This window comes from Carya illinoinensis, chromosome 16 (assembly GCF_018687715.1).
Source record: "Carya illinoinensis cultivar Pawnee chromosome 16, C.illinoinensisPawnee_v1, whole genome shotgun sequence".
Lineage (NCBI taxonomy): Eukaryota > Viridiplantae > Streptophyta > Magnoliopsida > Fagales > Juglandaceae > Carya > Carya illinoinensis.
Window position 1 is genome coordinate 25,649,151 of NC_056767.1, and position 72,089 is coordinate 25,721,239.

Consider the following 72,089-nt stretch of genomic DNA (forward strand, 5'->3'; position numbering starts at 1 on the left):
GAAATTACACACTTATTTGCAAGGATTTAATTTTTCATTTGGAAAACTTGTTACTTCGTGGAAATAAAAAGTAACTGCAAATACTCATTATCTGCAAAAATAGAAAAACTTGTTATTTGCAAGGAAAATGAAAAAACCGTTGCAATACTCATTATTTGCAATGACACTTTCATTGCAATTATACACTTATTTGCAAGTATTTATTTTTTTGTTGGGAAAACTTGCTATTTGCAAGAAAATAAAAAAAAAAAAAAAAAAAAAAAAAAAAACCATTTCAAATACTCCTTATTTGCAAAAATGTGAAAATTTGTTACTTGCAAGAAAATAAAAAAAACCGTTGCAAATTATTAATTATTTGCAACGTTCGACAACTTCGTTACAGTTACACTCTTGTTTGCACGGATTTAACATTTCATTGAAAACTTGTTATTTGCCTAGTACTATTATTTGCAACAACCCTTATTTCATTGCAATTAAGTAATAGTAATGAATTTTCATTCGTTGTGAATAAGAATATACACGTATTACCATTTGCAACGAATTTTATTCATTGGAAATGCGTGTTTTTATTTGAAAAGGCCATTTTCATTGTAAAAGATCATATTGTTGGCAATAATATTCTGTCAACTGTAATCATTGCAAATGAAAAATACCAATAAGAATAACAATGAAAAAAAGTTTCATTGTAAATGCAACTATTTACAACCAAATATTTTAAATCATTAATGCAAATGATGCATTATTAGCAATAAAAAAAAATATAGGTCGCAAAAAGTCATTTATGTTGTAGATGTGCATGCATGCATCAACTTGAAATAATCTTTAAAAAATCACTGTGTTACAAGAGTACCATATATGCATTCATAGGTGAAAATTCAATGGTCCACTCAAATATGTTTTGGTAAACATTTCATGTATGAACGTATTGTTTTAAACTGTTATATATAGAAGCGGTTTTGGTGTTTTTTTTTTTCCCCATGGAAATGGAAGCGAATAATTATAATAATCAGATACACTCCCTATATATATGAGAATCTTCTTAGGTATTATCTCATTACCCAAACATAGGTAAGGTTGTTTGCCAGGCAAGTGATCATCATTTACTCTCAATCATAGAAAAGGCCAAGAAATGTTTAAGAGCCATCTACGTGGATAAATTGTCTTCGCAATATATGGGCGTGGTCGACATATATATAATATACGTTATTGTCGATCTTAAGTTGATCTTTAGCAAGTCAACGAGTGATTGACGTAAAAATCACTAAACTATTGGCTTGTTCAGTTTATTAATTGATCATGATGTAATTTTCTCAAAGTCAAATTCAAATGATCAGTTTATTTTCTTAATGGTCGGTCACTGCACATATATTAACTTCTAACGGAAAAGATCCAGGCGCATCGGGTGGCTGTCATATTCGTACCTCCTGCGTGCATGCATGCATTCTTCTTTGTCTCAAAACCGGGATCAAGTCTTTTGTTTTTTACCTGTCTCTCTGTCGTTGTCGCACTAAACCTTCTTTCCTGGCAGTTTCTTCGTCTGTTAAGATTTGGTCGTCGAAATCGTGTCAAGTCCCTTAATTTTTAGTCGTCTCAATCGCTATAGTACTGGAACTTGAATGTAAAGTGTCAAGTACTTTTGTTCAAAATTTGTGCAATTTTAGTAATTTTGAGTGCAAACTGTAAAACTTGTAATAATTAGAAATTCCTCCAAAAATAAATAAATAAAGGGTCACGGTTGCGACTAATTTAAAAAAATAAAGACCAAGTGAATTGTCATTTAAGATTAACGCAAGTTCATAGAAGACGTTCGTTCGACGTTCATACCTCCTGCATGCATGTATGCATTCTTCTTAATTTGTCTCAAATCCGGGACCAAGTCTTCTTCTTCTTTTTTTTTAACAAGTTTCTCGGATCTATCGACATTGTCTCACTAAACCTTCTTTCCTGGGAGTTTCTTCTCCTGTTAAGATTTGATCGCAAAATCTCGTGTCAAGTCACTTAATTTTTAGTCATCTCAATCGCTATAAATTACACTCGAACTTAAATTTAAAGTGTCAAGTACTTCTGCGGAAAAATTGTGAAATTTTAATAATTTGGAGTGCAAAGTGTAAAACTTGTAATAGTTCAAGAGTGCAAAGCACTATTTTCTAACATTAATATAACTACAACAGAAACTGCTTCTTACGTGTAAATATTAATTTGAATATGATAGCCAACATGCATACATATGACATATGACATCTGTGGCCAGCATACTACATATGACATCATTATTTGCAAAAATGGGAAAACTTATTATTTGAAAGGGAATGAAAAGCTATTGCAAATACACATTATTTGCAATGACACATTCATTACAATTACACGCTTATTTGCAATGATTTAATTTTTTTATTAGGAAAACTTGTTATTTGCGAGGAAATGTAAAACTGTTGCAAATACTCATTATTTGCAACGACACTTTTGTTGAAATTACACAATTATTTGAATTTTGCAAGGAGTTAATTTTTCGTTGGGAAAGCTTGTTATTTACAAGGAAATAAAAACGAGGAAAACAGCTTGTTATTTGAGAGGAAATGAAGAACCGTTGCAAATATTCATTATTTGCAATGACACATTCGTTATAATTACACATTAATTTGCAAGGATTTAATTTTTTAGAAGAAAAACTTGTTATTTGCAAGGAAATGAAAAACCGTTGCAAGTACTTATTATTATTTGCAAAATGGGAAAACTTATTGTTTGTGAGGAAATGAAAAGCCGTTGCAAGTACTCATTATTTTGCAACGACATTGTCGTTGCAATTATACACTTATTTGCAAGGAATTAGTTTTTCATTGGGAAAATTTGGTATTTGTGAGAAAATCAAAAAACGGTTGCAAATATCTCATTATTTGCAAAAATGGAAAAACTACTTGTTATTTGCAAGAAAATGAAAAACCGTTGCAAATATTCAATTATTTGCATTGACACTGTCATTGCAATTACACTCTTGCTTGCAAAGATTTAACTTTTCGTTAAAAACTTGTTATTATTTGCCTAGTGCTATTATTTGCAACAACACTTATTTTGTTGCAATTAAGTAATACTAATGAATTTTGTTTACTAGCAAATAAGAATATACATTAATTTCCATGTGCAACGAATTTTATTTCTTGGAAAGGTGTGTTTTTATTTGTAAATGCCATTTTCATTGTAAAAAATATCGTTGGCAATAACAACGGGAATGGTAATGATTAGGTAATAACTAAGTAATGATTAAGTAAAAAAGTTGAAGATCAATTAAAATTATAAAGTATTTGTATTTGAATTACATTTAAGAAGAAAATAAAATGAGACGAAACCATCCCATCTTCCAAACAACCCTGGCCTTATCCTACTTCTGAAAACTATAAATAAGCCATATGCCCTTGTATAAAGTTCACAAGTAACATTTCTCTTGATCTTGATCAGTACTAAACCAAAGAATTTCCAACTATTCGTGCTGTGTACGTAGTAGACTATACTATGGCTGCAAATCATGAGGTGAGATAGCTGCATGCAAATTTGAAACCATAGACATGAACCTGACGAGCAACTGATGATCTCTCCTTCGATCTCACCCTATTTCGTTTCTCAAACCTCATCATGAGTTCTTCCCCAAAAGCTCTCGCGCTTAATTTGTAGTTGCCATGCAATCATTAATTGATACGTATTAATGTTTTTTCCTCAATTTCTTTTTTTCCAATGTTCATTTCATGTTATCATTTATCTTGTGTCATGAGCTTGTGGTGCTGTTTTCAGCTTATATATGTTAGTATTTAGGCCATCACATGCAGGCACTAGGAAATTCGATTTCACACTAGCTAATTCAAATGCATGATGTGCGTATGTAAATTATTAATTATCAAGAAAATGATTTAGCCTTTTGGGTGCCAATTGTACACACCTCAACAACAGTATATGTTCATGCGTGCAATCTCCGGTACTTATATATCCTAAAAAAGCTAAAACATTTCATTGTTCTTACCACTCCACCTCATGTGTGGTTTAGGTTTCCCTTTAATAAAGAGCTAGTCCATATATGCACACACCATGGAGAATGTTTAATTAAATGAGTACAAGAAAAACGTGTTTTTGTGACTATTATTTTGCAACCAAAATGACTATTTCCGCTCGTTTTCGTAGGAAATAGTCATTTTGGTTATAAAATAATGATCACAAAAACCAGTTCTCTTGTAGTTAATGGAGTGAAGGATAAAGTTTTTAATACCATGTGAAATCACCACTTGTACCTTCTAAAAGTATAAGCTAATGCAAATAGATAGATTCAATTATTTATATTATATTTTTTACAACCCCATTATAAACAGGCAAGACTAGGACATTTGCTCTCATACCATATTGTAAAATTATTTTTCCTTAAAATTGAAGTGTTTGCAAGAGAAGTTTTTACCAAAGTTTATGATCTGCATTAAAAAAAATGGAGGATTGATATTATATCTTCTTCAATCAAATCAGAATTGCATTTTGTTCTACGGAGGCTCCAACGTCGACTGGGTGAGCAGATTTACTGCGACAGCAAATAGGGTGGCTCAACATCGGGTCCTTCAACAACATGCGCTCAACATTTCCGTAACTGTTCTTGCGGTTGGACCAGACAACATAGGAGTGGTTCGACAGCAATTACCGACAAGGTACGCAGATGGGAGGCTAGTAGATGCTAACGACATATGCCAAAGTTTGTTAAATAATCAGAGCGGATCATGGGTTGTGCTGAGACAGGGAAATGTCATATTGCTCTCTGATGATGGGGGAATAATGCTGCAAGTCATGGAGAATTTTGATCAGCAGGAGCGCTGGATGCGTGACCTACGACGGCAAGGCGGCTTCGGAGGTAGTTTCATGAATTTCCATCGACGCCTTAATTAGTTACTTTCGTTGACGGGTGCTACATATGAATGGACTGCATGCAGCACTTACGTACCAAATAAAGATGGAAAGATGTAGTCGTATCTAAGTTTAATTATGTGTATCTTGTCTGCATGCCACTGGCAAGTACGTACGTATGATATATGCAATAAATCTGTGATGTCGTTCGCGTTGGGATCAATTTCTTTATAATTTAGTTTGTCTGGAGTCATGTATTAATAATTTGTACTGTTATCTTATATAATAATAATCTAGTCTATGAGTTTTAATTTATCCTGAGATTCTATATATACGGAAGCTGATCAAATAAATCATCACTCCTGATCATATATATATATATATATATATAAGAAATTAAGCATTTTACGCAGTTTGACATTAATTTTTCATGAGAGAGCCCCCGCTGGCTTTCGAAAACTCTAGATCAATTTCTTTGAAACACGCCCAACTCATTTTCTTGGCTTGGAGTATATATATATATATATATATATATTGATCAATTGGATCATGATGGTCTATTATTCTGAATTAAATAAACATTATTTAATCAATATAGACTAGAAATAGGACGAGATATATATAATAATACAACTATTTAATTATATAAAGTCATATGTATAATAGAAATGGGATTATTTAAGTTTTAGTATGAAGGGGTCAAAATTAAAGAATTGTGAGACACTACAAAAAAAAAAAAAGGAGTAGATTAGGCTATTTTTATTTCTGGCGACACTAAAATCGCCGGAAATAGTCACGAGGCTGATACTGATGCCATTCTGTTCCTCTGCGTGGATGATATAATTGTGACTGGTACTCATCTATCCTTTACCTTACTTGATCAACTCCTTGAAGACCAATTTGGCCATCAAAGACGTGGGCATGCTCGGGCATACTCCATTACTTCCTGGGTATTCAAGTTGATCAAACTTCCACTGGATTACTTCTCTCTCAGACCGAAAACATCATTGACCTCCTACATAGGCCCAAAATGGTTGGTGGAAGGCCTAGTTCCACTCCATTGGCATCCATTGTCACACTCACTCAAGGCCCATGGGGATCCTCTTGAAGATGAAATATAGTGGGCGCTTTGCAGTAGCGCACACTCTCTTGGCCAGAGAGAGCTTTCGCTCTCAACTCCCTATGCTAGTTCTGCATCAACCTCTCTCAACCCATTAAGTAGTAGCTAAACATGTTCTACACTATCTCAAGGGCTCCCTACATCGTGGTCTATTCTTTGGAAAAGAAACATTGCAGCTGAATGGTTTTTGTGACTCTAACTGGGATGGCAATGACACGACGTCTACCTGCAATGATTATGCAGTTTTTCTGGGTCCATATTTGGTGTCTTGAAATGCCAAAAAGCAATAAGCAGTGTTGCGGTCAAGTACTGGGTCCATATAAAATTACTCTATTTTTCTAAATTTGTTCAAGAATGGCAAGAGTTGGTGGTGATATTAAACTACAACTCACATTACAGAGGCTTTTAACCAAATGTTTATCGGTGATGATATTACCTAGCTAAGTCTTTTTGTGCCGGGAAAAAAAATAAAAAATTTCAATGCAAATCCAAATTTGAAAGTAAAATGCACATTACCGAGGCTTTAATTAAACCAAATGTTAAATTCCAGATCCATGTAGCGTGACCATGTCATATGGATCGAGTAAACTAGAGAGACTTTTTACAAATGGTATGTGACCGCAAAAATTATTTGAGCCTACGGATCCGAATCTTAAACCTTGGAGAGCATGTTCCTAAGACTACAGTCTAACACAGAGCCCATCCTTGGGGATTTTAACCAAATGATTTTAGATATTAGTTCAGATATAAATAATAATATTATTATTAGCACCATTAACAATAACAAAGAGAGAATAGAAAAAATAAATTATAAATATCCAATAAATAAAAATAAAATGATCATGTAGAACTACTTAGAAGTTCTATCTGCCTACTTGGCTATGCCTTTTTTTTTTCCCTTATGAATACCTATTTTAAAAAAATAAATCTAGGAAGTGAGAATGAGCAATATCCCAGACCTCCAAAATGAGTTATACTGCCAAAAAAAAAAAAAAAAAATAGAAATCATTTACTACAGATAATCAGCTCTGAAGAACAAGTATATGGCACCCATTCATGCAATTCAAGACCTAAAAAGGAAAAGTACATAGAAATATCACACAAAATACTACAACTAAGTGCATATTTGGGATTGCGGTAGGAAATATAGCTTATAACTTTAGGACTTAAACCTTCTAATTTAAATAATAAGTTTTACTATTAAAAAGTTATTTACTGTTTGGTAACCATATATTTAAAATACTTTTAAACATGTTACGTTTGTTTGAAAATAAATTAAAAAAGTACTTTATAAGGTAGAAATGACGATTATTTAAATTTTTAAAGATTATGATTGTATTCTTAAAAGTTTAAAAGTTGTAATTATTTTAAAGTTGTATAGATATTTTCGTCCATTGATAGTTTGTTTAAAATTTAAATTACATTTCGCATTATCCAAAAAAATACATTTACTTTTTAACTTATTTGAGATTAAAAATATTTTAATACGTAACGCCCAAACAAATTAATTTTTTCATTAAAAAACTTTTAAAAATATTTAAACAATTTTTAAAACTCTCACCACAATCCCAAACAAGCCCTACCAGTCATTCAAGCAAATTCTAGACTAATAAAAAAGGGAACAAAACCAAACCCCTAATAAGCAAGTCAAAAGCCTTGAGAGGGAAAAAAAAAAAAAAAAAAAACCTCACGTCTAGCTGTGAAGTTACCAGAGTTCCAGGAGGAATTTTTGTGGAAGCATTAAATAACCATTGCCGCCTAAATATACCAAAGTGATGGCACCCTCATCCTTCAATAGAAGCATGATGAAATATGCGCTCAAGGTCGAACAGCTAGAAAATAACCAAGAAACAAAAACCCCAATTGAGTAAAAATTAGAAAAACCAAAACTTGATAAGAGGAAGAATCGATGTGGTGTTGGGGATTACATAAAAAAAGAAGAATAGGGGAACTTACAGTGCAGGATCTCAAAGGAGCAGAGAAAGATGGTAAAAAGAAGAACTCTTTGATTAAACACCAAAAATTTGCTCGCACAAGATAAGTGGGCGGAATTTTGGGTGAAAGTTGAGCTCTCTGTCCAAGCATCTCTTTGATTAGAGCTCATGATCAACCATGCCCTGTGTCTCGTGACTCTCGTTCCTCCCTCCTCCCTCCCTCTCTCTCTCTCTCTCTCTCTCTCTCACAAAAGCAAATTGGGAAAGTAGATTTCCGGGCAACACTAGTGGACCGTGGTCTTCTTTCTGATTTGAAAATAAAAAATAAAAAATGAAAACTCCCAGGAAGCTGCTCGACTACCGAGGAAACCACCGAGAATTTATACTACAGTCGTAAATGTTTTTCTTTTTCTTTTTTCTTTTTCGAAAGTATTTTTTGATGTATTTAAAAAAGTAAAAATAAATAATAATAATAATAATAATAATAATAATAATAATAATAATAAAAAATAAACAAATACAAATCTTAAAAAGAAAAACCAAAAAAGCACGATTGGTATTATATTTTTTCAGATTTTCCGAACATAATAGAATTGTTGGATTAAAAAATGAGATAAGATGATTTTATATGAAAGTTAAAATTTGAAAAAATTAAATTAATATTTAAAAAAGTTAAATTATTTATTATATTTTATGTAAAAATTTTAAAAAATTATAATAATGATATAAAAGATAAAATATTTTTCAAATCTATACGAGCCTTAATCCATTAGAAATAGTAACTACTAATCAATATGGAAAAGTATAATTGCAAGCATAATTGTGCACTAATCTGTATATCAATATGATGTTATTGGTTAAAAAATAGATTTTATTGAAAACAGTTTTAATTTAAATTTTAAGTATGAATAAATCAGTATTGGTACACAGATTAGTACGCTATTGTGCTTGTATGTAGCAAAACTCAATCAATATTCAGTTACGTGACATATTTTAAATAATTTTTAAATTCTTTAATTTACCTACGTTAGTTTAAATATGTATAATATGAGAAGTTTGATTGAAAAAGAAGAAGAAGAAATTAATACGAATAGCAGCACTACTCAAACAAAAGAAGCATTGCAAGAGCACTTACAAAGAACATGAATTCCTCGATCCCCAATCTAAATTTTCCAGAAAGGTTTTTATTATTGTTGTGTACATTAATGATCATCTTTTGGTGGAAGACGAGGCAATGCAATCAGTAAATGAACATTAAAACAAAAGGGGAAAAACAAAGCAACATTGCAAAGTAGAGTTGCACACTGGCTTCTAGATATTATGGAAATGCTCTGAAAGGATGTCCTTCTCCTGATCAAAGAGTAATATCTCAACAGGGCAACCTCCAGTATCAGAAAATGGGTATAAATGCATAAAGATAAGCTACTTTCCGGCAAAGAAACGAGTATCAATTTTGAAGTCGAAAAAGGTTATGATTACTTCAGGTAAAGACTCTGTACTTCCACGCACATTTTTCACATAGCGATTGCATCTGTGTTCTGAAACATCTGCCAGCATCAAACAGGGAACAAATTAGTATTCATTAGACAGGTATCTATGGGGAAAGACATCCAAGTAGAAACAAATTAGTAATCACAGAAATCTGAAGTAATCACAAAAATATTGTTTTTTTTTTTTTAAATTCATTACGCTTTTATCAACCCTTTCTTGGGGACTCCATTCAATCTCCCAGTCTTCCCTTCGTTTGCTGTGGATCTCTAGGTTGATACAATACATGCACTTCATTTTTTTTTTTTTTTTTTTTTCAGTTCATTCCCAAGAAAACTGTTTAAGTTTGTTGTCATAATCCCTTCCCTTCTCTGTATTTACCAGTTAATCATAGGAGTAAAATTCATTGCGCCTTTTTTGAAAAGAAATAAACCTGAAAAAAGTGCAAAATGTTACCATCAGTATGCTGTTGAGGAGGAATATCTTCATCCGACCAGACTACATTATATGCTCCCAAGCTTGTGCAAAACTAACCAGACATGAAGCAATAAATAGCATCAATCGGATCTCTTCAATATCCACCTCATAATTCAAAGGTTATCAGAACACTCAAAGATTTGTATGAAATTTAACGCAAGGGACGTGGGATATCTTCCGCCTTTCTTGTCCTCCATCTTTCTTACAGCGTTCTTCCAATATAGGACAATTAAAGATAAAAAGTTGCAACAGTGAGCGAGGCAGGCCATTGTTTGGAAAGGACTTGAGCTTTTCGCACTTGTTGATATGAAGTTTCACGAGCTTTTTTAAAGGTAGGCCTCCCTTTGGAAAGGAGGTGAACTTTCCACAATTAGAGATAAACAGTTCTTCAAGAGACTCCAACTTTCTGAAGCCCAAGGAAGACAGGTGTTGTAGCTCCGGGAATTCTGAGATGCTGAGACTTATTAGAGAGGAAGGTAGCCTCATCTCTGGAAAGGACTGATGCTGACATCCTCCGATTTCAAGTTTAATAAGAGAGGTAAGGTTCTCCAATCCCCATTTGAGTATGTCATGAGTGAACTGGATTTGAGACATCTCAAGTGATGTTAGGCTAGTGAGAACATTGTTTTCCGGAAAGCATACAACAACTTGACAATTTTCTATTGTCAATTGTTGAAGCGAGGCGAGGTTGTGTACGCCATCAGGTAGGGCCAGCATTTTCTCACATTCCAATATCTGAAGCACTCTCAGGTTGGCAGGGATCAAGGATTCTTGGTACCAGGGGAACTCAAAACACTGACACCTTCCAATATAAATTTGAGCTAGACTGCTGAGAGAGTGTATACCTTGTGGTAAGGATTTAAGCTTTTCACAAAATGAGACGTCAATGCGTTCAAGAAATGAGTTTTGCTGTAAGCTCGTTGCTATTGACTCCAGCTTTGGACAACTTCCGATATAGAGGCTTTTAAGTGTTGCAGGTAATTCTCCACTTGATGTCAAAAGTTCCAAGGATGGACAGTCGTAAATTTCCAAGTACTCAAGAAGAGATGCGGCGTTGGCATCATCATCCTCCAGAAAAATCTTCATATTCTTGCATTTACTTACCATTATCCGCTCTAGAGTTGGAGGTAGCTGGCCTCTTGCAATATGCTCTAGCGAATCACAGTTTACAATTCGAATCAACTTAAGACAAGTGTTGTTGTACATCATTGCCTTTGGTAAGCATTCCAGGGCTATGCAGTTCTTGATCTCGATTTGTGTGAGCATGAGTGGCCCACCCTGTTGGAGTCGTTCTTCTACTTCCTCTGACACCAAAGAAACTAGTTTGGGACATCTATCAATGCGCAGATGACGAAGAAATGGAAAATGTGACAGTGATCTCATATCAGTTGACCACAAATATGTCCACTCCTCACACATAAAAATAGTTAGATCTTCGACCTTTTTCAGCCCAGCTTGCATGTCAAACCCTTCTGTTTGAGATTTGAATCTTGAGTTTTCAGAAAGAGACCTGATTTCTAATGAATTGAATTCAACCATACTTCCGCCCACCACTCCTTTTGATCCCTCAATTTCCACTTCACACAGATCTGGAAAGTTTGAAAGTGAGATGAGTAATTCCTCACAACCATATATCTGAACTTTGGTTAGTAAAGGGAGGTGGTTTGGTACATTTCCCTCTAGCTTGGGACAACTTCTAAGGGAAAGCTCACGTAATTTTGGAAATTCTAATTCAGAGGAATTCCATTTCTTCCACCTTGTCATATGTTCGAAACTCAAAATCTCTAAGGATCTAAAAGTTTTTGAGACATCATGATCCCCACAAAAGTCAAGATCACCAACATCCTTCACATTGTTCATGCCTCCAATGGAAAGCATCTTGAGCGATGGTAGTTGCCCAACTGGCGGCAATGATGTGCACATTTCACAATTTTCAATTGTCAAGAACACCAAATAAGGAAATGATGGACAACTTAACCAAGTCGGAAATTTTGCACCACCATAGTACCTAATAGTGAGTTCTTTCAAACTCTCATGCGGCTTTAGCTTCTCAAGTACCTCTAACTCACTTGCTCTGTCTTCTGACTCATCAATATCTTCACTCCACTCCAACGACAAACTTGTGATTTGGGGATTACTGTTTAAATTAGCATGCTCTGCCTCCTTGGATTTAGTCACGTTCTCCAATCTTGAAATGCACAGTGTCCCTCGAAGATGTCGCAAAGACCCTAGCTCTTTTATCCCAGAGCAACTATCTTTTCCAACAACCATATTAGATAGTGTTCGGAGACCCGTTAATTTACCTATTTGCATATGCATTCCTTCCAAATGAATTGCTCCTTGAATATTGAGGTGGCGAAGGTTGACCAAGTTCCCGAACGTTGAAGGTAGATTCTTTAAGTGAAAACATTTCTCTAACAACAAGGTTTGTAGGTTGTAGAGAGTTGTTATTGATTCAGGCATGCTTCTGATCAATGTTTCAGAAAGGTCAAGGTATCGAAGATGCTTCAAATTTCTGATTGAATGTGGTAACTCGGTTATGCAGTACGCCCTAAAAGAGAGAGCCCTTAGGTTTCGTAATTTTTGAAGTAATTGAAAAGGAACATCACGAGACATATAACAATTTCCTGAAGATGGCAACATAAGATGCAAGAAGGTACGTAGATGTCTGAGGTTAGAAACAAACTCAAACTTTTCAATTCCATCATATTTGCCAGCCAACCAAGACGAATGGCGGGCCCTTTTCGCAAGACTCCCTTTATCTCTATGATCTTCAACTATGTCTTCCATTCTAAAGCATGTATCTCCTGCTACCGATTTAGCCAGATCATTGATAAGCTCATGCATTTGTAACCTTGATTTATCATTGTGTGACCGCTGAAAAAGTGACCTTGACAACAGATCACAAACATACTCCATTCCCAAATCTTCCATTTCAACTGTATTTGGTCGTGGTTGAATCAAACCTTCTGCCATCCATAATAAAATCAGCTGCGTGTCCTCCAATTCATAATTCTTTGGAAATATTGAACAATACGCAAAGCACCTCTTTAAATATATGGGGAGATGGTGGTAGCTCAACATAAGAGCTGGAACAAGCATACTTTTCTCCTTGTCTCGATCTATATCCCATATCTCACTTTTCAAAACTTTTTTCCACTCATTGGGGTATTGTTTAATGCGTAAGAGGCTTCCGACTGCTTTTACAGCTAGAGGCAAGCCTTTACACTTTCGTACAAAATCCTCACTAATATCTTTAAGCTCGGAATGGGCACTAAAGTCAGTTGCATCCAATGCAACTTGGGCAAATATAGACAAACAAGCCTCTTTTGACAATAATTCCAGCCTGTAAGGTGTGACTGTAACGGCTCCCACAAGTAATGAGACGTTCTCATTTCGAGTTGTGATAATAATGCTACTTCCCGGAGCACCTGCTTTAAACGGAGCACATAGGAGAGTCCACTTATCGTAGTCCTCATCCCAAACATTATCCAGAACGATTATAAACTTCTTCTCATGTAGTCTCTCCTTTAGTTTGCCTTGCAACCAATTTAGATCCTTGTCTTTACTTTTTTCAGAGGCCACAGAGTCTAATATTCTTTTTGTAATCGTCTCAACATCATAATGTTGAGAAACATAAACCCATACTTTTAGATCAAAAAAGTTTTGCACTTTTTCATCGTTGTACACAATCTGGGCAAGTGTTGTCTTTCCTATACCCCCCATACCAAGTATAGGAATGACATTGACTTTAGTTAAATTAGCATCGTCTCTATGTTTTTGGCTGAACAACAATTGAAGTACGGCCTTTGCATCCTTCTCCCTACCAAAGACGGGATCTTTGAACAAAAAAGTAGTTGGCAACTGATCCTCCCTTCCTATGTTTGACACACCACCAACATTTTCATTCAACTCTAGTTTATCTTTTTGTTTCATGAGTTCATTAAATCGAGGAGTGATTTTCATTCTCTTTGCTCTCATGATCATACGCTTGAAGTCAACAACACTTTGAGGCAAATTACTAGTAAAACAAGCAGGGACGGGATTTCGTACCGTACTAGTGCTGGCCCGTCTTCCTCCACCAATCAAATTGCGCTGTAAATTAGCTTCTGTGGCGAGCTCATCCAAAATATCCTCCACGTCGTATGCCAAGTCTTCTACATCCTCAAGCCATTTTTTCACTTCTCTATTAGTGTATTGCTTGTCATGCGCATCTCCAAGCACCTTTTGAATTTCTAATAGTTTTTTCTTCCACTTGTCCAACCGTTTTCGAAGTCCCCCTCGGCATGCAGCAAAGTCCAGGAATTCGCGAGACGCCAACCGTTCGAATAGTACCGAAAGCGATGCAGCAAGAAAGACCTCTGTCAGTACCATTTTTCCCTTCGGAAAAAGGATTGAAACAAGAAAATGAGCAGAGATTACTTGGCTATGACAAGAATCCCCGAGTAGTTTAGAGCAACGAGCTGAGTTACTTCCTACCACTTGCTGGCTTATGTACCTGTGCATCTGCTGCTTTTTTCATTTTCTTTCTTTTTTTTGTCCTTTGTCATGATTACTCTTTCTTATCCTTTTGCGTCTTTTCTGATTATCATTTTCAATCACATTGAGTGGAATCCAACACAGTTTTTCTTTAAGCCATCTCGTCCACTTTTATTATTTGTTAAATAAAAAAAGGAAAACTGAAATGCATGTACGAGCTGAGTTACTTCCTAGCACTTGCTGGCTGCTGTCCCTGTGCATCTGCTGCTTTTGTCATTTTCTTTCGTTTTTTTTGTCCTTTGTCATGATTACTCTTTCTTTCTTCTGCTTCTTATCTGGTTATCATTTTCAATCACATTGAGTGGAATCCTATACAGTTTTTGTTAAGAAAAATAATATTTATAATTATAATTGTGTAAATATTATATAATTTTTTTAAAAAAATAAATTAATAAAAAATTTATATAAAAAAAATTAATATTTTAATCATAAATCTTACTCTTCTTTAAAATAATTAAACGATATTTATATATTCTATAACTATACATATATAAGATTACTCTTTTGTTAAAATTATCTCGTCTCTATCACTTTTATTATTTGTTAAATAAAAAAAATGAAAAATGAAATACATGTACATAACAAAAGTTTATGACAAAAATAAATAAATTTATCAGGGTGCCATGTAAATTTTTTCATTATTTTGCCTTATTTAGTTGGGCAATCCAAATAAAATAAAATCTTTTTTTAAAAATTAAATAAAATATTATTATAATATTATTTTTTAAAATTAATTTTATTTTTAAAATTGTAAAAATTTAATTATTTATTATATTTTATATAAAATTTAAAAAATATTGTAATGATTCTATGAAATGAGATAAGATGAAATAATTTAATTTTATATAACTAAATTAGTTCTTAATCAAATTTTTTACATATCTTTTATAAAAGAATAAGACTCACTAAATATATATATATATATATTTTTTTTATGTGTGATCTATTTTTTTTATAAAGAGATATACCATATTTGCTTATTTAAGATTTGTAAAAATTATTTTCGATTAAAATATACTTATTTGGACAGGACTAAAATTTATAAATTTCCTGTTTTTTTTTTTTTTAAAAAACTACTAACAGTAGTTACCGGCGATCGGAGTACTTCAACGGCTGGATTTCATAGATTTGCCACCAGATCATAGTAACCTGTTGACGGACTTCAGCGACCTATCGAGGTGGCAGCCACCCCAAGTGACAGCCGGAATAGTTACTATAAAAGCTTTTAAAACAATTAGCATTAAATTTAAGGGTTTAGGGCGCGTATTTTAAGTTTTAGAATTTTCTTTTTAGAAAAGTCTAATTAGGTGTAGTTTAGTTTATGATAGAAATGATAGAATTATGATGTGGTGTAGTGTGATTAGAAGGTGTAAAAGCCACTTTTATACCAAAGATGCAAAAATAAAAAATAAAAAATGTAACACCTCAAAATGCAAATAAAACAAGGAATAATAAACAAATATCATTGCAGGAACAATCAATTTTAGCAATCTACAAATTACTAAATTTAAGTAATTAAAATTAAAATGTTTAATTCTTTAGTAGAAATGAATAGGATAAAATGGACTACAAAGCATTAGTGATATAAGCTATGGATGAAAACCAGTAGTTTTGTATAAAAATACTCTTATAAAAAAATAATCTCACAACCTGACGTATTTTGATGTATTATGTCAAATTATAAAATTATTTTTTTATAAAATAAATTAAATAAAATTATATTAATTTATAAAATTATATTTACATAATTTATTTATAGATGTAATACTCCTCTCTTTGTATAGATCGGGGTGGCTGAATTATCCACAAGTTATTTCACTCAACGAAGAGTAAGGTCGAATAGTTGACCCAAACAAGAGAAAAGTGTTGGGCCTTGCTCCATTATTTTATTTTTTTCAATTTCCCATCTACGATTTATTCTTCTGGGCCTGTCTTCCATTCGTTCAGCCTTGAATTCGGCCGAATCCTTTGCGCACTAAGGACAAGTTTTGCTTTCCATCGGTCTGAGGCTCACCGCATCAATAAAGAATTTCCTTTTCATAGGCTGTTTCGCTCGTAAATTCATCTTTGCTGTGTTTTATTGAGTAATAATATATACAATTTTAAGGTATTTAAATTTTGTATATTTTTTATAAAAAAATAGATTCTATTATTTAAAAATTATCTTTTTATGTGAATTTAAAATTTATTTTTTTTAAAAAAAAAAGAGTGAGCGAGATTTACATAGTTATATATATTAAAATTATAATTATTATTTCTCTTTATTTTTACGGTACTTATATCTCTTTTTTCCGCTGGTTGAAATTCAAATTAAACCCTTATTATTATTTTTTTAAGATACAATTTATTAGTAGATAAATCTTTTGATTTCTAACCACTACGAGCGCCTTGATGATCTTCCGGTATTTGGAAAAAAAAAAAAAAATGACTATTTTACTAGAACTTAAATTGCCGAGGAAGCAGCTCATGGAAGAGTGCAAGTTTGCGGAGGCCCTTGCACTCAAGAGGACATGACGTCTTCATGTATGTAGAGCTGCATGCAGTTGGCCTGCACATTCTCAATTGATTCGTGGTTTCACATGGCTATGCACGTAAGGCAGCTCTAGGCATATTGGTCTTGGTTTTATTCTTCTTAAACAAGAGTAGATTATTCTATTCATTTTTTGAACTATATGCTAAAGTACTAATCGACAAGGTATGTATCGATCATGTGCTACTAATTAATGGCTAACTTTTTAATGTCAAGCAGGTCAACGAATCCTAGAAACCACAAGTTTTTTTAATATTTTAATGTTTCCTCAAAGACCCTTTAATCAATATTCATTGTATAATTATCGTGGAAAATTGTTGTACGTAGCTTCAAACGATTCGTCGTACGCACGCATGATCTCCAAATATATATAGGCAAACAATCAAATCTAGACGATAATCTGATCACAAGTAATCATGAACGTACATTATGATCTTTTTAAGATTAGGATAGAACAAACATTCACTATATAATAAAGATGATCTACATCTCAAGATAAAATTATTTTAAAAGGCAAAAAAATTAATAATGAAGGAAACGAATCTACTCCGGCGTGCTAGATGATCAGTACCAGGGCCAGTGAAATCCATTCCCCCAGCAGACATTGCAACCAGGTGGATATTCGACATAAACCCCATGACAAAATCCCATCGGTGGTTGGTAACAATAAGGTGGTACTTTGCACACACAAGCTGGAGGTGGATCTTTTTTCTTCTCGGGCACTTTCTCCACTATTTTTTCCACGGTTACTAAGCTAGCTTGGCCAACCTTCTTTCTCAAATATTCTATCAAGCAAGCTGCATCAACATCATCTCCGACCACCACCAGTTGATATGGGTTTTGCCCATCTAATGACACTGACGAAACCCCTACATATGTATATAAATATTATATAGAGCAAGATTAAATCAGAGGTTGAAGAGCCAGAAGTAATTGAGCAATTGGCAGTTTTCAGAGGCCTGCAATTGTGTTCCACTATGGGTATTTCGCATATAGAAATAGAAAGTAATTGCTTGCTATTAGTTTAATCTTTACAGCAAAATAATATGATGGATTCAATACGTGGCAACCTGTTTACTGGAGTGCAGAGATTCATGTGTAGTTGTTTTGGTTACTGTTCTTTTACTCGTGTATAGAGTGGGTAATAGGGCAACACATCAGCTTGCTAGTAATGTTTAGAGAGTTGAAAATATTGAGATGTGGTGAGATTGTATTATAGTCTTTCTTTCTCAAATCATAAGATTTGACAAATGTCTGTAATTTTTTATCCCGAATGGATATTTTTGTTTCTATTAAATAAATAAATAAATAATTTGTAACCAAGACAAAAAGAATCAGAATACTATGCAATTTGAAGATCAACTTTATTTAACCAACAATATTCGAGTATATACGAGGCATACCATGTTTTGTAGCAGCCAGGGCCATGGCTTTGGAACGGCGTTTCTTACATATTACCTCAATGACGATCTTTTGCTGCACATGATTTGAGCATAGAACACGTATATATAGTCATGCATGTTGGCATAGCATACATACAAGAACTGACCAACAGATCAAGATGGCTTACCTTCATGATACTCGGAAATGTTTGACGACAATATAAGCTGGGTTTTCAGGAGTTGGTGACCTGGGGATACAATTGTTTTAGCTTTACAAGAAGCGGACGATCGAAGAATATAAGAACCTCGATCGAGCTAGCACTTCCTTTTGTATTCATGATGAGCAGTTCTTAGTTCTTACCCACTGGCCTCCCACATGCATGCAGCATGCTACCAAACCAGCGTTGGTTTGACAATTAGGCTGGAGATCCACTTTTTACGGGTTCAAATTAGACTGCCTACAAGAATTAGTATCCACGAAGTCTTTTGCGATATCAGTATCGTATCGCATGTTTGGAATAATATGTAATTAATTAGTACTGGCTGAAATAACTGATGATCATGAGCTGATCTCAACGAGTAAACATCTTGTTTTGCTATATATATATATGCAGTCTCCATATCTCCAAACATTTTCTTTCACGGTCCATTGTTGTTTGTCGATGTAAAATAAATTAACTTTTTGCCAAATGTTTTTCAATAAATTATTTTACAAGAAAACAAATGGTTTTTTTTTTTTTTTTTTTTCCCTCGTGTTTGGCTATATATCATTGAAAAATATTTTCTTGAAAATACTTGTTGGTATTTGGAGTGTATAATCTTTTAGGTAAATATTATAAGTTTATATATATACTAGGTGGGAGTAACGTGCAAAGCACGTTTGTCTAATTTTATGAAATGATTATTTGTAAAAAATAATATATATTTTATAAAAATTATTGATGTCACTTAATAATTTAAGACATATTGGAGAAAATAAAAAAAATTAGTTCAAAATATCATATAATCTAATACATGTTTATAACATCTATAATTTTAGCAAAGATGTATGCGAAAAATTTAATAAAAGTCTAACACAAACGGTAGTTCAAAATATGTGTCGTTTGATGTTTATATTATAATTCATCAATTTATGTCATCCTGTAGACAATCAATAGAGACAACATTGAAATTCTTATTCTGTTGTTGGTTGAGTCGATCAGGGACAACACAAAGTTAAAACATAATCTTTTTATAAAATTTGTGGTATAATATTTTCTATATATAGCATATATATAAATCATAAAATATATTTTGAAATTGTTGGCCGAATTTACTCTTTCTTAATTAGCTCAAGAATCACGGCCTTTGTCACGTGCCTATCATAGCAAGCCTACGTATGGAATATGACTTAGCGGAAGCTACGTCCTACTACCATGGGAAAAAAAACACTTGATTAAACACACTTGTATTATATATTATATGAGATTTTTAAATTTGGAATACTTAATAATCTGAATTAATGAAACGTATAATATATGTATATTATACTTAGGGATTCACGTCTTATGCACCTAATACACGTGTATATGTTAAGGAGAAAGAGAAAAATATAATAACTAATCTTTAATTACTTATTATTATATAAACTATTAAGTATTATAATTATTGAGATTAATAAATCATATAACAACATTGAATGTTATCTCTCTCAATATTTATGTCTTCATTTTATGTGTCAAACCGTTAAAACAAACGGTGTTAACTTTAATGGAAAAACAAGAAAAACCGTTAAAACAAGATTTTCCGTTTCATACACACTTTTTATATATAGAAGATATATGATAGAAGTGGTATTAAAGCATACTTAAATTATACTTTCGTAAAAATAAACGTCTTATCTATAAATAGAATCAATTAATATTTAAAAATTTTGATTCTATTTAATATTCAAATAGTTAATATGTTTCAAAATTAGTATTCAAATACTACATTATAATATATATGTATATATATAGTAGGTATATAATTAATAATATATATGCTGTCTTATGACTTTACGTCCAAATCTATACAAACTTGCAAACATAATTTTCAAGACTTCGAGTCTTATTTAATAATAGAAATGTTTCAACAACCAAATATTCGAAGATCTACTTATTGACTTTCAAAAGTCATGTTTAAGAATAGATATGTTTGCTACGTACCGTTTTTGTTGACTTTCAAGTCTGTTTCTTCTTGCTAAAAATAAACATGTTTCTACTGTTTTTGTTTATATTAAATTACTCCTAGAGAAACGGTGACGCTTTGTATAATTGGAAGAATGATGACCATATATCCTTGCTAGAACAAACTAATAAAATAAAAATATTCTAAATTGCTTTCTTTGTAATTTCCTTGACTTTCAAGTGTGTAATGTAATGATTAATTTATTTAAAGTCAATAGAAACTTTGAAAAATCAATGGAGATTTGTATGTTTTTAATCAAAGATATATGTATTAAACTTAGACTAATTAATCGTTTTTCCCAAAAGATGTATTAAATATTTGCCACGTGTTAGTTTTCAGATCTCTAATGATCATAGTTTTAAGTGGTGATGCAAATTAATATCAAATCCGGACGTACTCGTACTGAAGGAGTTTAAGATGTTAAAAAAAAAGCAGTATGATAGGTCGAAGGTACAAAAGAGTGTTCTCCATTTCTTGATGAAAAGGCATAAAATTTCAGTTGGTATAAATAATTAATATCTTTATCCCCTCCAACACGTCAGCTTTTTATTGGAGTTTATATTAAGTCTACGCGGCCTCCCCCATATTAAAAATATTAAAATTTAGAGGAAAAAGTATAGAACAGTGGCCAGCCACCTCCGGCGCTGGATATATGCATCGAAACTGCCAAATTCCGCTCTTTAGCAGTGGTGTCGTGTTATGCCTGAATCATGCATATTCTAGATTTGTACGGAATCGATCGACACCGCTAGACCGGACTAAATCTCTTTAAATCAATGTATATAAGTCTTCTTTGGATATGAAGTCTTCTTTGGATATATATATATATATATATATATATATATATATATATGTGTGTGTGTGTGAGAACTTCTTGAGATTTATGTAATATTGAGAGATTCTAGCTTGTCTTTTTTCTTTGTTTGATGTATGCAATAAAAGTAGTGAAACCCAGAAAATAATTTTTTTGGGGGACATGAAAATTAAGATTGCGGAATCCTATAGTGAAGTGTAACGTTTAAGGCAAGTTATATTATAGTATGGACAGAGTTTCTTCCAAACGCGGTTTGAGGAAGTTTCCTACAGCTAGGCTATCATTAAATTTGTCATGTTTTTTAAACATACGAGAAACAAATATTTTTTTTTATTTTTTATTTTTAATGAAGAGACCCGTGAAGATTTTTAAATTAACATGTCGTTATTACATGTGCAACATTTAGATATATACTTGTCATTTTTATATATGGAAGGGATATTGGTGAGAGTTTCATCCTACTAAGTTTGGAGGAAAACTCTCTATACCCTTTTAATACATCTTTCTTTCTTGTGTTTTTTTAAAGCTAGCCTGTCTTTTATTTTTCTTTGGATTTTTCCAATTATACAATTTGTCACTTTCCCTTTTAGGAGGATAATCAATATAAACAATAAGAAAAAGTATGAAACATGATATAATAGAAAAATGATATATGGCATGCATCCTCCTACAACTTTTTTGTATTTTTGTATCATTGTATATGATCATAGAGGAACATGAAAATTACAAATTTTGGGGTTTAAAGCATGAAGCTATAGCAATATCCTAAATATACGAATTAATTAATAAAAAGGATAAAGAACATGCAAATTACTATTCACTAATATGGAGATTTTATTTGTTATATTTATAATTGATCTTGAATTATTTCTAACATTTCCTACACTTTTTATTATGCTTTATATGTTCATTTTGGTTTTCCAATTCGATTTAAAGCAAGAAACACTGGATCTAATAGTATTTAAAGTGGTTAATAAAGATTCAATTCGGCTTAATTTAATAATCTGAATGTACAAGCTTTTGAAGCTGCAAACTTGCATTAAAATTGATCAGTTTGAAGTTCATGCCTTTTTAAGGCTACATTTCTAGAAAACAGTTCTTCAAATATTTTCATAAAATATTTCATCCATCTATTATTATTATCATTATCATCATCATTATTATTATTTTGATAAATGTACAGGGCTAAATATTAAAATAGTTCTCGTGGTGTGGTTTATGATCTACGGCTAAACAAAAATTCAAAAATCCAACTACGTATCAACTCTGTTCTGATATATATATATATATATATATATATATATATATATGTATTTTTTATATATTAATCATATATATTTTAAATAATTATAACTTATATAGTTAATTAAATTCAATAATATATTAGTATGAGCAAGTAGTTATAAACTAGATGACTATAATAACTTTATAGAGGATTTTTCCTTTGGGTTGTAAACTTTAAATTTTCTAGTACTTAGCTTGAGACTACCTTTAAATTTTTTTGCTGCGTATATTTAAACTATACACATTGTTTGCTCACACACACTTGCCGATAGGGCGTGTGATCAGAGTGGCCATCAAGTGTTGCGACTCCTACCAAATCACACATGGGGTTTGAGGGCGCCACAGTACAATGATGAGAGTAATGAGAGTTTTCTTTAAAGGGTGGGGTTGTGGGAGCTTTGCTCTAACAAAGTATCTATCTCTTAGACAAAAGTCTTAAGAATTTGGTAACTTTGTAGAGGAAATAACAAGGTTGTGGAAGGGGCTATCATTGACTAAAGAAGAACAACAAGAGATCATTCTTCTGGAAGAGGCTGTCTATATCTCAGATATTAAAGGTCAACATTGTCTACTTGCTTTGATCTTCAATGATGAAATTGTTAATGAGTTGGCATTCAAATCAACTCTGGCAAAAGTCTAGAACTCAAATGGATGGATAACCTTCTATGAAGTTGGCGAAAACAGATTCCTGATAGAGTTTCAAAATCTCTCTAACAAAGAGAAAGTCATGCATGGTTGACCTTAGTCGTTCAATAGATACCTGGTCAGTCTCTAGGATTTTGAAGCCAGTCTATCAACTAATGAAGCTACATTCAAGTCGGAATCTTTTTGGGTACAATTACACAATTTACCACTTGCTGCAATGACAGAGGAGTTGGGTAAGCTTATTGGATCAGGCATGGGTAAGGTTCTCAAAGTAGAGGTTGATCAAGAAGGACTCGTGTGGGGAAACTTTTTGAGAATTAGAGTACAAGTTGATATATCAAAGCCTCTTATTTATGGACATTTACTAAACATTGGTGGTGAGTAGATATGGATTAATTTTAAGTATGAAAGGTTGCCAAATTTTTGTTTCAAATGTGGTATTTTGTACCACAAGGATAGGAAATGCCCCAAGCAGAATTCGGGAACCTAGGTTCAAGGACAGTATGGCCAATGGAACTTGATTCTAATCCCATTCCTAGAAAACCTTCCTTAAATATCCATATTGAAAAGATCAATTATTTATCCCCACCAAAACATATTTCTTCTCCTACAAAACCTAATAAAGTATCCACGTGGAAAAGAAAAGCAAGAGGCAGTTCTAATACTCTAGTTGTAATGCCTAAACTATCTACAAATGCCCCAATTGAGAAGTGTAAGAAGAAATCCTTGGCTAAAAATTCTGAAAACTTGATGAATAAACCTATTTGTAAAGGAAAAAAAAAAAAAACCTAGCTCACCCCTGTAAGGAGCCTACATGAGATTGCATCGGTAGAGGCTGCTTGGAACTACCTCAGTTGGAACTACTAGATGCTTAGGAACTCTAGGATAGCTTGTGAGCTTCACCTGTTGTTGAAAAATGAGAGGCCACATCTGGAGTTCCTCATTGAGACTAAATGTTGCAAAGAAAATGTGGAACTGATAAAAAATAAACTTTGTTTTGATAGTAACTTTGTTGTTAACAGTATAGTATGGGGGATTAGCTCTACTATGAAACTCTACTTTGGTTGTGGAATTGGATTCTTTCACTAATTGGCACATTTTAGTATGGATCACCTTTCCTACAAAGGGTGGGAAATTTCTTTTGACAAGATTCTATGGAAACCTAGCTACCACAAAAAGAAAAGAAAGTTAGAATCTACTTCAAGTACTAAAGCGTCAAGTGGTATACCTTGGTTATGTGCAGGGGAATTTAATGAAAGTCTCAAACAAAATGAGAAGTTTGGGGTGGCACCCTTGACCCCCAAATGTGATTGGGCTAGAGTCATGACGCTGGGGTGCTAGCTGTGGAGATCACACACCCCATGCACAAAGTGGAAGCATGTGTGTGCAAGCATGGAAAGTATAGGTGTGCAATTAAAAATGCAATGGAAAATAGAAAAAGTAGTTTGAAATATTAAAAGTACCAAAAATTAAATTACATCACCCAGCAAAATAAACCATAGTCACCAAAGCTCCCAAACACTGACATAAAAGTTAATACAGTCATTCGACTAAATTAAAGGAAAGATCAAATCATGCTACCAAAAGGGAAAAGGTCTCCAAATCTTCACTCCTCAAGTGGATCCAATCCTCTAAGCTCATAATCATCCTTCGCATTAAAGTCTATGGTTCCACAGATCGAAACTGTAAGTGGGGACACCACGTGAGATTTTGCAATCTCAGTAAGTAAAGCTATAGAATAACACCACAAAAATACAAACATGGAAAAATGTGGACATATCACAGCAATGGGAAAATTGATATTTTTAGCATTACCAAAACTGCATAAAACTAATATCCTTCTCAACATTTGCAGAGAAGGTAATACTCAAAATTACATTTTTGTTTGAAAAGCCACCATTTACTTTAATTAAGGTATGCATCATGGTTTCCCCTATATGGACAATCCGCACACTCTGGCTCCCATCATCATATTATGAATAACGACTTTGTAATGAGTAATGTCCAGCTCCACTCCCAACGAGTACCTGACTAGGCATCTTCTAGCCTCTGCCAGCAAAGAAGCCACGGAGTTGGCATAAGAGCGTTACTGTCTCATATGATCCCATTGTTGCCTAATGACAACCTAGGGGACGCCACTCAATTTTACACTCTTTCGAGTGACCAAATGAGTTCCATCGAGATAATGTCTTTTCCAGGCTTGGAGTCATGATATGCACACATCCACAAAACACGTTTTTAATCTTTTGACACAAAATTGCAATTTTCCAAATTTATAACACAAACACAAATAATAAATTAATGACAGATTATAAATGAAATGCAGTCATGCAACAGGAATTTATTAGATGACATGGTACGACAAAATACAACAATCAAACATAGTGAAGCACATAATTTCATTGTTACACATTTTTCACCACTACACGTAATTTCTTACGCTCCACTTGGCACTTGGCCAACAATCTATCACCAACTACATATTCTATCCCAACACTCCACAAGCCCTCGGCCATTTAACCAATGACAACTAGACTATAATAAAAACATAGTTTTCCAATGCCAGTATTCCAAGGGTCAGTCAAGGGTTTACTTATAATGCAGAAGGTAATTTTGTATGATCGAGCGAGCTGTCTAAGGCATCCGATCTGTGCGTGCTTGTGTTGCTACGAGATGGAAAAGTAGTTCGTTAAATTTAACGATGCCTAAAAATTAATACGAAAATAGAGTAGCATACAACTTAATGTGGTGGAGTCTGGATAGGCTGAGCATGACAACGACAATGGCAAGGCACGTTGAACAGTGGCGATTTTTGGGAAAACGAGACTCAATGTGGCAAACTTTGTGGGTGACAGATCTAATGAACTCAGGGGATGGGGAGGGGGACTGGTGATGGCTGGTGGTGGTTGGCGGGGGTTTGAAACCCCAAGGGCTAGTTTGGAGAGCGAGATGAGATAAGAATTTTGTGAATAGTAGTAAGATAGTTTGTAAATAGTAGTGAGAGAGTTTGATTTAAGTATTTTTTTAGATTTTAAGAAATGAGAGAGAAAAAGTTGAATAAAAAATATTATAAAGTTAACGTATTGTTAGAGTATAGTTTTATAATATCATTTTTATTTGGAGATTTAAAAAAGTTGAATTATTTTTTATTTATTATTTGAAAGTTTGAAAAAGTTGTAATGATTAGTTTGAAATTTATTAATTTGAATTATATTTTTGGAAAGGAAATAGAATGAGATGGGATGAGAATTTTTAGATGAGATCTATTTCCCAACAATCCTTGAGAGAGAGAGAGAGAGAGAGAGAGAGAGATTTAAAAAGTTGAATTATTTTTTATTTATTATTTGAAAGTTTGAAAAAATTGTAATGATTAGTTTGAAATTTATTAATTTGAATTATATTTGGAAAGGAAATGAGATGAGATGGGATGAGAATTTTTAGATGAGATCTATTTCCCAACAATCCTTGAGAGAGAGAGAGAGAGAGATTTGGTTTTGGTATTAGGGAAGATCTGAGAAGGGAGAGGCCGAGTTTGAACTAGAGGGGGGGAGGGGTGGTAGGATGACCTTCACTAAGTGGACGAGGGTGGCGGTTCACAATGGCGGCATCTTAACTGTGAGACAAAGATCAAGAGACAAAGGGAAGCAGAGAGATCTATGGGAAGAAGGACAAGATTGGGAGGGTTATGAAGGGAAACCGCACGACAAGGAGCGACGACGACATGGGTTGCGATGAACGGCAGGATGAGAGAGACAGAGAGAGGAATCAAAAAGGGTACGTGAGGATGTCGGTAGGGGAGCCTAGATTGACAAAGCAAAAGAAGTGCGTCCGACTAGCTCATGGCGAGTGTGGGTGGCACGGGGGCCCAAGAGTTATGGGAAGAAGAAAATATGGGAGAAGGGGGCTGGGGAGGGGGCTGCAAGAGGGAAAAAGGGATGAAGAAAAAGAAACTTAGGATTTTCTCATCCTTACACAAAAACAGTGACGTTTACTTGGAAGGGTTGGACTTTTCTCGTCAGCTTATGGGCTCACACATGGGCTGGGCCCTAATCTTGCATTCACTCACACTGAAAAGAACCCACTTAATCCACATATTTGGGCTCCATCTCACAAAAAAAATACATTTTCAGACTTGGGCTTCACATGGGCTGGGCTTCACATCCTTCACTTTTAAAGAAAAAAATGTCATACTTAAAATTTGCTGAGCAAACTATAGCTACTTCTAAAGGGTTCGTCAAGTTAATAACCTTTGCCTTTATTTTCATAATTTCTTCCAGTATTAGCATGACTAGTTCTTCCGATAGCACCTCACGTTTAAAACCTCAAGGTAACCATGCAGTTTAAAATCTCCAATCCACATGAAACTATCCTACAACACCCCATGGATCCTAATTCTCTATTACCTCATAAATTAGGTTATATTATCCACTGTTGATGCCTAAGCTTCAATTTTCAAGCTTGTATTATCGTCACTTTAGCACTTACTAGTCTTTTCTAATCTCGACCATTAATAACCATAAATGTTATCTACAACATATTCAACCTCCATGGGATATATATATATATATATATATATATAGTAACAAATTTTAAATTCCTATGTGATCCGAAGTCAGAACTAATTCCTCGAGATAACCACATAATTTATTGCCAACAATCATTTCACTAATTATCACGCTTCGGTTACGCACTCTGATTATTTCACCAAAATGTGTAAGGCTAAGGTCTCTTGAATAAAACAATATTGTATTTAATCCACTTCAGCACCTACCAAAGCAACTCTTTCCAAACTTAAATGAAATAAAGATCTCTACTCTATGAAGTTCATACACACATGTACATTACGAGTTGATCTCTTGCATCCTTGGTCGGAACTAGTACTCCTCGAGAGTACACATGTGATCACAACATACTACTACCAATCGATCTAAGCATTCCAAATGGTAGAAACAAATATCACCATAACAATGGGCAAGGATCAACACTTAAACGAGTCCACCTAGAACGTTATTTCCAACGGTGTCCTTGAAGTGATCTAAGAACTTAGAATCCCATAAACTAAGTCAAGCCCATGCTGTGGATAAGATTGAGTAGTCAAAATAAAGCAGACAAAAGTCAAACATGATGTGGTGAAAGTCACGATTTACTCGAATGCTTCATATTGGTGGAAGAAAAATCGAGCTAATGAATGAGATTACAATTAGTCACAAAAGGTTGGCTCCACCAAATGACTAAGGAAAGAATTTGATGTGCAGTGAAATAGAGAAAGCTGCAACAAGGTAGTTGGGTACAGAGTTGGTCCTTACAACAAGTATGAGTGTAGGGAGGTTTGAGTATTCGGGAAGAGTCATGCCAAAAACACTTAAGAGCTAACTCCATGGGTGATCGACCGTTCTTCAAGCATTCATGGTGGAGAAGGTTTGAATTATTTTGTCAATTCCTATGCAAGCCAACATATATATGGATCAGCTTTAAGGCGGTGGTATCCTCACACCCAAACATTATCCCAGATGTTCCTATATTCTAATCAAAGTATACACATCCCATCTAAGATAAGCAACGAACTCTGAGAGGTTCGAAACCATCCCAATCAACCAATAAAGAGCATCTATAACTTCTACCCGACAACAAATACTTAAAAACTCATCGTCTCAAATCCAACTATCATTTAATCTAGGGCTAACTAAACTTCCTGTGTAACTAGTCTGCCGAATTATATTCTCAACCTAACTTGATCACATTCTATATCATCACATAAAATATTACTTACATTAATGCGCTGTAAATTAGCTTCCGTGGTGAGCTCATCCTAAATATCCTCCACGTTGTATGCCAAGTCTTCTACATCCTCAAGCCATTTTTTCACTTCTCTTTTAGTGTATTGCTTGTCATGTGCATCTCCAAGCACCTTTTGAATTTCTAACAATTTTTTCTCCCACTTGTCCAACCGTTTTCGAAATCCCCCTCGGTATGCAGCAAAGTTCAGGAATTCACGAGTCGCCAACCATTCAAACAGTACCGAAAGTGATGCAGCAAGAAAGATCTCTGCCAGTACCATTGTTCCCTTCGGAAAAATGAATTATTCAAGAAAATGAGCAGATATTATTTGGCTATGACAAGAATCCCCAAATTGTTGAGAGCAATGAGCGGGGAGTTACTTCGGAGCACTTGGGTGGAATCTAACGCAGTTTTAAAGCTATCTCTTCTCTTTAACTTTTGTTATTTATTAAACAAAAAAAATGAAAAATGAAATGCATGTACATGACCAAAGTTTATAACAAAAATAAATAAATTTAAAATCAGAGTGTGGACGGATAAACATCCAAGTTGCCACGTAAGTTTTTTCAGTATAATTAAAATAGAGTAATACTAGTAACAAATTTTTAAGAATAATATTAAATACAAGTTTTAAATAGATAAATTTCATATAATTTTTTTTTATTTATAAAAAAGTAGGTTCCACTAATAAAAATAATAATTTTTTCATACTTTTTAAGGTAGAATTTACTATTCTTCTTCTTCTTCTTCTTCTTCTTTTTTTAAATGCTTGCACAAGACTTATCTATTTGAGACTTAGACAAATCATTTTTTTTTTTCGAAATAAGATCCATTTTTTTACAAAGGCATGTATAGAACTTGTCTGTTTAAAATTTATAAAAATCATTTTTCATTAAAATATAAACATGAGTAAAATTTATAAATGTCCTAATTTTTTTTAAAAGGACTAACAGTAGTTACCAACAATCGGAGTACTTCAACGACTGAACTCCATAGATTTGCCACTAGATTGTAGGAATCGGTTGCCGGACTTCAGCAATATGTCGAGGTGGCAGCCACCCCAAGTGACAGCAAGAATAGTTACTAAAAAAGCTTTTAAAACAATTAGCATTAGATTTAAGGGTTTAGCGCAATGTTTTTAATTCTATTCCGTATCAAATGGTATGGTCAAAATTTTCCGTTTTGTTGTAGTTTTTAGTACACTATACCATTCCATTCTGTTTCGCTTCAAAATCTAGTTATTCCGATCAAATTCTGGTCATTTTGGCTAGAATTAGCATTTCAGTCTCCGTTCTGTTTCGGATTGTTTTGTAATTTTTTTATACTTAAATGACATTTTTATAAATTTTAAATCCAGATAGTATTTAATTAATTTATAATATAAAATGTATTTATATAATTTTAATGTTTTTGTAACTTTAAATATCATCTCATTCTCATTTTTTTTTAAATATCATTATTTTTAATAATTTATTTATTCTTTTATTTCTTTTCTTTGTATTTGTGTCTCAACTCAAGTTTGCAATTTTTTCAATATATATTTATTTTATAAATCTTCAATTATTCCATATATATACACATATACACGATACACACTTACTTGCATATATATATATATATATATATATATGTATTTATTCTATTAGTTGTTAGTTTATCTATACATATAAATATTTATATATAATATATAATTAATCTTGAAATGGTACAAATATCGAAATTTCATTCCAATGTCTTAATCAAAATAGTCTCCGAAACAGTCTAATTGTGATTAGAGGGTGTAAAAGGCACTTTTATACCAATATGTGAAAATAAAAAATAGAAAATCTAACACCTCAAAATGCAAATAACACAAGGAACAATAAATAAATATCATTGTGCTACTACAGAAAGAATCAATTTTAGCAATCTACAAAATTACCAATAAATAAATTTCAGTAATTAAATTTAAAATGTTCTAATTCCTTAGTAGAAATGAATAGGATATAATGGACTACAAAGCATAGTGATATAAGGGAATATTAAAGTAATCCTACAAATGTATTATATAAAAATAATTTCATAAATTAACATAATTTCATGTGTTATGTTAAATTATAAAATTATTTTTATTATAAAATAAAATTAATAAATAAAATAAAATAAATCAATTTATAAAATTATATATTGTATGCTTTGTTTTGTTTGTGGACGGAGCACTCCACTCTTCGTACAGGTGAGGGTGGCTGAATTATCTAGAAGTTTTTCACCTAGGGAAGAGTAAGGTCGAATAGTTGACCCAAACAAGAGAAAAGTATTGGGCCTTGCTCCATTATTTTTAAAATCTCTTCTTCTGGGCCTGTCCGCCATGCTTTCAGGCTTGAATTTGGCCACATCCATTGAGCAGTAGCAATGGTGCAGGCATTTCATATACATGGTCAGATTTTGGCTAAGACACTGTGATTTAGACCTGCACTGGAACGGGCAATAAAATGGTCAAATAGATTTTAGCGAACTGTAGCCATAGGCAATGCGCGTTATACTCTTATTTTCTCACACTTCCCTGAAAAAAAGGAACTGAACATACTTTCATTTTTTTTTTTTTCCAATTTTCTTTGTACTATTTTGTTGGTGTGTTAGAAAAAGTACTTAAGAATATCATCCTCAGATTTTGAAAAATAAGATTACTGGAAAACTATGTAAAAATATATATTTTATTTGATTAAAAAATAAGATATGATTACAAAATATGATTGAAAAAATGAAAATAAATAATATTTTAATATTGAGTGATGCTTGGATGCCTTCTAAATATGCTCCCAAAAGTACCTCCTAGTGCATTTCTTTTTAATTTTTAATTTTGTCTTTTTAATGTTAAAACACATACAAATTCACTAGTGGTAACTTATTGAACATTTAAAACAGTAAAAAATAAAATACACTGGGGACACTTTTGGGAGGCACACGCTACAAACAAAAAACTTTTTTGGGACCATTTCTTTTTGGACGAAATAAAAATCATCCCAAAAACAGTTTTAGGGAGGAAATTAAATACTGACAAAAATTGTTTACCATTTGAACAATTAATATTATGTTCGAACGGGATATTTAAGGACAAAGAATTTCATCCCCAATAAAATTATCATTTGAAGGTGTACTCAACCGTTAAATAACCATTTGGACAGATATTAGTTATGGTTGAATGGAAAACGGGTGATATACTTTAATAAATTTAGCAAAAAATGATTTACCATTCAAATAATTTATTTGAGCGTTCGAATAAAAATGAGTTTTTGTTCAAACGCTTTATATTTTATTCGATTGATTGATATAGAAGTTGTTCTAAATAATATAAACATTCAAACATGGATAGTAACCATTCGAATGGTTATCCATTCGAACGTTTATAATACCAGTGGTTACGACCAATATATAGTTTGAATGGAAAATATGGTAAGAATGTGAACAAATCTTTGGCAAGAGTGGAAAATTCGTTCGTAGGCTTCTACAGTACATTCTCCTATCGTCTAAATGCATTTGTTGAAAAAGAGACTGAACAGTCTCCCCCAACATCTCAAATCTCTTGAAGTGCTCATGACGCTTGCCCTTGTGACATTGAAATAATGTAACCATAAGTCATTCATAGTTTGTATATCCTCTTTATGACCAAAATTTAGCTCGAACATCCTCACTGACTTACTTGAGATCCCTTAAGTATCTGAGTCATCAACTATAGTGGATCAGGTTAAGGACACACGGGATGTTGGGACTTTTAGAACATTTGCTGGCCCTATCGAGGCTGATTGAAGGGCAGAGATGTAGACCTGTCAAATGACAATGGTACTCAGCCTCAAAATGATGATGGCGATGAGGACTTATTTAGTCTTATGAGGATATACCACACCTCATTCTAGACGAAAAAAATCCTTCTACCAGAACATGTTGCTACCATTTTTTCGGATGTTGTAACTCCTAGTTATAATAAACGTAGATCATGTAGCACATAAGGCCACCTTAAATTAGACTCATGCGTAGTTAAGCTTGGCATATGGATAATCTATTGACTTCCCATTATAAATATTTGAGAGGATCCACTACGAGGCCAACATAATCTCCACCAATAACCTTTCATATAGGGTGATTATTACTTGATTGCTATTGTAGCAGGGAGTAGCACCCCAAGCTAAGGAGAGGTTGGCAGAGCCGAGAAACCTATTTGACATGACCTCACATCGGCGTAGCCTCGGTCAGACTAAGGGGCATACTCGAGTAAGGCTGGGCCTCCACCAAATCTTGTGCCACCAACCTAGGCTAGGACTAGTGTAGTTTCCCACAATTGGAGTACTAGTGGGGAGCCGATTGGTGGAGCTACAGGGTATGTGTTGGATCGATACAATTACGTCAAATATTATTGCACACATCGACTGGCTGATTGGGTCTCTTCGTGCATCAGTAGAGGACACTATGTCATTAATTGGCCATCGCTTAGATATATTAGACGAAAAGGTCAACATCTTTTTAGGAGAATTTCATACATAATTAAATAACAAGTACCTATAACTCTGCTAATCCATTTTTACTTTTTTTTTTTTAAATAGACTTCAATTCAATTCCTGAATGAAGAAAGTTACAGCTGTGACCAATAAGTCCGGGTACCAACCCTGATTACAAGCCAACTACTCATCTGTTGTCGGACACTGTCTAAAAAAACTTTAGAGACTCTCTGAAGACACAGTCCTTTTGAGATGCGAGACTCTGTAAAAACAGAGATGTCCATCTCGACTTGTCTATGAGACACCAATCCACACCACTCCCACCCTCCAAAAGAGGGAGAGGACTCACTACCCTACTCCTCCAAAAGATGAAAGGGACTCGCTACCCTACTCCTCTAAAAGAGGAAAGGGACTCACTACCTTACTCCTCCAAAAGAGGAAAGGGAATAATCTATTTCAATTTATTTTCATTACCCTAATAAAACTCACTAACAACCGAAATTGAAAAGTAAAAACAAAGTAGCATAGTACATCACTACCCAAACAACCCTAACTGAAAAGCAAACAGACAAACACTTGCTCTCCACGCCGTACGCACACGTCGTCTGCCCACGCCGTATGCCCACGCCGAATGCCCACCCCATCTGCTTCTGGTACTCTACGGACCACTCCACCCTGCATCCCCGCCCCATGAAAGGACCACTCCACCGTCATCCCATCTCCTTCCAGTCCGCCTAACCAGCTTCATCGCCGGCAACCTCTCCCAGCACCAATAAGCTGCAAACAAAGTATCCGTAACAACCACTATGGGCTGACAAAGGCTAAAACCAGAGACAAATCCAACCTCTATTTTTCAACCAGCAGAACAGGGCCAGCGAGAGATTTATTACAAAACCCAAATCCAAATAAACAAAACTGACAGATCTAACAACCATACGAAATGAAAAATACTAAACAACCATCTAGCCACTGTTGGATTTCCGACCACCAACCATAGGAATGTCCACCGAGAGTTGCGACCAGACTCCTTCCCAGAAACCGCTTCATCCCCTCCATGCAACTCAGCATACCACCCGAAACAAACCCTCTGTTTTCCATGGATAAAACAGAGCTCCTTTACCTCGCGGGAAGCACCCCAAACCATCATGCAAAACCATCATCTCCGGAGCAAAATACCCTACCCACACTCACACCGTAAACCTCCGAAATGTCCCCACAGGAGACTATACCTAAATAGTCGGGAAACATCGGCCAAAAGGAAACCGAGAACCTCCACCCCTACAAGAAATGAATCTCCGCCCAGATGGGTGAAATAAGAAGGTAGAGGCCTCGGGACGCCGCCTCTGGTGGTGGCCTTTCAACCACCAAATCACAGCCAAAACGGTTCTTATTTGCACTAACAAAAACAGAGAAGAAAACAGACTCTTACTGACCAAAACGAAAATGAAAACTGAAAAAGGTTGGGGGAGGGAGGGAGGAGCCGAAGCTCTACCTCCCTCGGACGCTTCTGATCTTTTAGCCTAGAGAGAAGGGAGAGCTTCTCTCTCTTGTGCTTATCATTCCATGTCTATTTTGTTATCTTTCTATAAAGAACAATATCAGCTAATATATTTTGTGTTTATATATTTTAGTTCTCAACAATCTTAAAATTTACAATGATCTGTTTAATATTATATTATTTCTTTTCATCTAGATATTTGAATTTGCAACTTTAAACTTCAATATACAAACGTTTAAACATTACACATATTCATTCAAACATTACTACATATGATCATTCACACGAGAGACATTACGTTCCAACTATATAGTAGTAACGCTCGCATATCTATAGTAACTTTTGAACTTAATTCTTCTAGACAATATAAATTTATTTTTAAAATAGCATATTCGCACATAAATCTTGTAACGTTCGATTAAGCAACAAATTGTTTGTATGTATAACTACACGTTTGAATGTACTATCTACGTTCGCATGTTTGATAAGTTACGTTTGAATGTACTAATCTAGAAAATGGCAGCATACTGTTAACATTCGAATGTATAACCCTTTAATTTTCAAATCTTGGTCAATTTATCTTCCAACTTTAGTGAAGTTTTAAACAAATCGTTATTAAAGATTATATTTAGTGACAATTTATAGGCTGTCACAGATTCTAAATCATCATTAAAAGTCAAATTTGTTGTAGTGTTAAAAACCGGTTAATGTTTTCTTTGGAGTCCTTATTTGGACTACCAAATGGGTTGGCTATTTAATGGTTCTAACTATATCGTAGGTTTGCCTGTATTTTTATGGTTAAGTCACATAACATTAATCCTATCAGGCTGGTCCTAAATTTCAAAATGAGCCTAATTCATTTAATAAATATTTTAGGACTTTTAAATAAATTCTTGAGCTCATACTCAATGAATTATATGGGTCTGTTTGCTCCAGAAATATTAAAAGAATTTTAAATCTAAAATTATCCAAAACTCATTCCTTATAACATTGGATCGGATTGTTACCAAATTGATAAATAATAACAAGAAAAAGTTTCAAAAGTGTATGTTGGCATGTGTAATGACACAAAGAAGACCAAAGCCACGTATGCATCATTCTCTTAAAAGAAAATTAGTCAATAGTATAATTGGAGTCCATTCAAATTGTTTTCAATCGTAAAAATTTCTCCATTTCAAATAAGTAAGAAGTATTTGCCCCTCCCAACTTAGGTGAAATCACATTGACGTAAGACCTATAATCGCTCACTCATTACCATGCAAGTTATGCGGACCCTTGAGTTTGAAAATAATAGATCACAAATGGGCCTAGATCAACGAAGGGCCGATGAAAGGCCGATTGTACACAACTCAACGTGTGTGTAATATATATATATATATATATATATTGTAACAGCCCACAAAAAATTCAATTGTAGAGTTTCTATTGACTTTAGGAACCTCGTGAAAACTCCGTAAGTTTATACGAATCGACTAATCGCATAGGTTTTAGCCTGTCAACATAGTTAGTGTTATTACTCACTATGGTGTCAGAAATACGTTTTTAATTATTTGAGATAGTTAGAAGTGTCAGAATACATTATAGTCTACACCACTAGGCTTAATTGAATATTTAGGATTTTTCAGTACTAAGTTTGTTACGTTTATTTTTGGAGTGAATAGTAACTTCGGTAAACGTACTAAGAGTAGTGTTTTCAAAATCACAGTGCATAATGTCCAAATTAGGTTAGCGAAATTTTATTTGGACACATGGAAATATTTTAGCCACCTTACTCTTCCAAGTCTACTCCACATTTGGATAATATATTTAGCTGATTTTTATAGATATTATTGGATAGAATATTTTGAGATAATCTTTTACAGATATTTTGGGTAGGAGAAAACCACACTCAACTCTCAACTCCAGCCTTATCATCTCCCTTATCTCGTCCATAAGTATCTCCAGCCAGCACCCACGAACTTATCTTCAATTACACCTTCCAATAAAAGATTATCAAACACTCTTTCTCGGACAGCTTTTAGGAGTTCTTTTGCACGCCCATTTCGAAGCTTTTTTAAGTGTTTTATCATAACGTATCCTTCATATAAGTTGTTCCTTTTTGAGTCTAGTTTACATGGATATCTTATTTGCCCCATTTGAAGATCATTTGGTCAGTCAAATATTGTGTAAACTATAGAAAGGTCATTCTGGGAGATAAACTGGAGAATATGTTATAGTTTGGAGTTTTTGACCAAGCTAATGGATAGATATTGGTCCGAAATTTTTATGGAGTATTGTTAACATGTATATATGACTATTGGTTGAGGATTTTTGCATGATTAAAGGTTTTTATGAAAGATTTTCTTAGATTTAGAAACTTAGAAACTGGAAGAGGAAAAACAGTTTCTGTTTTGAGAAAGTTTAACTCTTTGGTGGTCTAAACCTATTCTAATGACTTTGATAATTTTATTGGAGGATCCTAAGCATCTTATATACATGTTATATTATTATTTTCAAGATATTTGATGTTAGTTTCAAAGATATGAAATTTTATGCAAAGAGATATTCAGATAAGCCAAAGTGTGGATATTCTTGGCTAAATTTATATTTTGGTTAATTTCTAACCATGTGATCTTGAATTAGAAGCTTATATATGTTTTAGGATATCTTTTTAAACCAGGTGATGGTTTGGTTTGAAGATCATATATTTATAAGTCATAGATCAAGAGATTTATCAAAACTAGTTGAGGAAAAAGTTTCTGTTTTTGGACTAAGTGTAAAACCAAAAACTCCAAATGTTATTTTGTGATTTTGGTGACTTTAGTTTGATGATTTAAAGCATAGTTGATGTTAGGATGATATTATGAATATGTTAGAAGTAAGATTTGATTTTTGAAATTTTTGGAGATGTTTTGATTTAAGGTCAAAACTTGTGATTCAAGTGCTTGGATATTTTTACAAAAAAGTTTGGTGTTGATTATTAGCTTTTTCTAAATGGATGTTTTAAGTATGGTTTTGAACTTAGGATTGGAAGATGTTTGTTGCAAAATTTTGATTTAAGCATGAGTTTTGAAGTTGGAAGGAATTGCAACAAAAATCAAGGGAAATGGCCTATGGATTTTTGGCCATAGTGTGTTTTCCATAGTTGTGTTTTGTTTTAAATTTTTCTGAGTTGATATTTAAGTTTATGACAAAATTTACATGAGGAAGGTAAATTTTGGAAACTTTTGGAGTTAGTATGCAAAATCCTTAAGTTATGGGTAAAACGGTCATTTTCCTACATGCAGAGAGTAAAATAGAAATTTTACTCTTTAAGTTAGTATTTTCCATATTTCAATTTATTAGTGATTTAGTGCTAACTTTTAGAATCACTAATTACAGTTCCTCGTGATCGCGCTTAAGGTTTTATAAGAAACGTGAAGATCGAGGTAAGTTAGCTTTTAACTTACTAGCAGTCTACTGTGTATGTGTGCTAAGTAAAGGAACTACAGTGTATGTATGTGTGTTATCATATATATCATGCCATACCAAGTTAGCATGTAATTGTCTATTATACAGAATTTATTCTGCCATCAATTTTTATCTGTTACATAATATATTCTGTCATGTATTACTGTACATTACAAGTATGTCATGTTAAATATGTGGTCTATTATATGTTATGCCATGTTACGAAATGTTTTTATCTCAAGTTGGTCATGTATTTCAAGTTATGTTAAGTCAAGTTTGTGTAGAATACATGGGGCCACAACAACTGTGGAGTACGTATTTACACGTAGAATACATGGGGCCATAACAACTGTGGAGTATGTATTTTTCATGTTAAGTCAAGTTTATGTAGAATACATGGGGCCACAACAACTGTGGAGTATGTATTTAACTGCATTGTGATGTGTAGAATGCATGGGGCCACAACAACTGTGGAGTATGTATTTACACGTAAAATACATGGGGCCACAACAACTGTGGAGTATGTATTTTTCATGTTAAGTCAAGTTAGTGTAAAATACATGGGGCCATAACAACTGTGGAGTATGTATTTACACGTAGAATACATGGGGCCACAACAACTGTGGAGTATGTATTTTTCATGTTAAGTCAAGTTTGTGTAAAATATATGGGGCCACAACAACTATGGAGTATGTATTTTTCATATTAATTCAAGTTTCAGAGCAAGTTCATGCTAAGTCAAGTTTCAGATCAAGTTCATGTCAAGTCAAGTTCAGTTCATGTTTCAATTTAAGTTATGTCAATTATGCTATGTTGTACGCTAAGTTATGCTTTAATTGCTTATGAATTTGATTATGCATTTATACTTTTACTATCATCCATGCATCATTAGCCTGTGTGGAAGTTTTTTGTTAACTTGCTGAGATTTGTAATCAAATCTCACTGTGGTAGTCCCAACTACCATTCCCCCCGAATGGTAGATCTTGTTACAGGACCTGAAGGAGGATCAGGACCTGACCAACTAGACACAGTCGACTGAACGACGGTGCGTCGTTAATGTTAATATAGTAGTTAATGTAAATTACTACTTGTACTATGGAGTTGCATCTCCAGTACTTTTTGGATCTTAGTTGGTCAATGGGTCTTTATGTATAAAGTATGTTTTAAGCATTTGGAATAATTTTAATTTGGTGCATAGTATTGCTGAAGAAAAAAATTATCCGCTGCGAATATTGCATAATGTTAGATGCATGTTAGGAATATTGCATCTTATATGTCATGAACGGGGGCAGGTAACCTTGTGTTGCATGTCTCGACGCTTCAAATGTCCGTCCGATCCCAAACGGAATTTGGGGGCGTCTCAGGGTGGTATCAGAGCAATACGTCTCTGGGCAGTAAATCCACATGTTCTTAGGAAATGCACCAAATATTAGGTTTGAAATTTAGTCGTCATTAGGCTTGAATTTCTTACAAGTATGAGAGGTATTATGTGGTTGTAATACGTATACTCGTGTGTTACAGGAAGGGACAAATGACTCGTGGTAGAATACCTCAAAACCCTGAAGGTGATATCAATCAGGAGAATCATAATTCCCCGATGGATGGAGGATTAGCTGAAGCTGTGCGTATGCTGACTGACGTGCTTAGACATCAGCAACAGCAACAAGTGAACGTACCTAGACCCGAAGTTAGAGGTTGTCCATATGAGAAGTTTATGCTTTACCGTTACCCAAATTCTTTTGGTAATGAAGGGCCACTGAGAGCTGAGAAATGGATTATAGATCTCGAGAGAACGTACGAGATTTGTGGATGTCTTGAGGACCAAAAGGTTCTATATGCTGGATACCTATTCCAAGGAGAAGCTGGAATATGGTGGGATACACGTAGGCAAATTCTAGTTAGGGAACTAGGTAGTATGGCTGCATTGTCTTGGGAGAGGTTCAAGGAAGAGTTCGACAACAGATTCTTCCCAGACTCTGTCAAACAACTGAAAGCCCTGGAGTTTGCGTCCTTAACACAAGGTAGTTTGACTGTAGAGCAGTATGCCGCTAAATTCATGGCATTGGGAAGGTTTGCACCACACTTGATTTCAACTCAAAAGATGCAGGCACAAAAGTTTCAAGCAGGACTTCTGCCTAGAAATCTGAAGTCAAGTAGCTTGCCTTAGAATAGAGAATTACCAAGAGTTGGTAAATGTAGCGGCGATAGCAGAGGCTGAGCAGAAGGAATTGGCGATCCAGAACATGACCGATCGAAAGAGGGCCATGCCATTTACTACAAGCAGTAGTGCTGAGAAAAAGAGGCCTTTTTCTAGTCCGGAGAAAGGCAAGGGAATAATGATAGGAGGACAGAAGTCGTCCTTGTATTCACCATGCCCTAAGTGTGGTAAGCTTCATCCTGGAGAATGTTACAGGGGATATGGAGTCTGTTACCGATGTGGAAAACCAGGACATATGATTAGAGATTGTCCTAATGCCAAGCAAGGTAGTGGAGCTGGTGATCGCAAGCCAAGGCCCCACATCCCGGCACGCGTGTATGCAGTAACACCAGGTGATTTTGATGTTGACGCACCTGAAACTGATGAAGCTGGCGTCATGACTGGTATTTTTTATTTTATTTTATTTTCCTTTCCTTTTTGTATTTATGATGTTGTAGATATTATGAACGTATTAGAATTAGTATTAATATTGGTATATATATATTTTTTTAGGAAGGGTTAATTTGTTTAGGTTCTCGGCTTGTGCACTATTCGATTCAGGTGCGTCACAGTCCTTTGTGTCTGCAGCGTTTGCACGAATTTGTAGTTTGCAGACTGAACTCTTACCACGACGGGTTGTAGTCTTAATTCCCGATGGGAATACAGTATCTTGTACCCGTTTAGTTAAGGATTGTCCGTTAGAGCTAGAAGGAAGGACACTGAAGGCTAACTTGTTAGTATTCGGTCAGATGGAATTCGACCTGATTTTGGGGATGGATTGGCTTTTCAAGCACTACGCTAAGATAGACTGTCGAAAACGAGAGGTTTTGTTTGAACCTCCAACTGAAAACAGGATGAGTTACACAAGAACATCAGTTAAGGCCACCCCACCTTTGATCTCGGTGTTGCAAGCTAGGAAGTGTATCGATGATGGAGCCTCAGCATTTCTAGTGATAACTGTAGAGGAGACAACCAAAACTATAGGAATCCAAGGGATACCTGTGGTTGAAGACTTTCCTGAAGTTTTCGTTGATGAGTTACCTGGTTTACCACCGGATAGAGAAGTAGAATTCCAAATAGAGTTGGAGCCGGCAACAACTCCGACTCACAAGGCGCCATATCGTATGGCCCCTACCGAATTGAAGGAGCTCAAGCTACAATTGGAGGAACTTTTGGAGAAGGGTTTTATCCGCCCCAGTTCTTCGCCGTGGGGAGCACCTGTGTTATTCGTGAAGAAAAAAGATGGATCTATGAGGATGTGTATAGATTATAGAGAGTTGAATAAGGTGATGATTAAGAATAGATACCCATTACCCAGAATCGATGATTTGTTGGATCAATTGCAAGGAGCAGCAGTGTTTTCAAAGATTGACCTGAGATCTGGATATCATCAGCTAAAAGTCAAGGATCAAGATGTGCTGAAAACTGCCTTTAGGACAAGGTATGGCCACTTCGAGTTTTTGGTGATGCCTTTTGGGTTAACCAATGCTCCAGCCACATTCATGGATATGATGAACAAAATATTCAGACCTTATTTGGATAATTTTGTTGTCGTATTTATTGATGACATCTTAATCTACTCTAAGAACAAGGAAAAACACAGAAATCATCTAAGCATGGTTTTAACTATACTTAAGGATCAGAAACTTTATGCCAAACTTAGTAAGTGTGATTTCTGGCTGGAAGAAGTAAAATTTCTAGGTCATGTGATCTCTAGTAGAGGAGTAGCGGTAGACCCGAGCAAGATTGAAGCCGTAACGAACTGGCAGAGACCGACCAGTGTGCATGAGATCCGAAGTTTCTTAGGACTGGCTGGTTACTATAGGAGATTTGTGGAAGGATTCTCCCGTTTGTCTGGACCACTCACCGCCCTGACTAAGAAAAATGTGAAATTTACTTGAAATGATAAGTGCGAAACAAGTTTTCTTGAGTTGAAGAAAAGACTTACCACCGCACCGATACTTACACTGCCGGAACCTCTTAAATCTTTTGTGGTATATAGCGATGCATCTAAGGCAGGACTCGGATGTGTGCTAATGCAAGAAGGGAAAGTGGTTGCTTATGCTTCACGACAACTGAAGAACCACGAGCAGAATTATCCTACTCATGATTTGGAATTAGCTGCAGTAGTTTTTGCTCTTAAGATTTGGAGACATTATTTGTATGGCGAGAAGTGTGAAGTCTTCACGGATCACAAAAGCCTAAAGTACCTGTTTGAGCAGAAGAATCTTAATATGAGGCAAAGAAGATGGCTGGAATTAATCAGCGACTATCAGTGCGACATCAAGTATCATCCTGGAAAGGTCAACGTGGTAGCTGATGCTTTAAGCCGCAAGAGCAGACAAGAAGCTTCATTAGTTCCTTCATCAGAAGTAAATTCCCTCTTATGTAGTATGAGAAAACTGTTGATTAGAAACCGTAGTCAGGAAACCATGTTGACTACAATCCAAGAATTCATTCCATTGGACTGGGAAGAACTGAAAGACCGTCAAAAGAAGGACAGTAAACTTGCGGAAGTTGTAAAAAAGATTGAAAAGTCAAAAGGACCAGTGGACGTTAGCCTCAGAGAGGATGGGACTCTATATTACAAGGACCGAAGAGTCATTCCAGCAGACGAAGAGTTAAAGGAAAAAGTACTAAAGGAAGCTCATAACACACCTTACACTGCTCATCCTGGTAGTACAAAAATGTATCAGGATTTGAAGCAGTCTTTTTGGTGGGAAGGAATGAAGAAGGACGTAGCAGAATTTGTGAACAAATGTTCTGTCTGTAGATTAGTAAAAGCAGAGCACCAAAAGCCAGCTGGTAAATTGCAGTCATTGCCAATCCCAGAATGGAAATGGGAGGATATTTCCATGGATTTTATAGTAGGCTTTCCAAGGACCTCAGCCAGAAATAATACTATCTGGGTAATAGTTGATCGTCTGACAAAAAGCGCTCACTTCATACCTATCAAGAATACAGATTCTCTAGAAAGATTGACGAGAATTTATATAACAGAGATTGTCAGATTGCATGGAGTGCCTAAGACGATCGTATCAGATAGAGACCCTCGTTTTACGTCACGCTTCTGGAAAAGTTTACAAGAATCGATGGGCTCTAATCTGAGGTTTAGTAGTGCATACCACCCACAAACAGATGGACAGACAGAAAGAACGATTCAAACTTTGGAAGATATGCTAAGAGCCTGTGTTTTGGATTACGAAGGGAATTGGGAGAAACAATTACCTTTGGTAGAATTTGCTTATAACAATAGTTTCCAGGCCACTATTCAAATGGCACCATATGAAGCCTTGTATGGTAGAAAGTGTAGATCACCTCTGTATTGGGATGACGTAGGAGAAAGCAAAGTAGTTGGACCGGAAGTCTTACAAGAGATTAAGGACCAAGTACACTTGATTAAAGAAAGGATGAAAACAGCACAAAGTCGACAGAAGAGCTACGCTGATAATCGAAGGAGGAGCATAGATTTTAAAGTTGGAGATTGGGTTTATGTGAAGGTATCTCCTATGAGAGGAGTAAGTCGTTTCGGAGTGAAAAACAAGTTAAGTCCAAGATATATGGGACCCTATGAGATAGTGGAGAAAGTGGGAGTAGTTGCATATCGTTTGGAATTGCCAACTGAGTTCCATGGAATTCATAATGTTTTCCACGTGTCTTCTTTGAAAAAGAGTTTTGGGAATCAGACACCAATGATAGTGGATCCCAATAGCATACCTTTACAACCCAACTTGACCTATGAAGAGAAGCCAATGCAAATTCTTGATTGGAAAGATAAAGAGTTGCGGAGCCGTACAATCCCATTGGTCAAAGTACTTTGGCAAAATCATAATATTCAAGAGGCGACTTGGGAGAAGGAAGTTGATATGCGAGCCAAGTACCCCCAGTTATTTGACATCTAAATTCAGTCTTGTAGAGTTGTTTTGGGCTTTTGCTTAATTGATACTTTGTGGTTCACTTGTACGGGACTGACAATATCAGACGTTGTACTTCTTTGTTCGAATATCAATAAAGTATATGTGTTTCAATAACTTTTGAATTGTTACTTATCTCAATTTCGAGGACGAAATCTTTTTTTTTTAGGAGGGGAGATTGTAACAGCCCACAAAAAATTCAATTGTGGAATTTCTATTGACTTTAGGAACCTCGTGAAAACTCCTTAAGTTTATACGAATCGACTAATCGCATAGGTTTTAGCCTGTCAACATAGTTAGTGTTATTACTCACTATGGTGCCAGAAATACGTTTTTAATTATTTGAGATAGTTAGAAGTGTCAGAATACATTATAGTCTACACCACTAGGCTTAATTGAATATTTAGGATTTTTCAGTACTAAGTTTGTTACGTTTATTTTTGGAGTGAATAGTAACTTCGGTAAACGTACTAAGAGTAGTGTTTTCAAAATCACAGTGCATAATGTCCAAATTAGGTTAGCGAAATTTTATTTGGACACATGGAAATATTTTAGCCACCTTACTCTTCCAAGTCTACTCCACATTTGGATAATATATTTAGCTGATTTTTATAGATATTATTGGATAGAATATTTTGAGATAATCTTTTATAGATATTTTGGGTAGGAGAAAACCACACTCAACTCTCAACTCCAGCCTTATCATCTCCCTTATCTCGTCCATAAGTATCTCCAGCCAGCACCCACGAACTTATCTTCAATTACACCTTCCAATAAAAGATTATCAAACACTCTTTCTCGGACAGCTTTTAGGAGTTCTTTTGCACGCCCATTTCGAAGCTTTTTTAAGTGTTTTATCATAATGTATCCTTCATATAAGTTGTTCCTTTTTGAGTCTAGTTTACATGGATATCTTATTTGCCCCATTTGAAGATCATTTGGTCAGTCAAATATTGTGTAAACTATAGAAAGGTCATTCTGGGTGATAAACTGGAGAATATGTTATAGTTTGGAGTTTTTGACCAAGCTAATGGATAGATATTGGTCCGAAATTTTTATGGAGTATTGTTAACATGTATATATGACTATTGGTTGAGGATTTTTGCATGATTAAAGGTTTTTATGAAAGATTTTCTTAGATTTAGAAACTTAGAAACTGGAAGAGGAAAAACAGTTTCTGTTTTGAGAAAGTTTAACTCTTTGGTGGTCTAAACCTATTCTAATGACTTTGATAATTTTATTGGAGGATCCTAAGCATCTTATATACATGTTATATTATTATTTTGAAGATATTTGATGTTAGTTTCAAAGATATGAAATTTTATGCAAAGAGATATTCAGATAAGCCAAAGTGTGGATATTCTTGGCTAAATTTATATTTTGGTTAATTTCTAACCATGTGATCTTGAATTAGAAGCTTATATATGTTTTAGGATATCTTTTTAAACCAGGTGATGGTTTGGTTTGAAGATCATATATTTATAAGTCATAGATCAAGAGATTTATCAAAACTAGTTGAGGAAAAAGTTTCTGTTTTTGGACTAAGTGTAAAACCAAAAACTCCAAATGTTATTTTGTGATTTTGGTGACTTTAGTTTGATGATTTAAAGCATAGTTGATGTTAGGATGATATTATGAATATGTTAGAAGTAAGATTTGATTTTTGAAATTTTTGGAGATGTTTTGATTTAAGGTCAAAACTTGTGATTCAAGTACTTGGATATTTTTACAAAAAAGTTTGGTGTTGATTATTAGCTTTTTCTAAATGGATGTTTTAAGTATGGTTTTGAACTTAGGATTGGAAGATGTTTGTTGCAAAATTTTGATTTAAGCATGAGTTTTGAAGTTGGAAGGAATTGCAACAAAAATCAAGGGAAATGGCCTATGGATTTTTGGCCATAGTGTGTTTTCCATAGTTGTGTTTTGTTTTAAATTTTTCTGAGTTGATATTTAAGTTTATGACAAAATTTACATGAGGAAGGTAAATTTTGGAAACTTTTGGAGTTAGTATGCAAAATCCTTAAGTTATGGGTAAAACGGCCATTTTCCTACATGCAGAGAGTAAAATAGAAATTTTACTCTTTAAGTTAGTATTTTCCATATTTCAATTTATTAGTGATTTAGTGCTAACTTTTAGAATCACTAATTACAGTTCCTCGTGATCGCGCTTAAGGTTTTATAAGAAACGTGAAGATCGAGGTAAGTTAGCTTTTAACTTACTAGTAGTCTACTGTGTATGTGTGCTAAGTAAAGGAACTACAGTGTATATATGTGTGTTATCATATATATCATGCCATACCAAGTTAGCATGTAATTTTCTATTATACAGAATTTATTCTGTCATCAATTTTTATCTGTTACATAATATATTCTGTCATGTATTACTGTACATTACAAGTATGTCATGTTAAATATGTGGTCTATTATATGTTATGCCATGTTACGAAATGTTTTTATCTCAAGTTGGTCATGTATTTCAAGTTATGTTAAGTCAAGTTTGTGTAGAATACATGGGGCCACAACAACTGTGGAGTACGTATTTACACGTAGAATACATGGGGCCACAACAACTGTGGAGTATGTATTTTTCATGTTAAGTCAAGTTCATGTAGAATACATGGGGCCACAACAACTGTGGAGTATGTATTTAACTGCATTGTGATGTGTAGAATGCATGGGGCCACAACAACTGTGGAGTATGTATTTACACGTAAAATACATGGGGCCACAACAACTGTGGAGTATGTATTTTTCATGTTAAGTCAAGTTAGTGTAAAATACATGGGGCCACAACAACTGTGGAGTATGTATTTACACGTAGAATACATGGGGCCACAACAACTGTGGAGTATGTATTTTTCATGTTAAGTCAAGTTTGTGTAAAATACATGGGGCCACAACAACTGTGGAGTATGTATTTTTCATGTTAATTCAAGTTTCAGAGCAAGTTCATGCTAAGTCAAGTTTCAGATCAAGTTCATGTCAAGTCAAGCTCAGTTCATGTTTCAATTTAAGTTATGTCAATTATGCTATGTTGTACGCTAAGTTATGCTTTAATTACTTATGAATTTGATTATGCATTTATACTTTTACTGTCATCCATGCATCATTAGCCTGTGTGGAAGTTTTTTGTTAACTTGCTGAGATTTGTAATCAAATCTCACTGTGATAGTCCCAACTACCATTCCCCCCGAATGGTAGATCTTGTTACAGGACCTGAAGGAGGATTAGGAGCTGACCAACTAGACACAGTCGACTGAACGACGGTGCGTCGTTAATGTTAATATAGTAGTTAATGTAAATTACTACTTGTACTATGGAGTTGCATCTCCAGTACTTTTTGGATCTTAGTTGTTCAATGGGTCTTTATGTATAAAGTATGTTTTAAGCATTTGGGATAATTTTAATTTGGTGCATAGTATTGCTGAAGAAAAAAATTATCCGCTGCGAATATTGCATAATGTTAGATGCATGTTAGGAATATTGCATCTTATATGTCATGAACGGGGGCAGGTAACCTTGTGTTGCATGTCTCGACGCTTCAAATGTCCGTCCGATCCCAAACGGAATTTGGGGGCGTCACATATATATATATATATATATATATATATATTCATGCATGTACATGATGCAGTTTCATTATAGAGAGATTTATAATCTGCATTAATTCAATAAAAAAAAGGTGGAGTTTTGACATTATATATATTGTTCAATTTGTGACGCCCCCAACTCCCACGTACGGATACGTAGAAATCAAGATATCGGGATGATGACAATATGGGTCACGTATCTCATCGCTAAGTGCTAAGTGTGTGTACATGCAACATGTGTACAACAAAACCACGTAGCGGATAATAAAAGTTATTCAACTAAGTATCAGAATTTTAAATACAGATTTAAAATCAATCTCGCTTAAACACAAGCATATAAAAAATATTACAAATAACCAGTGTAAATATAATACAAATCAAAAGTAATGATTGAAAGCAGGAAATAAATCTCAACCCATGAGTGATCATCGATCACTCCTTCGGCAAAGCCGCCTCCTCGGGTTCAGTCTCCTCGTCCTCTACATCAAAATCTACGGTACCAAAGACGATACTGCAGATAAGTACTAATCCAAACACTCACAAAATAAAAAGATATTAAAACTTAACAATATGCATGAACAAGATGCTGCATGCATGAGATCAAAACATAATCTTTCTAAAAAATATTTCCTTTTCTAACTTACGCAAAAAGTCACATTTGGCCTAAAAATAATTCCTTTAAAACTCATGCCAAAAGTCACATTTGGCCCAAAATATTTCTTTTAAAACTTTCCCCTGCCATTTTCCCAGAAAATGGTCCAAAATCCAAGTATCAAATAAATTTCCATTTTCATTAACTGAATGCACCATAACCTCCCTTAGGGGTCGTCTGCACACCCTGACTCCCTTCGTCACATCATGGGTAACGACTATGTATGTGACTTCGTAACGAGTGATGCCCAGTTTCACTCCTAGCAAGTACATAGCCAATCATCCTCTTGCGACTACCAGCAGAGGGGTCACGGATTCGGTATGAGAGAGTTACCATCCCGCCCACTCCCATTGTCATCCAGCAACAACTCATGGGACGTCACTCAGTATATTACGCTCCCGAGTGACTAGAAAAGCTCCATTGAGATAATGCCCCATCTCGAATTGGAGTCATGATACACATGTACCCAAAATTTCATTTATACATAAAAACTCAGTTTCAAAAGTGTATGTTGGCATGTGTAATGACACAAAGAAGACCAAAGCCACGTATGTATCATTCTCTTAAAAGAAAATTAGTCAATAGTATAATTGGAGTCCATTCAAATTGTTTTAAATAGTAAAAATTTCTCCATTTCAAATAAGTAAGAAGTACTTTCCCCTACCAACTTAGGTGAAATCACATTGACGTAAGACCTATAATCGCTCACTCATTACCATGCAAGTTATGCGGACCCTTGAGTTTGAAAATGATAGATCACAAATGGGCCTAGGTCAACGAAGGGCCGATGAAAGGCCGATTGCACACACGATGCAGTTTCATGAGAGAGAGATTTATAATCTGCATTAATTCAATAAAAAAAGGTGAAGCCCAGACGAAGAATGGATCGCGCGTTTAATTTACTAAGAAAGCAAATAATGATGACATCGATCGGGTCATCTAAAGAAGCTAGCTAGAGTTTCCATAAAGTTGTTTCGGGTTCGATCCGACAACGAAAGTGAAGATAAACACCTTTAATTTCCGACAAAAAGACTCGAATGAAAGGGACTCAAATTAATGTTATTATAAAAGAAAAATTACTTATTTCTAGTCAATTATTTCTTAAAAAAAAAAACTATTTATTTATGTCAAAATGAGTTTATTTTCGTTATAAATAATCCTTCTCATATCAAATAACTCATCACAAATATTTTTTTTTTTTTTTTTTTCCAGTGCGTTAACCAAGTTATAATTGGATTTCTTATAATTGAATGATAATAGGGGATGCCACAACCCATCGGGTTTCTGTCGAGGCACTACAAGAAAAATGAGATTTTGTGATCAATTTATTGTAATCAAAAAATTATTTACAACTAATTTTAACTAGAAATAATCATTTCGCTGGAATTAATTTGTCGCAAATAAGTAATTTTCTTGTAGTGAGGTGAGCTGTTTGCTGCATGCTCTTACGTCTCTTTCTCTCTCTTAACATATTTTAATTAATATTTAGAAATATTATTTTAGGTCAAAAAGTTTACAAACGATGATAACGTAATAAAAGTGAAAAAGCAGTGGTTCTACACGACACTACACCTAGAGGGGGGGTGAATATGTGTAATCCAATTTTTATGGCCTTTTGAAAATTAGTTAAACAAGCAGGTAGTAAATGAATTAAATAACACAAATAATCAACACATGATTTTGATCACGGAGTGGAAACTCATTTGAAGAACATCTTCAAAATCTAAAACCACTCCGAGTGTAAGACACCAGCCCAAATCCACTATAGAAATTTTAGTTCGTTACAACCAATTTAGAGACATTCACAAAAACTTTGTAGTAGCTAAACTTGGCTTGCAACACCATGAGTGACCCACTCGATCTCTACACGCATGTAGTGTCGGAACTCCGACCTTTCTATAGCTTCCCACGAGAACCTCTCGATCTTTGCATCAACAGCAGCTTCGGACTCTTCCGGCTAACAAATATGTCCACTTCAATGGACTCATGTAAGAGTTGATTTTGAGTGTGTTGTGGTGGAGAAGTGTATATCCAAGAGAGAATCAACCAAATGGGGAAGAGGTTGCTTTAAAAAGTTCTTGGAGGCCCTTAAGGTTTTTGCTCTGATTCTCCATACTTAGAACAGAGGTTAAGCTGTTCTATTTATAGTTCTAATCAAATGAGGTGGTTTAAACCCTAATTTGTAAGTGATCTGGAACATTGGCTCGAGCGAAGTATCGAGCGAATGTCGAGCGGCACAATCTGTCTGAGTTCGCTCGAGCTCAGTGTCGAGCGAGTGTCGAGCGACACACTCTGCCTGAGTTCGCTCGAGCTTAGTGTCGAGCGAGGGTCGAGCGGTTGAATTTGCTTGAATTCGCTCGAGCTGCATGTCGAGCGAGGGTCGAGCGGTGCAATCTGCCAAAGTTCGCTCGAGCGCCCTGTTGAGCGAGGGTCGAGCGAAGTCACTTGTTTTGACCAATAACTGGCACACTTCAAGCACGCTTCAAGCCTTTCCACAACAACACTTATTACAACACTATTTTATACAGGTTTTCACAAGAATATGCCAATACACTCATTTTTCCCTCAACAAAAAGAATAACATCACTTGATCCATTAATTATATATGTTGTTATTGCTCTCAGCGGGTAAAGAGTCTAAGTTTATACTTCGGGAACTAATCTAATATCCGTACTTTAGACAAACCATATAAATTATTTTAACTCTAAGAAATTAGATAAAGATTCTGAAATGAAGAAGAAAAAAATGCCGGCTAGCACATGGTAAGAATTCAAAAATTCTTTACAAAAAAAAAAAACCAAAGCGAAGACAATGCCAATTAATTAAGATTAGTGCAAGTTCATATATATCTGTTCATGTCATATTCAAAATAATTAAATGGAGGGCACACACTACATACAGTGAATAATGCGTGGCCGCCAGCCACTTTTCACAAGTTAAGATCTATTAGTTTAAAGAGAAATGATACTTGTAGTTGTGAGTGAGCAAGCGCTAGCTGTATAATCATTTAAAAAAAGTGAATAAATATGAGACTCATATGAAAAAAAAATATTTTTTTAATAATAGATCTTACTTTTTTTTAAAGTGACTGCACCACATGACTTGTGCATTCCACAACTTAGCATTACTCTAATTTAAATGCAATTAAAATATTGTTCTATACAACAAGCAGTTTTAACCAAATGTTCAAAAGAGAAATTTACAAATTTAAATTCTTCAATTTTGTCGTGCAGATGTGGAAGATATGTTCCAATAATCAAATGATTAAATGAAGTTGTAATTCTTAAATATACTTAGTCTTATAACACATACAGTGATTAATTTAAGATCATTAGTTAATTCAAGTTCATGCATGCTGGCAGATGTGATCATATGAATGTATGCTGGCAGATGTCATATTCAGCTGTCCCTTCCTTTACCTGTTGTTTTGAAACCAGATTTGAAGACAATAAGGATATTTTGCTGCCAAGAGAGGTATGGTTGTGGGATTCGGTCGGTGGCTCTTCAACAATAAAAATATTTATTCTTCTGGTTGGGGAAATTAATGCTCTTTGTTCACTGTAGCAGACCAGATCTTGAGGGAGTGCTGAATTCATGGCGTTGAAGGTTTCCGATGGGGTTTTGGTGGCCGATGTTGAGGGGGCAAGATGAATCCAGCCTTGGTTGTTTTTCTTCACCACAGTAGATGTTCTTTCAGTAACTTCTTGCTGACCTATCCTTGAAAACAGATTCAGATTTTGTTGTTGAACATTGGTTGGCTTCTCTCTGTTTTGATTACCATAAAGATTAGTTTGACTGGAAATTTTCCCCATGAAATCGGTTTCTGTTGGTTGCCCGTGACCTGTTTGTTGAAAAGCCTGAGATATGCCTTGGTAGTTGTTGTACTCGGCTTTGATCCAGGGGCCATAAATTAATCTTGTCGTAGGCGAACTTAGAAATCCACAAAAAACTTGGGAATGACCGAGTCTACCATAGGCATAACAGAAGTCTGGAAGTTTTTCATATTTAAAAGCTATCCATATTTCAGAGTTGTCTAACCTTGGCATCATAAATCCTTGCTGTAATGGCTTAGTGACATCAATTTCAACCTTGAGCCTGATGAATTTTCTGAAAGCTAGTCCATAAAGAGGATCCTCTTCCACTTTGATCAAAGTTCCAAGTGCTCGCCCTATTTGAATAGCATTTTCTAGAGTAATATAATCCAAAGGCAGGCCATGGATTTGCACTTGGAATGGAGCATGATTTAAATTGATTTCTTTGAGAGTGGCCCCAGTTGGCCACTGTTTTAGAACCAGAAGGTGCCCTTTAAAATTCCATGGGGCTTGATTGAGGACTCTAAGTTTATCTTGGATATTTCTAAAGGTGAAAATGAAACTGTTTGTTTCCATATCTTCAATAAGGAAATTTTGTATGAAGTTCCATGATGCTTTGATGCATGAATGTATTGCAAATTTGTTTAAAGGCCTATCGGCTACCAACCTGCCTATCAGAATTTTGTTTGAGATAGTTTGAGCTGATGCTGTCGCTGGATGCAGGTTGAGATCATGCCATGAGAGAGCAGCTGTTTGGGAGGTGAGGGAATCCAGATCCATCTTTGCTTCTATTGTATTGGTTTTCTTGTTTTTGGTTGAGATGTAAAACAGAAAAGTAGCAACAGTAAGTGCAGGAAAATGTAAAAACAGCCTCCGAGTTAGAGAGAGTCTGACTTCTCACTAGCCGGCTTTCATTCCACTTTTAATTTAAGATCATTAGTTAATTCAAGTTCATGCATGCTGGCAGATGTGATCATATGAATGTATGCTGGCAGATGTCATATTAAATTTAACTAAATGAAGGTGGGATCAATATTGGATCAGTGACCCGGCCCACCCGGTGCGCCATGTTTTCTGTAATTAGGAGTAATTTAATGTGAACGTTATATAAGAAAATGAAACTGATTATATGACCATTGACTTTGAGAAAATTACACCATTTATAAGAACAATGACTTTGATTTTAGTTTCCAGAATAAGGAATTAATTAGTTTGGGATAAAGTAATGGTTATGATGTGGTATTTTTACAACTTTAAGAAATTGAGACATTAATGTACGTCCAACCTAATTGGCTAAGACATTTATCGATCATGTGCATGGTTTGGCTGCAGGCTGTGGCTCTTGATTAACATTTCTGATCATTTTCTATGATTGAGATTGAACCACTTGATTGGCTTACTTTTCATTATCATTTAACAGTCAAATCTAGATCTAAATCGTATTAATACTCCTGTAAACTTGTCATAGATGAAGAAGCAATAATATATATAGTTTTTTTTTTCTTTTAAGTTTATATCGAGTATTGCTATAAGAAAAACGATTATTTATGGTCTATCAAATATATATATGTGACGAAAACCGTTTTCATTGTAAATACCTAGCGACCGGCCAATTAAAGAAGCATTTTTATTTGTAGTGCATTAGTACGATCGAGAAGAGTTATAATTTGCTGGTGTGAAGTCTAATTTGTTTATATAGGCAGGCAATCTGCCCTTTCTCATCACAAAAAGAAGCAAATTCAACATGCAGAAGTACCTTTTCATGATGGCAACTGAAACCTGCAATCAATGAAGGCTTACAAACTTATTCGAGTTTATGAAAGTGATCGATGGATGGTTGAGGTTAAATTTACTGTATATTTATTGAGCCAATTGTAATACTTTATTTCACATTTTAGATATTCTTTAGCTATAATTTAACTTTATTAAACCCATTATTAGTGCTCTTAAATGGCTTTCTCTTGAATATAACAGCAGTATGAAGTACTATGAGCTTTGTTTACTATCAATACCCTTTATTTTCTTATTTTCGGAAGAATTTCTAAATTCATTAGTCTTTATCCATTTTACTGATCGGTGACAGTATAATTAATGGATCAGTTCAGTCCTTTTATTATTAGTATTAAATATATATGAAGATGTAATATTTTGGTCGAAGCATATTATCCACATTATTTAAATATTAAAATTTGATTAATAAGATTTAAAATTTAAAATTTATCTTTTAAATTAAATTATATATGTTATGTAAACATTTTACTAATTGGCTGAGACCATCAAGAAAATGAATTAAACGTCTGATATGAACTTTTTTTTTTTGATAGAAAATGCTTCACTGCATATATTCATAGGCGAAGTTACAACTGTGACTTAACAAACTGGAAAACCAGACCATAAGCCAACTAACGCATCTGCTCAGGAGCTCCCCCGTCAACAAATTTCTTTGTGACGGACATTGTCTAAAAACTTCTACACCTCCTCTTTTGACAGCAGTCAAAAGAGAAAGCTCTCTGATGAACAGAGATAAACCACCTCTCTTCCGAAGAAGAGAGGTACACCACACTCTTTCCTCCCACGGAGGAAGAGTACCAAACCTACATTCCTCCAAAAGAGGAGTAGGACAAAACCCACATTCCTTTTAAGAAGGAGTGGGACTCTAGGCAATATTTAAAATATAAAACTAAAACACATTAAAACAAATACAGAGCAACATAAAAACACTAACGGGCTGTGCATAACAGAAGGCCCAGCCCAGGCCCATGACCCGACATCCCGGGGGCCCAACCCGCTAACAACAGGGCGCCTAAGGATCGGACTAGGGTTTCTTCGCTACGTCCGCCGCCCCCTCTTCCTTCTCTGTTCCTGTGCAGCGCTGCTGCTGCCGATCACCACAAGGCACGGGAAGACCCCTGATGCCTAGATAAGCCCCTGCAAAACAGTCGGCCAGAAACAGATACATTAAACCAGCAGCCCCATCGTACGAGACCCAAAACACTCTGTTACGAGAACAGAGAATCAAGCCTCTCGCCGTCGAGCCACCCCACCGTATCCTCGCCCCACCAAAGCCCAAGCCGTCAGCCTTGCTTCAACACGAATAGGCTAGCTTCTCACCCGTCCAAATCCTCCCATCTGTTTCGTCCGCGCCGTACGTCTCCACTGCAAAGCGCCACCTCACAGGATTGCTCACGCCTCCTCTGCTAAGCGGCACCTCGCTGGGTTGGTCGGGACCCTTACCGGTGATCCTCGCACCAGGAAAGACACTGAAAACAGGGGAGAAGAGCTAACCACCACAAACGCGAGAGCCGAATGAGAAAACCAAAAACGGGCCAAAAATAGCAGACGAAAAGAAAAAACAGAAAACAGAGGATAAAAAACTAAAACTAAAACTAAAGGGAGGAGGGAGGGGGGAGGGAGGGAGGAGCCGAGGCTCCCACCTCCCTCAACGGCGAAGAAACGGTCTGTTTGCTTTTTAGAGAGGGGGCAGAGCTTCTCTCTCCTCTCCAACTCTGGTAGTTGTAATTTCACATTTTTCAACGTCTGATATGAACTTGACTTTGAGAAAATTACAGCAATAAGAATATTAATGACTTTGATTCTAATTTCCAGAATAAGTTATAATAAACTTGGGGTAAAGTAATAAATTGTATAAGCTAATTGTGTAGTATTTTTGCGTAATTCACTCATTGACTTTATCCATGTGCATGGTTTAGCTGTGCTGCTGAAGGCATTGTGCATATAAATTAATAAGAAAAATGAGTATTTGCGACTAATTTTCTACAATGAAAATGACTATTTATGACTTATTTTTGCTAGAAATTACCATTTTGCTAGAAATAACTAATTGCAAATAAACAGTTTTCTTGTATGTACGTGCATGGGCTCCTAATAATTTCTTATCAATTTCTTTGATTAGGATTGAATCAAATTAATCAATACTTAATTGGTTTAATTTTAATTATTTTTTAACTGTGATCAGATTAATTATATGAAGAAGAATTACGTAAATTAATGATCATAAAAAACTAATTAATTAATGATAAAACTAAATTAATGGATTTAGATCTAGATTGTACTGTTAATTGATAAAAAAAAAATGTAAGCCAATCAATTGGTTAATTTTACAAGGATAAGGTGTGGTTTGGATAGTGAGATAATCAATGAGATGGTTTTAGATGAAAGTTAAAAGTTGAATAAAATATTGTTAGAATATTAATTTTTAACATTATTATTATTATTTTGGAATTGGAAAAAGTTGAATTGTTTATTATATTTTATTTAGAAATTTGAGAAAGTTGTAATGATGAGATGATATATTTTCACTATCCAAACAGGGCTTTAAATGTCTTCGCTATATATGGGCGTACTAGTCGACATACATTAATATTGCCTTGAGTTTGTTTTAATAAAGTCAATGAGTGAATTACGTAAAAATCACTACACATGCTTAAGCAATTTATTACTTTATCCCAAGTTTATTATATATTAATTATTCCTTATTCTAGCTGGAATTTAAAGTCAAAGTCATTAATTTTCTTAATGGTGTAATTTCCTCGAAGTCACGTTCATATGTATCACTTTCATTTTGATCTTAATGGTCACATTAAAGCTCCTACTCATTCATGAGTATAAAGTTCAATTTTTATATATACTTGAGGAACTAATCTATCCGATCCGTTGAATAAATCATAAGGATTATTAAATATCTTAACGCTAACAAATAAAAATGAAGGCACGTGGTAAGAATTAATAATTCTTCGGAAAAGGAAAAAAAAAAGGACAATAATACACAAAGAAAGACCTAGAGAATGTCATTTAAGATTTATTAACGCAAGTTCATACCAAGAGAAATAATATATTGTCATATTCAAAATGTTAAATGATAAGATAATTATTGCAGTTTGTAAGGGAGACATATTAATACTCACGAAGACATATGGTTATTGAAGAGGAAATAACAATTATTTCGGCTAAATACTAAATACGTATTATGTTGTGAATAAAATAGCCAGTACATATTGATATTGTAGCAGTAGTACTAGCAGTGTTTTAAGCACCTTAAAGCTGAAATCTACTTTTTAAAGAAGTACTACCCAACTGAAGCTTTTGATTAAAAGCTCATGCAGATAATGCTACATTAATTTTAAAAATTACGGCAATTAATTTAAAAAATATTTCTTAAATAGTAAATAACTTTTTAATAATTAAATTTTTTAGTAAAGCTTTACAATTAAAAGCGTTACTATGATGTGTTAATCGTTGTTAATCATTGGATTATTTTATGATTTTTAAGTTGTAAAATTTATTTTAACGTGCTTCCTTGATATTAATCATTTTTTATCATTTAGATTACTCTCTAGTTAAATTATTTTATTGTTGGGTTTTAATTATTTTATTTTATTAATATTTAGTTGTAATATTTTTATTTGACTTTTATTTATTTTTATTTTGCCTTTTTCTTTTGTTGGACTACTTTTTCGGTTTGGGCTTATTTTTAGTGTTTATTTAAGTTTTGGGCCTAGCCCATGAGCACTGTAGCCCAGCCCTCTCTTCCCCTCTAAACAGTGTCATTTTTGGCAACAAGCCTTTGGGGCTTCTTCTCTTTTTTTCCTCTCCTGCCTTTCGCTGCATCCTCTTCTTTTTTCTTCTAGTTTTTTTTCTTTCTTCTGTTTCTCCTTGCCACTGCAGCTTCTCCCTGCTATTACTCTCTTTCTTTCATTTCCTTCGTTTTGATTTTTCTCTTCTTTTCTTGCAATTTGTCGTCTGCTCCTTCCTCTTCACTTTCGATTCTTCTTCCTTAGGCAAAAACTGTGTGCGCCCCAGCTCTCTCCTCAATTTTTGTTCTGGTCCAAGTAGTGAACACCTACATGCTCATTTCTCTATGTTATTTCCCTTAGTATTTTCGTGATCGAGCTTGTGATTGCTTCCCTTGCATTTCCATTTGTTTTGGTCTGATCGTGTTCTATTTTGTCCTCAAACCCATGCCTTGTTTTGGTCCTTCCCGACAGCTTTGTTTTGGTTTCACTTGGGTTGAGTTTCTCTCTTGTCGTTTGCATTTTTCGGCCCTTATCTTCTAGCCTTTATCTTGTAAATCAGTACTTTTGTTTGACAAAATTTCCCTTCAAATTTCTTTGTTTTCGAAACCTATTTTCAATCCCAAAACTTATGATTGTTGGAGATTTCTTTCTGGGCTTGCTTTTGGTGTTTAACGGGTGCTTGATCTTTAAGATTTTATTGCCTTTAAAGCACTGTAAGTAATTTTTCAAATATCTTTTTGAGATTTAAATATATTGTACTATAACAATTATTTGTGATCTGGTTGGTTTTGTCGGACGTTGAGTCCGAGGAGTTTGGAAGTTGGTTGGATTGGAAAATGGAGTTGTTTGTGAGATTGGATTGTGCTTGGTATTTTTTATGTTTTGCTTGGGTTCATGTTATACATTGCATAATTGTATGCATGTTTATGAGCATGAATGAAAATTGGGTTTTCATATAAGAAATGGTTTTTGGGTACGTATGTATTACGACCCCAAGCCAAGATGAAGTATTATCTCGATGGAGCTCCTCTGGTCACTCGGGAGCAGAATATATTGAGTGGAGTCTTCTGAGTTGCAATTGGCGACATCGGGATAGTAACGCTCTCGTGCCGACTCCGTGGCCCCTCTGCTGGCAAGGGCTAGAGAAGACTTGACCATAAACATACTGGACACGGAACTAGGCATTGCTCATTGCGAAGTCAAATTTATTATATATGCTATTTATTTCCGTCTAGGTGCGGTCTTTTTCCAATATTAATTATACAAACTGTCACTTTTTTTTTTTTTCTAAGGAATAATTCATTATATATAAACAGGAAAAAAATGTATGGATCATATTTGTTACTTAATTTCTAAGCCTGGGAAAACAGATATGTAGGTCTTTATATAATCTCTTCAAAGCTGCCATATTCATGTACGTACGTTCAATCTAGATCGGAGAAAATGATATATAAGAAATGTATAAGAGCCGCGTACAGTAGCCTGCAACTAAACCAGGCATGCACATGGATCGAGTCAATGAGCAAATTAAGTAAAAATACTACACAAGCTTGTACATAAATTATTAAATTACTTTATCCCAAGTTTATTAATTATTCGGCTGGTGTAATAATTTTCACATGATCGATCGCTTTCACTCTCTTAATTTGAAGAATATGGCACGGCCACCACGCATTCATATGTCATCTGCAAGCATGCATGCATCAACTTAACTACTATTAAAACAGAGAGCTGCTAGAGATACAAATGGATCCCACACACTGACGTGGCAACCTAACAATATACCACATGGTCTTTTTTTTTTCCCCCTCTCTCCATCTCCCTCTTTCTCCCCCTCTCCATGCCCTCCCCTCCTCCCTTTCCCTCTACCAGCCACCAACAGAGACCATGTGGCAGAGCAGGGTTTATTTAAATCTAACCATTAAGATTTTTCCGCATGTATTAGCTCTCATAAATCTAAGTGAATATATGTTTGGGTTTTATTTTGGAAGCTTAAAAAGTGATTTTAATAGCCTAAAAGCTCATATATATATATACAAACATGACTAAATACGTATAATGTTGTGAATAAAATGGCCAGCACATATTGTAGCAGTAGTACTAGTAGTGTTTTAAGCACCTTAAAGCTGAAATCTACTTTTTAAAAAAGTACCCAATTGAAGCTTTTGATTAAAAGCTCATGCAGATAATGCTACATTAATTTTCAAAATTACGGTAACTAATTTAAAATATGTTTCCTAAACAGTAAATAACTTTTTAATAATTAAATTTTTTAGTAAAGCTCTACAATTAAAAGCGTTACTATGAAAAATTTTATTTCCTACCGTATTAATCCCAAACAAGTTATACTAAATGTCAAACTTAATTAACTGGCAGTGGAAATTTTCAGATTTTAATAATTTTTAATTGAAAAATAGTGTAAAGGTAATTTAATCCATTGCGCGACGTCATTGAGTGTAAAGTTCGGTTTTAGACTTGAGGAACATTTATAATTATAAATGTTTGATCCATGATCTTATGATCATATAAGGAAGGTTTGATCCTCTGAATAAATCATAATTAAAGATTATTAAAAAAAATAAAAAAGGAAGGTACGTCGTGATAAGAGTTAATTAATAATTATTCCCAAAAAAAAAAAAGAAAAAAGAACATGCGACCATCAATTTAGGCGTTTTGATTTTTCCCCAATAAAGTATTAACTTTGACAACGTAGTGATTGGGCCGGCGTCGACCGGAGATAATCTTAAGCTTAATTTGTTTAATGAAATGCAATTCTGCTCATGTGCCTCAAAACCGGCACAAAATGACGAGACATGGATTATCATAATGAACAAATCTATTTTTGTCTTATTGTACAAATGCCAAAACCTTCTTTATCTAACTTATATATAAAATTCACTACAATATTAAAAATGGTTTTTTGCAACGAAAGCTGGTATATATATCAGTGGTAATAAAAATATTTGCAACGGCCATGATTTAGATGCATAATTTTAATTGGAATTCAAAATATTTGCAAAGATCAAATTTTCTTTGCAAGAAAATATGTTTTAACAGCTTGACATGTTTTAACATTGTCCATATTTCAAGGCTGGCTATCTAATAATTTAATTTCTGTCTTGATCATCTACTCCGCCTTAAAGTTGAATTCAAACCATGACTCTACACTTTTATAATATTAATACGATTTATATCTAGATTTGACTGTTAAATGATAACAAAAACTCCGCCAATCAAGTGGTTCGATCTCAATCATAAAAAATGATAAGAAATTTTTAAGAGCCAAAGCCTACAGCTAAACTATATAAATATATGCATATCATGTTGGATAAATGTCTTGGTGATCGATTAGGGTTGACGTACATAATTAATGTCGTAAGTGAGAAGGGATAGAGATAATATTATATTTTGTTTGCTGAGAAAATTAAAAAAAACAGGCATACCGCGTATATATAATAGATCAAATATGGACCTCATGGCTTTTATATGCATGAAATTAAGGAACTAGTTAAAAGCTTTATGCATCATGTAATGCTTTTGTCAAAACAATCTTCACGTATACAAACGCGTTTTTATAAACTTTGCACTCAATTGTTACATACATTTAGAAGAGAGATCTAACAAATTAAACTTTGCACAAGCAAGTTATCATGTGGCCTTTTTGTACGTAATGCTTATTCTATTTTTAAAAATTTTTCTTTTAAAAAAGATGATGGTACCCTAAGTTTATCAATATATAACACTCTCTTAAAGCGTATGATCAATACCTTATAGAAGAAGGAGCTTGGGGGTTACAAAAATATAGATTCTGAACCCTTTAAAAAAAAAAAATTACATTATTCATCGTAGTCTATCACAAGCACATTACAATAATATGATTAAGATCTAGATTGGACTGTTAACAGATATCAATGAGTAAATTACGTTAGAATCACTAAATGACATGCTTATGCAAGTTATTACTTTATCCCAAGTTTATTATATTAATTATTGCTTATCCTAACTGGAATATTTAAAGTCAAAGTCATTTTTCTTAATGGTATAATTTTCTCAAAGTCACGTTCATATCAGTTCCATTTTGATGATCTTAATGGTCATATTAAAACTCCCAGTCATTCATGAGTACTATATTAGTTCGAACTAATATATATATATATATCCGTTGAATAAATCATAAGGATTATTTAATATCTTATAACGCTAACGAATAAGACAAAGACCCAACAAGAAAATTAATAAGAATGAAGGAACGTGATAAGAGTTAATAATTCTTCCAAAAAAGAGAGAGACGAGAATACATGCATAAAGAAAGCCCTAGGGAATGTCATTTAAGATTAATAATATGCAAGTTAATTCATACCAAGAGATTTATGTTATATTCAAAATGTTAAATGCTCACGAAGACATGTAGTTATTGAAAAGGAATTAACAATATTTTTTACTATAGTTATTTATCAAATAATAATATTAGATCATACAGTTATGATTAGCTATATAAGCATTAGCTGCACACTCGTTTTGGAAAAAGAGTAGAATTCACCATAAAAAAATTATTATTTTTATATAAGTTTCAAATTTATTCACTTTTTTTTTTTTTAAATATTACATAACCTTTGTACACTCTATAACAATAAATATTATTTATAATATATATTTACGGGCATGTGACCACCAATGCAGGCGTTTTTAAATTTAATACATAGTAATTTTAGTACATTTTCATGAACCTAATCTGTAGGAAAAACTGGTTTTGCTTTCTACACAATACCGAATTTCCACAAGGCCAATTCGTGAGTAAATTATGTTTTTTGTCCCAGATTTCTTTCATGCGAAAAAACTTTGATTTGAAGCTTTACCCACGAACTGTTACCATCACTACATGTATACAAAGCAGTCGTACTATTAATTTTAACCATCTCATTTATTTCCCCATGCACCAATGTTGCCACAATTGTCATGTATCTGAATTATAACTTTTTCCTATTAGGCCACTCTTGCTTGTGTCCAAAATGCTGGGAAAATCATGCAAGTGAAAAGTACAATTTTATCATATTAGAAGTGCAAAAATTTTCATCCCTAGTAGGCTAGTTGTACGCAATTATGTGAAGCATTTTCGGGGCTTGCCTATGTCAACCACTTAGTAAAAAAACCATTAAATGTACTACATGATCATTCTTTATTAAGTAGTTTATGGCCACTTAAAATTCACATGATCAGCGTAATTGTCTGGTCATGTTACGTAGAATGACATTAGCTGTAAGCTGAATGCTGAAGTGCCAGCTAGCTAGCTGCCTTAATTTCATGATCTCTATTATTAATTTTAAAAAAAAAATTTATATTGAAAATTATTATTCTTTTGGCCGTTTTAAAATTTGTACTTAATGTACGTAGCTAGACATGGCCATCTTATTATATGCTGTTAATGTTGCTGTCAGCGAGTAAAAAGTCCAATTCTATCCGTTAAACGAACTATATGAATTATTTTAACTCTTAAGAAATTAGATAAAGATCCAGAAAATGAGAAAAAAAATGCCAGCACATGGTTAGAATTCAGAAATTCTTCAAATAAATAAAGGCCAAGACAATGCCATTTAAGATTAATTAGTGCAAGTACTACATATATATACCTCCATTTAGTCATATTCAAAATAACTAAATGGAGGGCACACAGTACGATGAAGAATAATCGTGGCCACCATCAATCCAATTACATTAATATGCCATGCAAGCAATCTTAAACAACACATGATTTGATTCTAATTTGGAAAATGGAGAAATAGAAAAGGAAAGACAACAAATAATCTTCATATACTTAGTTGAGACTTTAATGAATATTGTAAATCTTCATTATAAACAGAAAAAGGGGTATGGATGATATATATTTGTTAATTAATTTCTAAGCCTGGGAAAACAGATATGTGTCTTTATATATATAATATAACTACTCTTCATTTAAAAAAGAAAGAAACAAATAATTAGTAGCCGGGAGATCTGATCTCTAAGTACTTGAAAAACTTAAAAGAAAAAAAAAAAAAAAAAAAAAAAAAAGGGAAGAAGAAGAAGAAGAAGATAAACGCTAAGGAAGATTAGGTCAAATCTTCCTTTATGTGCCTCCTTGATCGATTTGGGACTAAATAAATTAAGAAGAGTAATGTTACGTACAGTCGTAAAATATACAAGTATCATACAATCGATTTAAAAAAGAGTATGGTACAATATTTAAAATTTAATTTTTTTTTTCATATGATTACTGTATTTATTTAATTTTTTAAAAGTAGTTGTGCGGTGCTTGTGTACTCATAACTACTACTATCATTTCTCAATTAAGAAATTCTTCCCAAACACGTTTCCAACTTTTACCACTCCCAATTTTCAAATTCCCATGATGATTCTAAACCTAGAAAAATTACATTATTCATTTTCATAGAATTAATCTGGCTGTTCAAAAATAATAAAAAATAAACCAATTTAATATATAGTTCCATCCCGATCAGAGAAAATGATAAGAAATGTATAAGAGACGTGTACAGCTAAACCATGCATGCACATGGATAGAGTCAATGAGCGAATTATATATGTAAAATTCACTACACAAGCTTATACATGAATTTATTACTTTATCCCAAAGTCTTTTTTTTTTCTTAATGGTGTAATAATTTTCACAAAGTCAAGTTCACATGATTGCTTTGATCACTCTCTTAATTTGAATATGACACCCAACATTCATAAAATTACATCTGCAAGCAGGCATGCATCAATGCATCAACTTGAACTACTATTAAAATAACTGTGTTATAAGACAATCTATATTTATTAACAATTACAACTTTGTTTAGTTATGACTATTTGAATACAATTTCTACATCGCTAACATGCTGTCGATATTTGATACGTAGGATTCAGATTTTTGAATTTCTTTTCAAAATTAAATACTGTCATATAATTAACAGTTTCAAGAATTTGTCATGCATCCACATCTGTAAATTGTATTATCCTATTTTCAATGCATCGCATTAAAAACCTCGAGTAAGAGGAACATTTATAAGGAAGGTTTGATCCACTGAATAAATCATAAGGATTATTATATATGTTAAATCTAGCAAATAAGACAAGAGGAAGAAACGCACGTGATAAGAGTTAATATAATTATTCCCAAAAAAAAAAATTTTTTTTTAACATATATAATAATCCTTATATATGAAAATACATTAAAATTTTTAATAGTAGATCACTCAATTCTTTTTCAAAATGATTGTATGACGTTTGCACATTTCACAAGCACTGTATGTAGCACTACTCCTTGATTTTTCTCCAATAAAGTATTAACTTTGACAACGTATAGTGATTGTCGAGCGTTGGAGATAATCTAATTAAGCTTAATTTGTTTAATGAAATGCAATTCTACGGTGCCTCAATACAGGGACATGATAGTCAGACAATCTTAAATTTGATGGAACTAATGATCTGTCCATTGAATAAATTAATGAGCATATGGATTATTTAACTCATTATTACTGTTCATACTGCATGCATGCTGTCATATTCATTCAAGAGAATGTCATTTAAGAATGCGCAGCAATTCTTCAAGTTAATACATAGTACTTTTAATGCAATTGAAAAGGGAAACATGGTATGGACTTGACCTTGATCAGTTTGTGCTTTCACCTACATTTAAGGGTCTAACAATATGGAACATTGTAAGCTTAATTTGTTTAATGAAATGCAATTCTCCTCATGTGCCTCAGAACTAAAACAAACTTATCAGAGATATATATATATATATATATATATATATATATATATATATATATATATATAATAAATATAAATAAAGTCTTCTTTTGCCTCCAAACTGGGACAAAGTGACGAGACATGGATTATAACAAACATTTTTTTGTCTTATTGTACAAATGCCAAAACCTTCTTTCTTAATGCAACCTTCTTTATCTAACTTATATAACTCATTACAATAAAAAATTACTCGCAACGAAAGGTATATCAGTTGTAATAAAAATATCAATTTAGCTAAAAATTGTCATTTCCCTAGAAATAACTAGTCGCAAATAAACAGTTTTCTTGTATATATGTGCATGGGCTCCTAATAATTTCTTATCTGTTTCTTTGATTGGGAATCAGTACTTAATTGGTTTAAGTTTAATTATTTTTTAACAGTGATTAGATTAATTATATGAAGATGAATTATGTAAATCAATGATCATAAAAAACTAATTAATTAATGATAAAACTGAATTAATTGATTTAGATCTATATTTTACTGTTAATTGATAAAAAAAAAATTTAAGCCTATCAACTAGTTAATTGTACAAGGATAAGGTGCGGTTTGGATAGTGAGATAATCAATGAGATGGTTTTAGATGAAAATTAAAAGTTGAATAAAATATTGTTAGAATATTATTTTTTAACATTATTATTATTATTGTAGGATTGAAAAAAGTTAAATTGTTTATTATATTTTATATAGAAATTTGAGAAAGTTGTAATGATGACATGATATATTTTCACTATTCAAACGGGCGTAGTCGACATACATTAATATTGCCTTGAGTTTTTATTTTATTTTTTATAAAGTCAATGAGTGAATTACGTAAAAATCACTACACATGCTTAAGCAATTTATTACTTTATCCCAAGTTTATTATATATATTAATTATTCCTTATTCTAGCTGGAATTTAAAGTCAAAGTCGTTAATTTTTCGTGACTAAAAACCAAAACTTAGAAAACTTCTCAAAGTTTTTGTACTGTCAGAAGTTTTACAAAAATAAACACACATTTTGATCTACCAGTTTTCATCTCAAGTTTCTTCTCAAGTTTTCTTCTCCAGTTTTCATCTCAAAAGATTTTAAATTTCTTTTCAAGTTTTCATCTAAAAAAAATTACACCATTGGTAAATAAATAAATAAAGGAAGTAGCCAAAAAAAAAAAGAGACCAAATGGTTAAAAAAAAAAAGGAAGCAGAAAAAAATCACCATTGTAAATAAATAAACAAAGGAAGTAGCAAAAAATATAAAAAAAGACCAAATGGTTAAGAAAAAAAGGAAGCAGAAAAAAAAAAATCACCATTGGTAAATAAATAAACAAAATAAGCAGCCAAAAAAAAAAAAATTGATCAGATGGTTAAAAAAAAGGAAGCAGCAAAAAAAAAAAAAAATGCATCATTGGTAAATAAATAAATAAAGGAAGTAGCCAAAACAAAAAAAAAGTACTACAAGTACTTTTCGGTCCCATTATATTACTAACTATAACAAAGTCAAACTAATCTCATCTCATCTCTAAAAACAAACCTATATTTAATCTAATCTCATCTCATCTCTAAAAACAAACGAGATCTTAATAGTGTAATTTCCTCGAAGTCACGTTCATATGTACGTATCACTTTCATTTTGATCTTAATGGTCACATTAAAGCTCCCACTCATTCATGAGTAAAAAGTTCAATTTTTATACTTGAGGAACTAATCTATGCGATCCGTTGAATAAATCATAAGGATTATTTAATACTTTTTTGTTATTTTTTTTTTTCACATTGTTAATTATTAACTCAAAAAGTCATTTTATTAAGATAAATACTTTAGCCAATCCCACCAAAAGTTTTATAAAAATAACCAATTTTCTGATATTTTCTGATCTTGAGAGAGAGGGCTAGCTCTTGGATATTTTCTGACTTATCTCTTTGATCAATTGGATCTTTTGCCCACTTTGGACATGAGTACTGATATTATTCATTTTTTGTTGAAGCATCTGTTTCCTCTTGAATATTATTACTTGCTTAATAGCCACACTACAAGAAATTTGTCCTTTTGCAGCGCTTAAAATCGTTGCAAATACATTCAAAAAACGCTGTAATTGATCAATTGCAGCGTTATTACCCTCCTTGCATGTTCGACAGTATAAAAGTGATATTTTTGATCAATAGCAACGTTATTGAAAAAACGCTGCAAAAGACCTCATTTGCAGCGTTTTTCAACCGCTGCAAACTCACTAATTTCACGCTGCAAAAGGCCACCCCATGTCACTTTCATGGCGCTGCATTTGATCAATTGCATCGAAATTTATCCTTGCTATATCATTAAATTTCGCTGCAATAGCCCCCAACAACAGCAGCGCTACATTTGGTTCGTTGCTTTTGCCATTTTTTGCAACACTTAAAATTGCTACAATTGATTTATAAGCACTGCAATTTGTGTACGTCAAAAGCAATATACCATTCTAGCGCTGCTTTTGATACTTTTTGCAAGGATTAAAATCGCTGCAAATTTCCATAAAAACGCTGCAAATGTGCCATATCAGAAACAGCGCTTGATTTTTTGTTGCATTTAACATTTTTTGCAAGGACTAAAATCGCTGCAATAAATAAAAAGCGCTGCAAATTCCCAAAAGCAACGCTTGCTTCCTTTGTTGCATTTTGCATTTTTTTCAAGGACTAAAATCGCTGAAACTGATGATTTGCAACGAATTTTGGCCTAGTTGCAACGACTAAAAATCGCTGCAAATACTTAATTACAAAATTAAAAAAAAAAAATTAGTACTGAAACATACAATTTCAGTAATTTTTTTCACTGTATTAGAAGCAAAGTTAGTATATCAGCTAGGATTTAATTCCCGTTACTTAATAATACAAAGGGTACATAGAAAATAACAACAAAGTACTCTTAATCCTTACCCAAGTCAAATTATAAATTCATTTACATTATAATTTATATAGACGGAGGGGTAGCTTGATACATTTTAAAGTACTGCTAAAATTTCTCTAATCATCCAACCCTTATTGCACCTATTCTTTGCAAAAATGAATAAGATGTTCCAGCAAAGCCACCTCCAACTATAACATGCTTGCTGTCCAATAAAGGCCATTCAGTTTTCTACATGAAAGATATATAAAGATCATGGGTTAAGAATGTAGAAATGATAGGAATTTACTTAGAAATGGAAGAGAACAAGAAAGTACAAAAAAGCTGGAATTTTCACCCACCACAAGCATCTCAAAAACAATAAACTGCAACTAAGTTTATTAATCAGTCAATCTAAGTTTATTCATCAACAATGACATGAATATTTTTTAATGCTACTGCTTTTACTAACTTGGGCCATTAAGAAGGAAAAACAAATAGGTAAGTTCTAATAGATAAACATGTAATGGGCACATGGAAAGCATTTGAAAGACATAAAGGAAAGTTTGGTCAAGGGGAGCTGTTAGTTTTTTTATGTGCCCAAAATGATATGAATGAGGGTTTGACATGTATACAGTCAGAAAGAGATCTAATCAACTTATAAATTATATTGAATGATTTGCGATCCTCATTTCCATATGATTGTACATGTGTTTGTTCTCACTGGATCATATCAGTAAATATTTAGTAACATTCACAAAATTAAAAGAATAGACATGGGAGTGAGAGAGCAACCAAACTGAGGTTGTTTATTGGTCGATTTCCAAAGGAATGACCATAGTTTAATGCATCTTTATGAACTTTGGTGTTGCAAATTCCAGCAAATCATTCAGTGGTATTGGACCAAAGAAATTGAAGTCTATACTTCTGTTGATTTGAAGCTAACCGAAGGTTACCACATGTACTAATCGTGTTAAACAACAAAGGAAATATCACATCCACACACCTGTTGAAGCCACACATTTCCAATGGTTCAGAAAAACAAAAGGCAACATAAACAACCAGATTTAATGTAGTATATAAGCCATACATTAAATATTCGATTGGCATACAATCCTAGTCCTGATTTAATCACATAAATTATATATATAGTACTAAAATGAATACAAAAATCACCAATTTGTATTCATTTTAGTACTATATATGTACACATACCAAAACACTCAAAAGTTATTGGATGAAAACGGCCAGCAAGCTATTATTCATGATCTACATGATCACATTCAGGTAAGAATACTGATGTCAGTATCTTGACAATTGATAATGGTGTTTTTGAGGTTCTTGCCACTAATGGAGACACTCATCTTGGAGGTTAGACCATATATTCTTAGCCACTGTTTTATTGGTTGTTAAGTTTTCTGTAAGAGAAGACATGGACTGAAAGTTGTTTATTTTTCTTCCACCATGGACAAAAGTATATTTCCTAGTTGTGTGTTAGCTTTCTTGAACTGTTATTCATTGAACACAAAGTGATAGTCTACATATTCAATGCTTGGTACAGGGTTGGCAGTCAAGGCAAGTGCACTAACATTATCACACCAAAGGATGGGAGCTGTGATGAGAGAAAGATGAAATTCATTGAACAACATGCAAAGTACATAAAGCTCAGTTGTAGTGAGTTGTTGTACAAACAACTAAATATAGTTGTTTTCCAGAGTGCTCCCATATACCAGTGAGTTATTTTCTAAACTGAAAAAAGAAATTTCTAAACTCATCTACAGAGTGCTCCCAATCTTCAAAGCTCTAGTCATTTCTATTTCGTTTACTTTGAAAAAATGGTTGACCACCTCCACATTGTTTATTCATTGACTCTTGTTTTCATTTTAGTGTTCTAGATAAATATTAAGAATTGGTAAAAGTATGAATTACATTTCCATTTTTGTATGAAAAATTAGGGCCTGTGGAATGGTTTTTACTAAATAATATGCCTTCACTCCAGTCTTTCAGAATTTTAAATTTTAAATTAGAGTGAAACTGAATTGACATATACACACGTCCCTTCTGTGTTCCTATATTTTTAGAATTTGCCCTGTCACCATGTCTCATTTCTGTCTTCGCTCCATACAAATATTTCCAAGCTTAAGCAGAGCCCCACTCACTATTTACAGTTACCTAGATACAAAATGCAGTACATACAACCTATGTTACCAGTGTAACAGATGATTATAAAAACAGGCCCTTAAAGGAAAATACGAGATGAAAGAAAAACCATATATGGAATCCAAACCATATAATCTAAGTTACTTACATTATGAAAGTTGGAAAAACATGACCATAAACCACCAGTCATGAACGCTTGAACAGAATGAGGATCTATTTTTGACTTCAAAATAGATGATTCTCTTGGATGCATACAAGTGCACTTGGGTGGCACGGTTTTGAGAGAAAAACCAAGAGGTGGGCTATGATCTAAAAATAGATATCTAGCCAATGAAATAATAGAAGAAGTTAACAGCAAGCATAATCCCTTAAAATTTGTCAAATTAGTGATCTATGTGAACCCATGTAGATCAATATAACCATCATACAGCCCCTATATGTCAAATACTCATATAGGTTCAATCACATGCTATGAAGTAAGGGATGAGGAAAATGCAGATTCAAAAAATAAAAGAGAAAATGCATATTATTTAAGACTATTTTTGCAAAACAGATGGTACATTAGTAAGTTTAACCTCAAGGCTTCCTCCTGGAAACAAGCATGGCAGTCTTTATGCAAGAGTACATATAAACAGTACAAATCAATCTATAGAGAAACTTTATCTTGTGACAATCTATAACAAAAGGATCTTGGGTACTAAGTGAAAACATCAATGAGTGCATAATTAATTAAGAATACATCAAGAATCGGGGCCTAGCCATCCTTCGTTTGCAGTTGACGTTTCAGCAATCGATTAAAACCAAACTCCCATACCATGCCCACAGCATACTTCAATATATTTAAGCATGATAGGGATAGTAACTAAGATCCAAAGAAAAGTGTAGAGAAAGGAGTCCATTTAACCATTAAGAAATAACCACACATCAAACTATTCCAGAAATGTACTATACTTTTATGCAATTACATTGTAAAACAGGGCAAGGTCAAAGCAGCAGAAATCTTGAATTTACTGAAAGTCAAAGCCGAATTACAAAAAACTAGCTTATGGTTGAAACTTCAAAGTTCCATTGGCAGGAGTCCCTATGGCATGGAAAGTTTAGAGTAGTAGAACCAAAATAAAAACAAATAAATAA

General features: G+C 33.8%; 4 protein-coding genes and 1 long non-coding RNA gene across 10 annotated transcripts; 2 read left to right on the top strand and 3 right to left on the bottom strand.

The window, feature by feature from the left end:
- Window positions 1-3,371: 3,371 nt before the first annotated feature.
- On the top strand, window positions 3,372-5,113 carry LOC122298595. Its single transcript, XM_043108415.1, has 2 exons — window positions 3,372-3,525; window positions 4,501-5,113. Exons 1-2 carry the CDS (start codon window positions 3,508-3,510, stop codon window positions 4,909-4,911), a joined length of 429 nt encoding a protein of 142 aa, XP_042964349.1. The 5' UTR covers window positions 3,372-3,507; the 3' UTR covers window positions 4,912-5,113.
- A 1,564-nt stretch (window positions 5,114-6,677) lies between these two features.
- LOC122298596 lies at window positions 6,678-8,314 on the bottom strand. 6 transcript variants are annotated; one of them, XR_006239468.1, is made up of 3 exons: window positions 7,946-8,249; window positions 7,676-7,821; window positions 6,678-6,965 (listed from the first exon to the last, which is right to left on the bottom strand). It is a non-coding gene; the product is annotated as an uncharacterized LOC122298596 (long non-coding RNA). The 6 variants fall into 6 exon arrangements; XR_006239467.1 differs by having other exon boundaries at window positions 7,681-7,821; window positions 7,946-8,247; XR_006239466.1 differs by having other exon boundaries at window positions 7,699-7,821; window positions 7,946-8,245.
- A 740-nt stretch (window positions 8,315-9,054) lies between these two features.
- On the bottom strand, window positions 9,055-14,435 carry LOC122299477 (putative disease resistance protein RGA4). The gene is made up of 2 exons (XM_043109815.1): window positions 9,868-14,435; window positions 9,055-9,470 (listed from the first exon to the last, which is right to left on the bottom strand). Exon 1 carries the CDS (start codon window positions 14,392-14,394, stop codon window positions 10,021-10,023), a length of 4,374 nt encoding a protein of 1,457 aa, XP_042965749.1. The 5' UTR covers window positions 14,395-14,435; the 3' UTR covers window positions 9,055-9,470; window positions 9,868-10,020.
- Window positions 14,436-17,346: 2,911 nt separating this feature from the next.
- On the bottom strand, window positions 17,347-18,665 carry LOC122299883 (heavy metal-associated isoprenylated plant protein 47-like). Its single transcript, XM_043110362.1, has 3 exons — window positions 18,528-18,665; window positions 18,361-18,433; window positions 17,347-17,826 (listed from the first exon to the last, which is right to left on the bottom strand). The coding sequence occupies exons 1-3, from the start codon at window positions 18,531-18,533 to the stop codon at window positions 17,522-17,524; spliced, it is 384 nt and encodes a 127-aa protein (XP_042966296.1). The 5' UTR covers window positions 18,534-18,665; the 3' UTR covers window positions 17,347-17,521.
- Window positions 18,666-22,968: 4,303 nt separating this feature from the next.
- Window positions 22,969-30,382, top strand: LOC122298963. Its single transcript, XM_043108806.1, has 3 exons — window positions 22,969-22,989; window positions 23,421-23,567; window positions 30,260-30,382. Exons 1-3 carry the CDS (start codon window positions 22,969-22,971, stop codon window positions 30,380-30,382), a joined length of 291 nt encoding a protein of 96 aa, XP_042964740.1.
- Window positions 30,383-72,089: the final 41,707 nt, after the last annotated feature.

Coding starts and splice junctions, on each gene's coding strand:
- LOC122299477 (XM_043109815.1), bottom strand. CDS start 14,394: ATGCACAGGTACATAAGCCAGCAAGTGGTAGGAAGTAACTCAGCTCGT.
- LOC122299883 (XM_043110362.1), bottom strand. Junction 17,827..18,360: donor CCTGGCTGCTACAAAACATG/GTATGCCTCGTA, acceptor ATACATATGTAG/GGGTTTCGTCAGTGTCATTA.
- LOC122298963 (XM_043108806.1), top strand. CDS start 22,969: ATGGGGTTTGAGGGCGCCACA. Junction 22,990..23,420: donor TGGGGTTTGAGGGCGCCACA/GTACAATGATGA, acceptor GTCAGTCTCTAG/GATTTTGAAGCCAGTCTATC. Junction 23,568..30,259: donor GTAAGGTTCTCAAAGTAGAG/GTTGATCAAGAA, acceptor GTTTTGTTGTAG/TTTTTAGTACACTATACCAT.